Genomic DNA, 60,948 nt, shown 5'->3' with positions numbered 1-60,948 from the left:
CTACGCCGCCACCTTATTTCTCCCACATTTTCTCTTACGACAAATTTTCTTGCCTTCAATTTACAGTAGTAATATTTATTTCTGACTATATTGGACATCAAGACAATTCAGGAATCTCCACTGTCTGTGTTATCTCTACATGAGTTTATTTTGAGGACATGAAATGTGTAGAAATTTTGCAGGGCCACCCTCTCTCTCAACACACATGGACACTTGCATAGAAGCTAAAATTAGTTGTATCAAGTAGTGCATATCATCCACATTTTAAAATTGAATTTGGTAAAGAGCATTTGAATTCAATATATATATTTTTTTGTTTAAACTTACATTATGGCCCAGACGGGCGTGGCTCAGTGGTTGAGTGTCAACCTGGGATCCAGGGCATCGGGGTTCGATTCCCAGTCAGGGCACATGCCCGGTTGCGGGCTCTATCAGTGACTCTCTCATCATTGATGTTTCTACCCCTCCCTCTCCCTCTCCTTTCCTCTCTCTGAAATCAATAAAGATATATTTTTAAAAAATAAACTTACTTTATGACAAAGGACATTCATGAACAACTACCAGTTAAAACTGAATATTTGTTTCTGTAGGAAAACCTCTCCCAACCACACTCACACTTTTTTTTTTTTTTAAGTAATAGGATTTAGGAAGCATAATTATAATTTGATATGAAGTGTGAGCCCTGGGCTGATCTTCACATATAATTGTTTAAATAAATGACTGGAAATAAATTTGAACAAGTGTTTGGATTTCTATGGATTTTTATTAGAGTATTAAAACATTGAAAATAATACACATTCACAACAAAAGAGCATTATTGCATTTTCTCGACGTGCACATGATATTACGGACAAAAGGAACGTATCTCACAAATTGATACAGAGTGATGAGTTAAACTCCTGTTTACAAACAGCACACAGTATTTTGCATATATTGACTTCACTTAATGTTAAAGTCTTATTTCCAAAGTTAATGTTAAATGCCTTGTGCATACACAGTTATCAAGCAGTTACTCTCATTGTCTTCTCAAACATGCAAACATTCTGCTAACTATAAATCTACAAGGAACTTGGCTGCATGTATTTCAGAAGTGGTCAGAGCAGAGGAGAATGCTGGAAAGTTTGAGTCCTTTCAGATCTTAATTCAAAACAGGAGGTTTTCATCTATGTCTTCTGTAAAAGATGAAAACAAAACAAAGCACACTGTTAGAAAGTAGCCAGAGTAGTAATAGAAACAAATAATGTTGGAGCGGAAGGATGAGAGCAGTTATTGATAAGGCAATACGATGGTTCTCAGCCCTGGGAGGCATCAACATCACCTGTGAAGCTTCAAACAAATATATAACTTCAGGCTTCACGCCCTGCGTCCTGAACCAGGTCCCCCAGGGGTGGGCCAGGGGCATGTATACATTTAGAAAGCTCTGCAGGTATTTCTGATGGAGGATAGAGAGCCAGTGATAGAGGGCATTGAGGGTAGGCCCAGCCAAGCAGTCCAAGTATACTAATCTGTAAGGGTCACTGAAATATGATGGAAATAAGTAGAGGTACAGTGCCAGTTAGATCAAATTTCCAATCAGGTAATTGGAGAAGAACTTGTTGCCACACCTGCGGAAGAACACAGCATCCTCTGGGGGACATAAGACTACCCCTTACCAGTATGGCCCACCCTCACTCAGCAATTATTGAACAAATAGTTAAAGCAGATTAATTTGAAGCATACTAAACTACTGCCCTGTCTGGGGCACCAGGTAATTCTCCTGCCCCATATAAATCTTCCTCTTGTTGCAAGAGTAGGAAAGGTGATGAGTTTGTTATATTTCTTTTGAGCACTGGCTTCATTTAATTGGGATAATAGTCTCATTACTTATAAATGTATTTATACTTGCATATATTTGAATAGGTTTATATTCTTGAATATATTTTGAATACATTTCTATTATATATCTTGAGTATGTCTATTTTCTTTTCCCTGGTGTAACTGCCCTGGTTGAAGTTCTCATCAACTCTTGCCTGAATTTACCACAGCATCTTCTCAACTGTTCTTTGGCTTCTTCACGGTGTAACCAAAAGAATCTTTCTTAAATATAAATTCAATGAAATCACTCCCTGGTTTAAAATGCTTTGGTGATCCTCCAGGACTCCCAGGATAATAATGTCTTTTACTGGCTTCAGAGGACCTGCATGATCTGACTCGTTTACCCTATTAGTCTCACTTGGAAGGCTTTTCTAAAGATAGTGTGGATATATCTCAGTAAGTACACATAAGTATCTTATGTCCTGGGCAGTAAATAAGTAAGACTCCACCTCCTCTGAATTGAACCCAGAAGGAAAATGAGTCCTGCTGGGGATGAATGGCATACCCTAATGACAGAGCTGGAATATTTGAGCACATTTAGTTCACATCAAAGGCAGTTAAAATTCAGGAAAACCCTGGTTAAAGTGATCTTGTCCTTCTGTTGATTTCTTAGCCCCGAGGGAAGGAAGGGTACACTCACAGAGATGCATATATTTTTTGCTGTCCCTAGCTGCATCCCAAAACAGTAACTTGTTTACTTGTTCTGACTGAATGTTTCGTATCTGCTTTATTGGTTTACTATGTGATAATTCTTTCCCTTCTTCATAATAACGTAATCCCAGCCAAACCACAGTGAACAAACAAGACCATTAGGAGCTTTGCAGCCACTGAACTTTAAGCTCCTTCTGCTCCTCCCAGACAGCCGCCCAGCACAGAGCTGGAGCGAGCCCCCTGCTGAGGAGCTGCCACGAGTTTCGAAAGACCAGCAAAGCACAACCGGTTTCTTTAAATAAATGGTGTCTGTTCAAATTTGCCTTTTGACCCCCCTTTAAAATCAAGTGCCATGTAAAAGGGCATACATAAATACGTCCTGCCCCGGCTAAGTTAGTCTCCCTTCAGAATGAAGGAGAGGAGAGGGCCGGCAGCTGTACTTGGGTACCTTTGAACATGGGAATTGGAAAAGACGGTTTTAACCATTTGTATGGATGTATCTGAATTTATAAGTACTGTGCTTATAGAATAGGTGTTAGGAAGGAAGCTGGCATTATTCGTATGAGCCTGGGCCTTAATAGCTTGTCAGTTTCCTATCTGTGCTAACTGGGTATAAATGGCATGTGGCAGCCGGTCTCCAGGATGTTCCCCAGCGATGCCCACCTCCAGCACCTCCTCCCGCATTGTAGCAGGGTTGGTCTGTGGGACCAACTGAATATGGCAGAAGCAATGCTATGTCACTGCTGAGATTAGGTTAGAAAGGTCAGGGCTTCGGTCTTGGATTCTCTCTTTCTCTCTCTGACCATTCGCTCTGGAGGAAACTGATGTATGCTGTTAGCAGTCCCAGGAGAGCACCACAAGGGGAGGCACTGAGGCCTCCTGACAATAGCCTTGTGAAGGGGCCTCGAGCAGATCCTAAGCCAGGACCATCTAGGTAAACGATTCCTGGATTCCTGACCCTTGGAAACTGAGGGAGATTTTACGTTTCTGAGCTTTAGGGCAACTTGTTATGCAGCAATGGACAACTAATACACAGAACTAGTTGCTTAAAAAAATATACACTCTTTGCTCATTACAGGTGTGCTTATTTCCCAGAATAATATTGGAGAGATAAAGAACTAATCTTTTCTGCTTGCCTATTTATCAATAAATACCTAACTAACTCATACTCTCAGCTCTTTCTCTCTAATTTCAAGTCATATTACATATGCATAAAGAATATTTTTAAAGTGAAAGTCACACAAGTTAGCTCTTTTTGGGAATTTTCTGCTCTTTGAGGAACATACTTTACTGCTTGGTTGCATGTCATTCTACATGTATGTTGTGAACATATGTATAAAACCTCTGCTTTAGAGAATTGATGTTCACTGTTCATTTACGTTCTGCAGGCAGTTTTGACTGCCTATTTTTATTTATTTATTTATTTATTTACTTATTTATTTAAATATATCTTTATTGATTTCAGAGAGAGGACAGGAGAGGGAGAGAGAGAGATAGAAACACCAATGATGAGAGAGTCATTGATCGAGCCCACAACCCAGGCATGTGCCCTGACCGGGAATCGAACCCCGATTGCCTGGATCCTAGGTCGACGCTCAACCGCTGAGCCACGCCCGGCCGGGCTGACTGCCTATTTTTAAAAACATCTTTCAAATTTTGATTATTAAAAACATTCTTGCTCATAAATATCAATTCAAACTTAGGAAGAGAAAAGGAAATAGATTAAGACATAACCTAGCAAAACAAATGTCTAAATTTAAATTTCTCCACTGTGGGAGTAAAGAAAGAACGCTCTTTATTTCATTTTATTTTTGTTACTGAAGATGAAGCAATGAGTCACTTTTGGATTAAAGAAATAATATGAGGATAACAACTTGTGATGTAAGACCCAATCCTCAGGGTGTTGGTGATGAAATCTGAGATTCTTCTGACACCTGCCATTGGCAGAACCAGGCTGACTGTTTTACTCTTCACATATGGTTTTTAAAAGTTGGGCCCAATACCCAGGTTGAGGGAGGGTATAAAATCCTTTCCTCAGAAGGGCAGCCTTCTAAGATTTGACATGACTCTCTGGATTCACATCATTTTCTTTCCTTTTTTTTTTGGTTCATCCTCACCAGAGGATATTTTTTCCATTGATTTTTAGAGAGAGTGAAAGGGAGGAAGGGAGTGGGGTGGGGAGTGAGAGAAACATCAATGTGAGAGAGACACATCCATCGGTTGCCTCCCTCAGGCGCCCCAACTGGGACTGGGAATTGAACCTGCAACCCAGGTAGTGCCCTTGACCAGCAATCGAACCTGCGACCCTTCGGTGCAGAGGCCAATACTCTAACTACTGAGCCACACCGGCCAGGGAACATAATTTTCTTAGGCTTAACCAACTGCTGAGACCTCAGTGCAGTAAAAGATAATGTTGCTATGACAGCGCTTACTCTGAAGGAGTCCTGGCTGGGACACTGCCACCTTGCTGTTTCTAGGCTTCAATGTGAACACACAGCGGGACCTTTCTATGAGGGCTCCAGGGCTTCGGGTTTGTTTAGAGAGTGACGGTGAATTTACCTTCTTTAATTCCGAAGCAGTGGCCCCACTCCTTCAGGGTGATGTGCTTGTCCTTGTTGGGGTCACACTCATCGAAGAAGCGAGTTATGCAGTGTTCCATGGGCACCAGAGAGGCTCGCAGGGGAGCGAGCTCGGAATGTGTCAAGACTCTGCAATGAAATAAGTGGCAGCCTATTAGCCGAGTAGCTTGTGTGTGAAATTAACACTGAGAATCACCAAGGGCATTTTTCTTCCTCAAGGTTGATGACTACGCCAAATAAATAGTGCACTCGTCAAAAGCTGCAAATGAAATAAACTATTTATGGGTAAGATAGACAGCTTTTGGGGTGTCAATTCACAAGGTTGCCTTTTTCACTGGGAACTGTTGCCCTCCACCCTAAATTTATAGGGGTGCGCGCCAGCAATCTTGTTGGTACAACCTGACCATACCTGATTGTTGCAGATGTGGGCACTTGACGCAAGTTGGGCCAATCAGATTATCTTGGGACTTTGGGATCAAGTTTGAGAGTTAGATGAGTGTCCATGGAGGCTGGAGCCTAACATATGACCTTGAGAACTGGGCTGTGGTCATTAAATGTGTTATTTTCAAAGCAGTTTTGTGTTTAGACACCTAACCATATTTGTTTGGCATTTCAGGGTTCTGGACTGGAACCCGGAAATTTCCTAAATCTATTTAGAATTTCTTTGTAAAGATAACTAGACATTATATCAGGAAGATGACCTATTCATGGGAAGGCAAAGAGTTTTTACCTGTCCATAGGATGTTGGTCAAGTTCACTAAACTGCCAGTGTACAGGGTACACATACATGTGGTAGTTTTTCTTAAAGTCCCTTAAGAGAAGGTCGATGGAATGGTCCCCGGCCAAGAGCCTCTTTTCATCCAGGTAAATTTTCTTGACCTGGGATTAGGAAGAGAGAAGCCAGATCATCGGAGAATCAGAGAAGTGTACCAAGTTATTACTCGCTAAAACTTCCTGAAGAGTAACACGGCAGAGGCAAACAAGCCCAGGCCATTGCATGAGACTAAGAGAAATGCCTTCCAACCCACTCAACGGCCTTTCTTCTTTCTACATAGAATAACAGCCAAGTTCAGAAAAGTTTTCAGCAGAAATTTGCCTTTTTTGATTTTTCCTTTTAACCAAGTAATGTTTATCGCGTTCCTTAAAACTATGGGAAGGTTTTAATGCAAAGGGCTAAGTTGACTTCGGCAAAACTGCTGATTAGTAGGTGCAAAGTCCTGCTCTTCCCCTGTGGGCACACTCCGTTCGTAATCCCCAGGGCAAGGCCACCCGCTGCCTGCTCAGGCTCAGTTTCGCCCTGGTGCTGTACTGTTTGGCTGCCCTCATCTCATCAAAAGTTCTGTTTTGCTTCTAATGCCCCCAAGGCTCTCTGTGATGGTGTGTTAAAGACAGAGGATAGAAATTATTTTGGGCAATGGGTGTAAAACTCCCAGCCTGTAACATTACCCATTATTTCACTGAGTAATTGGGAGCAATCAGAATAGAACTTCTACTCATTCCCTCGACCACATGGACCAACTCTCCTCATTAGCATGCATGGACTCCCTGTGCTCCTAATCTAGGCCCACCCCTCGCTGGTGCCCAGGAGCCCGACCCTCCTCATCTACTCAAGAAAACCCTACAGCAGTCGGGCACCTTCCCTTCTTCACTAGATTATTTCCAGAAGCACACAAGTATCTTCCACAGCCTCCCACCGGGAGGTGGAACTCTTAAACTCACATTCCCCTCCAGCTTCCACCTTATTTCACTTTTTCCTTTCACAGCCAAATGTCTTGACAATATTGTTTATACTTGCTGCTTCCATATCCTTCCTCTCACTCTATTTTGTCCCCCCGTCTGCTCAAGCTCTCCTCCTCTGCACTCTGCAGGAACAGCTCTTGTTGAGGTCAACTCCAACTGCCACGTGCCAGGTCAGTGGCCACTCCTAGTCCCCTTCCTCCAGCCTGAAAACAGCATTTGCCACGGTTTATACACACCCTCCTTCTTGTTTTATTTTTTTTTATAGCACATTTCATTCCACCTGACATATTTTATACATATATTTATATATTTGCATGTATGTTCATATTTGCATATATAAATATATACATACACATATATTTAAACACACACATATGTACACTTATTTGTTAAGTCTGTCTTTTTGCCTAGAATGTAAGTTCATGAAGGCAGATATTTGTGTTTTGTTCATGCTGTGTCTCCAGCATATAAATCAATTCCAGGTACCTAGGATGCACTCAGTAGCTATCTGAAGAATAAAATTTTCCTGGGAACTTCTGGAACCAATATTCTGCACATTTCCATCTTAATATATTACTGACATTATAAGCAACGGACTCTCTTATATCATAAATCTATGTCTGGCCTATGAGGGCAAAAAAGACATTTAGATTTAAATAATATGTCTGGGCCTGAATATATAAATGCTGAATTGAGGTTCAGTTCACTTAACCAGAGGTGGCTGGAAGTATGAGTTAAAGAGCCCTTCCTCAAGCTACTGCCCTTTGCGTAGGAATGGGGTGGTTTGGCGTGTCCCGTACCTGTGGCATAAATGGTGGCTACTACTATTCTGTTAACCCATAGCTGCTAACCAGGTATTGGGAGGCAACTTGGGCTTTTGCTATATGCAGAGGGAGGTAGCCCCCCCACCCCACCCCATAACCCCTGCACCTTTTTTCCTCAGGCCTTGTAGACAGACACCTAGAGAGCCGACCTGTGGATAACTTACTTTATTTCTCTGCTTCTCATTTAAATATCCAGGGTGTTCAGGGTTAGGCTCATAAAGTTGCATGAGGATATTCTTGAGCCAGTCTCTCATTCTTAGAGGAAACTGAGTCACTTCAAAGTCCGTACAAGCAGGAATAGCTGTTTCAAATAGAGAGTAAGTTGATGTCACCTTCAGATCTTACTCTTGTCTTATGACAAGTCCTCATAACAGGAAGCCTGGTGACTGAAAGCATCCTCACTGACCAACCATCACAACAGTAGCCCTTCACCCTGGCAGCACAACAGACTTGCCCTGGGTGTTTAAAAACATATCAGATCCCAGTTTCCATTAAAAGAAATTCTGATTTGCTTGCTCTGGGGAGGAGCCTGGGCATTAGGATGCTTCAAAAGCTCCAAAATTAATTTAGATGTGCAACCAGGACTGAGAACCACTGTCTAGAACCAGAGAGCTGGAATTTCGAGGTGGCAGACACAAAAGCTATTTATTAGGGGAAAAGAGAAAAAGGTAGAAATTAGCTTATACTGTGGTCACAATGTAATACTTTTAAATCTCAGTGGCTTAAAGGAACAAACATTTGTTTTTTTCAGCTCTATTGAGATATAATTGACATACAACACTAAAAATTTAAGGTGTGCAGTGTAGTGACTTGACACACATATATTGTGAAATGATTGCACAGTAAGTTTAATTAATATCCATCACCTCATATAGTTATAATTTTTTTTTTTTTTTTTTTACTTTTGATGAGAACTTTCAGGATCTACTCTCCTAGCAAGTTTCAAATATCCCAGGCAGTACTGTTAACTATATAGTCACCATGTTGTACATTACATCAAAGGTTTATTTCTCAATCCTGCTGCGAGTCCAGCACAAGTTGGCAGGGGGGTGTCTCTGCTCATTGCAGTCTCTCTGGGGCTCAGCACGATGGAGACCCCCCCATCTCAACACCATCTCATCACTGGGAAGCGGGACTGTGGAGAGCCCTGCAGCAGTCCTGAAATGCTGCTGTCCAGAACTCACATGGATGATTTTTGCTCAAATTTTTTTGAACAAAGCAACCCATATGCCATATCTAAAATCAAGGGGGCCAAGAAGTTCAGTCCTCTCATGGGTCTTGAAGGAGAGGAGAGCCGGAAATTTTAGTGAACACTGCTAATGTGGAGAATCACTTAGCGGTGAGGAGATCCAAAGACAACTGAGAACATCTGGGAAAGGAAGACAATTTAAAAAAAACCCCAAAAACTTCTGCAAGAATATGTTGTCATAAAACTTCTTGGCAGAGGCTTAACTTGATTAGGGAAAAGGACAACTAATTTAGCAAAATTCCAGTGATTCATCTCAGTTATTAATGGATAACATTGTATAGTGGTTCTGAACCCTGGCCGTCCATGAGAATTGTCTACGTTACTTTAAAAATAAATGAAAAAACAATACCAAGTTTCCAACCCAGTTCAATAAAATGGAAATCTCATATAGTTAAAGCCTGGGGATTCTTCTTCTTCTTCTTTTTTTTTAAGTCTCCCTAGTTGTTTTTAATGTGCACCCTGGGTTCAGAACTACATTAGCTTTCTCCTGTTTGCATATGTGTGAGTACATGAACATATATCACTCAGATATGCACAGATTCACCCCAAACCCTCTCAGCAATGGGGGTTGGTAGTAGTGATGGAATCTTACATTTGCAGGCTCCAAAATAATCCAGCTGCAGTTGGTGCCCCTTTTTGGTCCCCTCGAGTTTGCACTTAGTAGCAAACAGATGGCAGGAGCTAGCGTAGGTCTGATTGTCAGTGCCACAAACCTAGGAAAGACAAGCGTGAGACGAAGCTCGTTTCCAAATGTTCATTGGGAAAACACCCTGCTACTTAAAGCTCATAGTCTGGTAAAATTCTGCTGTGGCCCACAGGTGGTCAGGTAGGTGAGGGTATTGAAATTATAACTATCCCATTGGGCACAAAAGAATCAATTAAATTGTACCAATGGTGATGACAATTTAGCTTTAGATAAGCACAGTAGAATGAAAGCTGAAGATGTTCCAAGGGTAGAATGAATTTTAAAATGATTTCTATAGATCAGTGCCATTATTACCTTTTTAGGGCACAATTGAAATTCTTTGATTTTGCTAGCATTTGTTTTTATTTAATATTAATCCAAATATTAGATGATAACCTGGGCTCTGACCTTTTTTTTCTTTTACAAAAAATTTCAATTGCTCCTTTCAGTTAAATCATTATTTGTTGCCTCTTAGAGACCAATTTGTAGAATACTTACTTGGTCAAGGAGTTTTGTAGGAGGACAAGTCATTGGATCTTGGCAAACACAGTGGGGTTTTCCCTGTTGGTCAGCCTTACACATGTGTCCTCTTTTACACTGGAAGTTCATGCAAGAATCTAAGCGAAAAGTTTGGACAGGATAAACTACATTGAACATGTAAACTCAAATCAATCCAGATAATTAGTTCCATTTTCATTAATATGAGAAAATTTGGGAAAACATTAGAAACCATTTTCATGTTAATTTTCAGGTGGAGTCCTCTGGCATCAGACTATGTTACACGATAGCCTACATTTTCTATACACTTTGGATCAGAGACTTAGAAAGAACAAACAGCACTTCTTGGCCTGCCCACAATGGTCATAGTCTGAAGTCTATAGTACAATTTTGTGCAAGTTGTTCAGCAGTTTAATAAGCCATGAGAATTTTGTGTTGAAATTAAAAATATTCGTGATTGGGAATTAGATCTTAATTAAATATGGGATCTAAATTTACTAGTAAGTTATGGATTTAAGAATCAAGAATGTGGAATTAATTCTTCTCAGAAGCAAAAGGATTTAGATAAGATGAATTCTAGCTTTTGCAGTAATATTGCAACAGGTCTTCCAGCTTGTAAATACATCTACCCATAGTTGTACAGTAGTCTCCCTTATCTGCAGGGAATACTTTCCAAGAAGCAACCAATGAATGCATAAATAAGTGGAACAACAAATTGATGTTTCTCTCTCTCCCTCCCTGTATCTCTCTTCCTCTCCCTTTCTCTCTCTTAAATCAATTAAAAAAAAAGAGAGAGAGGATGTCTACAATTTATGAGAACATTTCCTGGGGAGAAGTGGGGAGAGGAGACTTCTGTGTAGTAGTCACAAATGACAGGATGGGGATAGGCCAATGTGGCCAATTCTATCTCTTCTTTGATATAGTCATAAACAGCTTTCTTAGCCCATACTCACCAACATTGTATACCCTGATGTTGCCTTCAGTTGAACTTTCATCTTCATTCAGTGAGCTCTCTGCTTTTTTGGCCTTTATAATAACAAGAGGAAAAGTTTAAGTCTATTGGAAAGTTGTTACATATTTTATGTTTCTGCTGTGCATACCTTCATAGAGCTTTTCATACCCAAATCATTTCAGATCTCAAAAAGAGACACCAGTCACAACTGTGGAGATAGACAGTAATCTTTTGAGAGTAGGAGCTATTTCTATCTTCATCAGCTGCATTCAGTGTTGTATCTCTGTGGATTACTCAATAAAAGTTGGAACTAACATCAGGAGCAAAGTTGAAACCTCCTCTTGGGATTTGGGAAAACAGTAGAAATGTAATATTACCATGCAATTCTGTGGTTAAGACATGATTACCTCAATAATCTCTATGAAGCTGCTGGTGAAGATTTCTTACAGTTTCTAATGTGTAAGAAAACTCCTACCTTAGAATGACAGCCGAGTTCTCAGTAATCAAGGTTGTTACTGACCTTGCCCACCAAAAGCTGTGTCAAGACCTCCTGGTGGGTGGCTGCCAGGGTTTTACATGAAAGCTTCAAATGATTAAACAACCATATAACAATATGCTTTCCCCCTACTCTCATTCTGCTGTATCCCAATTATCATTTTTGTGCATGTTTGCTTAATAGAGTTGTAGCTGAAGTCTTTGTTCTTAATCTTTATAGTTAAATCAACAAACATAGCTGGATCTCTTATTATGTTAGAGGAACTTTGCTAGACATTGGTCATTCAGCTTGATATGACATGACACCTACCTGCTCTCAAGGCATTACAGCGGCAGTTGTCAGTGTCTCCCACCCCCCACATCTGTCAAACGTTTACCATTCTAGTTAGCTCCAGGGACTTTCAACAGCCAACATCTGTGTCTTTGTGGCTTCAAAACTGTGGAATTCTATTTAACCTGCTCAAAGGACAGACTGCAAGTTCTAGGGAATTAACACCCCTCTTGGCACTTCTTAGCCTGTAGAAATCGGGTACCTTTGATTAGCTTCCTTTCCTTCCCTGTCTCATTTCTCTGCTCCTCTTTGTTCCCCTACCTTCTAAAAAAAACTGCACTAAAATTCAGGGTCTGCTTCTAGGAAACCAAAACAGAATGGGAATTTGCAGCCTAATAATGGAGATGCAGAAGAAAATAAATAAGTAATATATTTAGTAATGTACTGATAGAAATAAGCACAGGAGGCTGAGAGCACAGAGAAAGGTCCTGGCTGTTTCTTGATAAAGCCAACTGCTTTATCAGACAAGCATCGCCGTAAATAATCTCACCCCTTCGGATTCTCCAGGTTCACTGGTATCTACATTCTCATTCTCATGTGCTCTTTCTCCCTGCTCCTCATGTTTGATGTGATAGTAACTGGAAGTAGCTCTTTCAGCCTCCTGGAAGGCCTCGCTTGGGATGAAGTAGTCATCACTTGCACTGTGTCTGGGGCCGTCATCACCATCGTCAGTAGGCTCTACAGGCAGAGCTTCAGAAACAGTCTTTTTCTCCATCTCCTCAGTGTTGCCGATAACTTCAAGGCCAGCTTTTCCCTCTTGGCTCTGCCATTCAGTATCTTGATTGTGCTGATTGATTTGGGGGGCAGTTTCCACTTCCATTTCTTCATTGGAGTTATTCTCTTCTTGTTCTTGGTGACCCTGCTCAGATTCACCTTTTAGCATCTTGCTTACTTGAGTTGGTTGACTGGACTCTTCCAAAATATCATCAGATTGGGTACTGTCTTCTTCCTGCTTGCTGTTAGAATGCTCCTGGGGAAGTTCTCCCTTCCTTTCTTGGTTATTGTCGTGGGTACCAACTTCACCTGGCTCTTTTTCCCCTTCTTCTCCGTTGGGAATGTTTGGATCCTGCTCTTGGTTTTCTTGATCACTTAGGTTTTCGCCTTGTTTGCTGCTCCTGTTCAACTGAGAATGTGAATCAACTAGAAGCTGTTCTTGGTTTTCCTCTGTCTTTGTGATGCTTTCTTGTTGGTCAGAATCTACAGTGGAACTAACATCAGGAGCAAGGAAATCAATGTTCTCTGGCAGTTTTTCCTTTTGAGGCTCACTCATATCTTCTTTGGGGTCCAGTGTACCTTCAGTGGGTGTATACTCCAAATTCTCACTTAAGTCACTTTCGCTTTCCTCTTGATCCTGTAATCCCAGCTCTTGACTGTAACTCTGGTCCTGATCTGCTGACTGGTCATGGTTTTCCTCCTTTGACTTTTGTACTGAAGATTTTTCAGCCTTAAAAGAAAAAAGTTTATTTTGAAGCAAATGATAATTTAATAATATATCACATTTACAATTCATAAAGCCAACATTTAGTATTTGTTACTCTTTTTTTCATTAACATGTAAACTTATAATGTTCTTTATATTCTATAGCTACAAGTTTTACCTGAATTTGCATTTTGTGAAATGAAGCAATTATATACTACTTCAGCTGCAGGAGTAAATCTCATTAATTCTCATACTTCTAGTGAATGGAGGTAGTTGATATGATGTAAAAAATTAAACTGAGATGAGAATGAAGTAATCTCTTTGACCATGCTTTGAAATGGAAACCTTTGGAGAATTTGGAAATTATCTCAGCAAAACGATGTGACTTTTACCTTATTGTTGGGTTGCTCTTCTACAGATTCTGTAGATTCCTTTTCATTTTCTGCATCTTCAACTCTCAAAATGGGCACCGTAGTGTCACCAGGTGTTACTAACAGTTCAGTCTGTTGGATGGAACTCAAGGACTCAGTAGTTGGTTGGGAATGATCAGATAAGAACCTTGCATTTGTCTGAAAAATTAAAAACTGGTTTGTGTTATTCATGTATAGATGATAATGTTTAAAAGTTTTATTTAATCTTTAATCGTCATCATTATTAGCAGCAATACACTTCATTTCTAACATCGATTAAAAGATATTCTCTAGAATTTATAAGGATACAAGCAAATGTCCAGAATGTAATCTTAAGCGAAAACAGAATCTCAATCATGTTTAAGAAAAAGTTATGCATGCAGAGACTGGATGAAAATAGAGCAAAAATGATTTCAATAACAGTGACTTTTGAGTTTGGAATTATTTTCTGTGTTTTTCAAACTTTTACAAAGCATTCATACTTGATAATTTTGAAAAATATTGTTAAGCAGAAAGTTGAATTTAAATTAACCATAGGGTATAGAATTGGATATTTTTTATAGAGTATAGCATTGTACATTTTCTTAAGTTAATAACTCACTAATAATTAGCAGAAAGTTTATAAATCTTTTATTCAATATTTGTTTACTTTCTTAACACCATTGGCCTATATCCATCAAGAAATTTTTATTTATTTATTTTATTTTTAAATTCTAAGATATATTTTTACTGATTTTTAGAGAAAAAAGAAGGGAGAGGGATAGAGATAGAAACAATGAGAGAGAGACATCAATCAGCTGCCCCCTGCAAGCCCCCTATACAGGCATTTGTCCTGACTGGGAATTGAACTGGAGACCTCTTGGTTCATGAGTCGACGCTCAACCACTTAGCAACACTAGCCAGGCCATCAAGAAATTTTTAAAGAAAAGCAATTTAATGTCAGCTAATTAAAAAACTGAAACAGGGCACCAAGTCTAGTAGGGAAGAGCAGCTATGGCGTATTATTTCCACTAGGGGGATGGCTCCATCTGTTTCTAGGATGGATCCAAGGCATGCTGGAGAAGTTGAGACACTTCCCTTCAAGTGTGACACTTCCCTTCAAGTCTTGACTCACCTATTTATTATCTATCTGTGGTTTTGTTCATCTTTATCCTGTCTTTTCTCAAAGCAAAGTGAGCAGGAACATCAAGATAAGGTTATGTACATTAAAATATTTTATAAATTTTAGGGAGTTACCTAAGTGAAAAATTACTATGGCTAGTAGTAATAGCATGCAGTGGTAATAATATAAAGTGTCTGATACCTTAGGCAGTTAGTCAGCATGAGTCTTTATTAAAGATGTTATGGGCATCTTTAACATTAGATGTCAGAGCCAGGTGTTAAGTATAAGACTCAGATTCTCTTTGGATGGACTAGTCTTTACTCCATTAGCAGGCCCTGTAGTGCTGACTGTGCAATATAAAGAAAGGCTGGGAGTACAGGATTTATTTTAGATTTGGTTTGCTCTCTTCTTATTATCTTTTCAACTAAAAAGAGTGATAATATTTTTTTAAAATTTCCAAAGAAGCCATTTTTAAGAGAGAAAATGAGAAGAAATAGTGGCCAGGTTGACAAGTTGCCAGCAAGGGTATCATGTAAGTCAGTGGATGAAGATTTTTAAGCTATTAGTGGAAAACTGCTTTCTCTCTGCTCCCTTCCTCTTCAATTTCCCCTCTTCAAAATGGGAGAAATGGACAAGAACTTGGCATCTTATTTTCTTTCAGAAATGTTCTGAAAATGAAATTGTTTTAGCATAGATGCTCACATCTATATTTTATTATTTTTTTGGTTAAGCTTCATCCGAGGGTATTTTCCATTGGATTTTAGAGAGAGTGTAAGGGAGGGAGGGGAAAGAGAGAGAAACATCAGTGTGTCTCACATCGATTGGTTGCCTCCTGCATGCACCTCAACAGGGGTGGGGGTTGAACCTGCAACCCAGTAACCTGCCGTTGACCAGGAATTGAACCCTGGAGTCTTCCTTGCACAGGCTGACTCTACGACCACTGAACCACACCAGCCAGGGGCTCACATCTATATTTACAACGACATACCCTCTGGAAATCTGCATGGACTCTTCTAACCACACAGATTCAATCCACTGACTTTTGGAGAACTCAGACAGAAGGGGCAAATGATATAAAATTTCTAATAGGTAAAGCTATGAGAAGATATTTTGAGCATTTCCTGGGTCCATGTGACAACAAATTGTCCTAAAAAAGAAACATCTGGAATGTGTTTATATGCGGGCAGGTCATTCAAACTTTCATTCAAAGATGCTTTTGATGCCTGTTTACATAGCAGCAACAGCTGCGAGGGCAAAACACATTTTCAGGAGAAAACAATGGTTCTGTGGGGGCTCCTTTCTGAACTGAATGTAATTTATCCCATGTTTGTAATTTCCTAGGACAATGTATAATTTCAGCTGGAGTGGCTTCACACTACTTAAACACAATTCTTGGCAGCCGTCATAAATTCTGCTTCCTGAGAACTGCTTGGTCTGGGGGGCATGGCGTTCATTTTTGCTGACACATCTGTCAGCCAGAAGCTGTCCACCAGCTGTCTAAAATGCAAGGATCAGACCTGAGAGGGAGGGAGCGCAGGGGCAAAAGAGAAATAGCTTTGTCTGTTTAAAGGAGCCTTATTCCTCCATTCTGTGAAAAAGAAAAAAAATACACAAATCCTTTTAGTTTAAGAACGGATGATACTGCTCTTTGGGGGGCATTCAAATGATCACCCAGCAATGGTTCTATATATCATCAACTTTCATTTTATTTTTGAGGCTGCTGATATGTCTCAAATGATTTGATTTGTACGGCTGATTTATTGTTTGTGGATGTCAGGGCCAGTATATATCTGACTGTGAAGAAAAGAATATTCTAGTCCTGTCTGCTTTCAGTATGTTTATTTGGAAAAGCCCCTAAGGATGAGTTAAGAACTAATTTGTGGTTACTGTACCATTTCCTGTCCCTAACCCCTTGGCCCCTGTTTTTATTACAGACTCAGAATTTCTCATCCAGGTTGTATTTGACTTTGAGAAAAATGCTGTTGGAGAGCGTCACTGTGTCCTCCAAGATTTCTCAGACAAATTCCTTAGATTTCTCATATTAATGTGATGAACTTCCATAGGAGAATTTATTTTTGCCTGTGCTCTTTGGTATTTGGGCATATTTCCTGACTAATAAACAGATAATCAACACTTTCAGTGACATATTTAATGCATCTTATGGAACCAGATAGTTCTGAAAGAAATATTTTTAAAAGGTAACTTATCTCAATTTTTCTAATCATTCATTCCTTGCTTGGGCAATAATAATAATAAATAATAACAATAATGTGATTATGACAAAAAAAATTGTTGAAAACCACTGTATAAGAACATTTTCTTTTAAATGGAGGATTTCTAAGCTAAATGTCAGGAGGGAGTGATTACCGGGATTGCAGCTGCAGTTCCCAAAATGTATAGGAAAAAAAGCACAGTCTTCATGTTTTCAAGACCTGTGAACAGAGAAGAAAATTAGCAATGGTGGGTCGTTTCTGTTTGTATGAAAGGTTAAAAGACAATCGTAGGAAATATTGAGCTTGATACTATCCTTTGTTTTGAAAGGTGGTTGCTGTCTTTATGGATTAACATGTCTGAAAAGAGAGATTAATGACAGTTTGTACCCAACTGTGTCCCAGAAATAGTAGATAACTCTTTTAAATTACATTTTGCAGTCATCATTTTATACATAAATGCATCTACAGAGCTTTAAATGACGCTGTAGTTTCTTCTGCTAGTTACTTTAATATTTTAAACTAACATGCTTAAGTGGATATTTAAAAAATATATTATATTATACATTATTCTACTGATTTAATACTGTAATCAAGAAGGACTCCTTGATTTTTTTTGGCCCTGCTTTGTTGGTGGAAACTCTCTGTTTATGACTGTGCGTCCTTGAATGAAGGCTCTATGCAAATCTTGGGTCTTAAGACTTGCAAATTCAAAGCGAAGTTAAAAGTCACAAAGTGAAGTAATAGGGCATTTTGAACAAATGACTTTTTGGTGGTGAAGAAACCCATGCATTTATTCAGTGAAGATTTTTAGTCATGAGACATGGCACTGCCCTAAAGGGACCACCAAGGTTCACCTAATTTAGAAGTTGCACGTTGGCCATCTCTGAGTTGGTGGTAGCCCGCAAATGGGTTTCGTTTGGTAGGCACTGTGTAATATTTTAAATTAGCATTTAAAAATCTGGAGATTTCATGTCAAAGGTCCAGATTTGCAGTTTCTCCTTGAACTATTAGCCCTCTTAATCTTAGCAACAGCAGGCTCTCATGGTGACAGTGGATAGATCTGAGTAGAGACTACCCTGTATAGGAGACACTGCCATTTGTACCTGGTCTGTTTCACTTTTGTTGTTTGCCTTGCGTTTGAGTTTAGTTTGTTCCAAGCCAACTTTTTCAGTTTAGAGATGAAAGAAGTGAGGCTGAGAGGCTAAGTAAATTGGCCTCTAGGTGAACTCTCTTAAAGGAGTGGGCTGTCTATAATTCCATGCACAGTATCCTTAAACCTGGTAATAGTTTTTAGTCTTTAACAGAGATTTTTCTATCTCTGAAACTCCCAGAAATAGTAGATAACTCTTTTAAATTACGTTTTGCAATCATCATCTTATACATAAATGCATCCACAGAGCTTTAAATGACACTAAGGTTTAAAAAGAAAGTGAGTCGTTTCTTCTGCTAGTTACTTTAATATTTTAAACTAACATGCTTAAGTGGATATTTTAAAAATATATTATACATTATTCTACTGATTTAATACTGTAACAACTATCACTTCACACACACACATACACACACACACACACACACACTACATTCATGCCCACACATGTACACACAAACTCTCTCTCCCCTCTTTTCCTAAAATAATCGTATTACAAATCTTATTTAAATCACTGTTTGACGTTTATGACAATGTAAATATTCACACCTGGCAATTTTCTGTGTTGAATTATATTTAAATTTATTTTCTTGAACAATATTTTGATTTTTTCTGGATGGACCTAGAAATTGCCTCCTTTTAAAATGTATTTCTCCATGTGCCATTGCTTACATTTCCTAAGTTTTCCAAACAAAATTTAAAAATTCCTTTTAATATGATAATGTCAGAAACAATAATAAAACCACAACAATAAACCCACAAAGAAATCCCTGGGGTCCAATTTCCCCTTGGTGATGTCCCTCCCAGAATGTTAGTTCTCTTGCTCCATTTAATGACTTTTCTCCTGGCATCTCTAGTCACCAGCATCCTGGAAATCCCCTTTGCTCATTTCTTGTGTTTGAGTTCTTGCTTCCTGCATCCCATATGTTTTCCTTTTTTGGAAAAGAAAACATCCCATATGTTTTTCATTTTCATGGAGCATATGCTCCAGAAACTTCCTGAGACAGTCATACAGGAGATAAAATTTTTGAGACTTTACATATCAGAAAAATATCTGCATTTTTTCTTCACTTGATGCATAGTTTGGCTGGATATAGAATTTTAGTTTGGAATTATTTTTTTTCTCTCTGAACTTTAAAGCATGTTCCATTTTCTTCTAGTTTCCAGTGTTGCTAGTAAGAACTCCAATGTAAGTTTCTCCCAACTATTTATAATGAGAATTGTTTTTTCCTTTTATTTCTGAAAGATTTTAAGTTTTAATATTTATCCCCAGTGGTCCAAATATTACAATCTCAGCCTTAGTTTGGATCCATTTCAATTTATTTTGGGCATTAATTAAGCCCTTGGAATTTGTAAATTCATATATTTCAGTTTTGGGAGATTTTTACCTGTTAGCTCTTTGATAATTTTCTCCTTTATATATATTTTTTATTTTTTTAATCCTCATGTTTTCCATTGCTTTTCAGAGAGAGTGGAAGGGAGGATGAAAGAGAGAGAAACATCAATTTGTTGCTTCCTGTATAAGCCCCAACCGGGACCAGGGATAGACCCTGCACCCAAGGTGCCTACCCTTGGCTGGAATGGAACCCAGAACCCTCAGTCTGAAAGGTGATGCTCTAACCACTGAGCAAACTGGCCAGGGCTGCCTTTCTGTTCTTAAAAATTTGTCTTTTCTTTCTGAAGTTCTCATTAGTTAAATGTCAGAATTCTTGGATTGACTGTCTAATTTACTTATTACTTTTGCTCGTCTTTTCCATCTTGTTTCTATTATTGTGGGAAACTTCCTCAATTTTATCTTTCATTTCTTCTATTGACTTTTTAAACATTCTGCTCATATGCTTTTAATTTCTTATTTCCTTATGACCCCCTTTTAAATATTATCCTCTTTTTTTTCCATTAATATAATATATACTCTTATCTCTTGGAGGATATTAATCAAAAGTTTTGAAAATTTTCTCAGCATCCTGCATTTTCTGTTTCCCCCTTTTCTGGTTTGTTCCTTTTTGTTTTCGTTTTTCATGTTGAAAGCTTCTCTCAAATGTCCAATGTCTTTGATTGTCCAGGAATATTTAGCAATGAGTCACGAAATAGCTAATTAGAAGCTTCATGGGCAGACTTGTTGCCTTTGAGAGTTTTCCCGGAGGGGCTAGGGCAGGAACTTAATGGTTTTGATGGGGCGCCCTAACTGTCACCGTCAGATATTTTTCTCAAGAAGGTCTTCGTATCTCCTGCCTTGGGGAGGTGGGTGTAGCCTGGTTGCCAGCATGCTGTGAGGTGAACGAGTGAAGGGCCTGGAGACCGCTCCTTGCGTAAACTGCCTCTCACTTAGTCCCCCGGGTTGCTGGGTGGCACCGCAGCCCACCTTCTCCTGGGCCTGTCCGACCAGGGCCAGGGAAGGACCTTCTCTTTCCTGTTTCAGGTGAAATGGGCGTGAAGTTCCCTGGCTGGGCGGGCGTGGGAAGGCTCTCACGTTCGCTTATCTGACAAACTCTCATCCATTCCTTCTGATTTTAACCTCTCCCTCACCTCGTCTTCCAAGTTACCTGGGGCCTCCACTTCTTGAGACTTTTCTGGGTTCTGCAGTGTGAACTGGCTTCTTTGTCTATGGAACCCTTCTCTGAAAACCCTTAGGGTTAAGGTTTCCCTGTTCTACCAACTGCTTTCTGTCTTCTAAAAATTTTCTGATATCTTTTATTTTCTTTGCCTTCCCCTCTTTTTTCTCTGTCACTGTGAGTTTATATTATAATTTTTCTTTCCCTATCATTATACTGGAATTTTAGCAGAGAGTTAAAATATATGCATATGTTTTGTCTATCCCATTTAATCAACAGGATTTTCATTTCTTCGTTTGATTTATATCTCCCTTATTTATTATTATTTTTGAAGGATGCGTAAGAAGTACTATGGGTATTTGGTTCTAACTTATTAGCAAATAAAGTTTTTATTGAAGAAAAGGAGCTATAGGTGCTAGCACAGAGTTTCTTACTATGTCAGAAACAAATTAGAATTTATTCTCACCTCCCTCACTATTTGAACCTCACAAGGTAGGCCACCTGGATTGGGAGGGGTGCTTTGGAACGATGGAGACTAAAGTTGCACATAGAGGGTGATTTGGGATCGAGTGTGGGGGAAAACTAAAATCTTTTATAACCTTAAGTAACTAATCTATTCCAGTTTTAATAAAAATAACATGTACTCTGCTTGGATATTTAAATTTACTTTCTCTAAGGGACCCCTCTGAAAATTACTATTCATTACTTCAGTAGAACTTCAGCGTACTAAGAGTGAAATGTGTGTTACAGCATTTATACCTTTAAATAAACATTATTTAGAACTAGTAATGGTGTATAATAGGCACCAGAAGTTTATATTATCAAAGTGCCTTGTGTTTACCAAACAGACTTTTAAATGGGATATTATCTTATTTGATCATTGCAACAGCCTCATTGATGTGGTTGATGAACAATCCTAGAAAGGCTCTGACAGGACATGAGAGCTGTCAAGGTCAAAGAGCTGTTAAGAAGGGGAATCCAGCTTTCCTGACTCTTGTTATAGTACTTTCCCAGCTCTCTTGCAAATAAAGATCTCCATTTACCTCTTACAGAAATATGTTGGGAAGGAGAAAAACAAACAATTAAACAAACACCCTAAAACCAGGATTGGAAGAAATTCAGAATTCACTTTGAGTTTTTAAATAAGGAGTTTCAAACATTTTAGGGTTTATGATTTTTGCCTATGTGGAAAAATAAACATTTTTCTGTGTTGGGAGAAAAAGGCTGATCATAGAAGATTGTTTGGGTTACTTGATATCAAAAGTCCCTTTGAATGCCTTTTAGTTTAAATAAGGCAAAAGCATATAAATTACATTTCCCTTGAGTGAAAAACATGTTTAAATAAAAACTTGTATCATGTTAGGAACAGTGCTTGGGACAGTTATTATGTGAAGGATAGACCAGTAGAAAGACTTAATAGGAGGAAATGGCAATATTAAGGTGAGAGGCGGTCAGAGTGTTGTATTTTGGCTGTGGTCTTAGAAATGGAGAAGAGAGGAATAGGTCCAGTTTGTACTGGCTTGTGAGAGCCAATTGTTAAATTTCTAGGAGTTTTGTTAGCTGACTATTAAATAAACCCATTAATAAAAATTATACACACATATACTTAAATTAACAATATCAAAACAAGGGAAATAAATACTCAAAACTCATCACTTTATACTTATTTTGCTACATTTTACTGTTAATTACTCTCTTGGGGTTGTTTCTGCCTGTTGTATCTGTAGGTAGAAATACTATGCAATGTGTGCTACTGCACATCTGTTCCCAATTTTGTTCAGTGATGGCAGGCTAGTAGTTTGAAATTAGCCATGGTGGGAGGATTTTACCATAGATATTATCAAATGCTACCCAATTCCTCTCTAACCCTCCCCAAAACTGGTTGTTAAATATTTGCCAGCATTTTGAGTTGTACATTTGAAACCTGTATGGTTTTGTTAACCAATGGTACCCCGATAAACTCAATAAAAAACCCCCACGACATTTACCAGCATACCACTGGATAATTCTGAGAAATACTTAAAAGCAGAACAGGTAAGATTTAATGACCAATTGGATATTATGGAAAGAAGAGAAGGAAGAATCTTAGGTTATCAGATTTCTAATTTAGGCAATGGTGGTGTTAATCACTAAGATAAGGAATTACAAGATGAGGACCTGGTTTTAGAAGAAAGGTGATAAATTAGTTTGGGACTTGTTGAATTTGAGTAGAGTTATGCTTGAATACAGTTATGCAGGAAAACATAGAGCTTGGGCTTAAAGATATACTTTGGGTGCTGTTAGCATGAGCAGCTCTATAATGAGTAGAGCAGAGGGCAGGAGCCAGAAGTCTGGTGAGTGAAGACCGTTAGGTCCGTCAGAGGATGGTTAGAGCTAAAGATACAAAGGGTGAGAGAAAGGAGAGTCACACACACAAAAAGAAAGTGTTAAATGTTACAGAGAGGTCAAAGTAAATGAGGCCAGGAAACTCTCCTTTGCCTTTGGAAATACAGAGGTTATTGGAGAGTTCGGGGAGAGTAGTTTTGGTGCAATAGCGTTGGTGGAGGCCAGCCTGTAGTGACTGAGGCGTAGACAGGCAGTGATGAAGTAAAGACAGTGAGTACAGACGACTCTTTTAAGATGGTTGTCTATGAAAGAAAGGAGAGTAAGGGGAAAGTGCGATCGCAGGAAAATTTTGTTTGTATTAAAATGTGGCCATCCAAGTATTTTTTAATGCTTAGGAGAAAACATAAGTCCAAATGTGAAGATAGAGGAGAAGAGAGGGAATGTGGTAAGCAGTGGTCGCTCCAGTGACCCACAAACTCCTGGGCTGCATGCCCTGGACTTTGGCCTTGTGACTTGCTTTGGCCAATGGGACATTAGCAAGCATGATGCCAGCAGAGGCTTGGCAAGCACTTGCACACTAGGATTTGCCTCCTGTGGAAGCCATCCACCATGCTATAAAAGAGCTTGGACTGCAGACTGATAAGCAACTATGCAGAGAGAACCCTGGAGGGTGAGAGACCATCTGAGATGGTTCAGCCTCAGCTGAACTCCTAGCTTGCTGGAGCCTCATGAGTAACTCCAGACAAAATCAACAGAGGAACCACCCAGTTGAGTCCAGTACAGATTGCGGAATCCTGTGCAGATAAGGGGATTGGTTTTAAGCCATTTAATTTGGGCGGGGTGGTGGTGGATTGTTATGCAGGGATAGATATCTAAAATAGGGGAAAACAGAAGTTTCCTGAGTCATTGCACAGCAATTAATGGTACAGGCTCTGAAACAGGACTTCTCAGGCTCTAATACTTAATTTGCATAATCCTCGGTAAATTAGGTTTTTGAACCTTGATTCTTCATCTGTACAGTGATGATGAAGGTTAAATGAGGTAATAGAATCTCAGTAAGTCCCTGATAAATATTTGCTGGTCTAATGTTAAAGCACAGGTGAAAGGTTGAACTCTGAAGAGAGGAAGGATTCTTTATTTTTCTTTTCAGAAAAAGAGAGAAAAGCTTAATTAACTGTAAGGATATGTTGAGATAAGGCCCCAGGATTATCAATTCATTTAGTCAGATGTGGTAAAACCTTCCTTATATTTATATAGCATTTCACAGTTTATAAAATATTTTCTTGTATACTGCCTCATTTGATCCAATAAGGAAAGGAGAGTAGGCAGATACATTTAACTATAAGAGACGGAAGTTTGGAGAATCTAAATTATTTGGCTCAATGTGCAAGGGTAAGAGGTGAGCAAGGACTAGAACACCACACTTTGGACTCAGAATCTAGGTTCTCACATGGTTCGGCAGAACAGGCTGCAGACTAGAAATCAGAGGTTTTTTCTTTGGGCCCTGGCTTTGTACTTGGGCCAAGTACTAAATGCTACTTTGAGCAAATAACTGAATGTCTCCAAACCTCATTTATAGAATGGGAATGACAATTCCCTCCAGTGTCAAAGGGAGCCACTGAGGTGGGGAAACTCTTTGCAAACTCTGAAGTAGCATAAAGTTGTAAGTGATTATTATTTCCATTGCTCCGCCTGGTGCCTCTCATTAATATTATCACTATAGTCATTTATGCCTTGTATTAAGTGATAAGGGAAATGAAGCTTTAGTGTTCCCCTACTTTTCTCCTGGGATTTCAAGCTGCCCAGGTGTCCTAGTTACAGGATATTTTTATATTTAGTTCACTCATTAAAAACAAACTCACTTGTCTTATATTTTATTCATTTAAATTCTAGTTTTTTATATGCTTATAATCCATACTTAGAAGATAAGAATGTTCCTGAATTAATGTCTTTCTAGTCTCAAGTAAGAGGTAGTTTTCACCTTGGATTTACCCCAAAGGAGCTACTAGAATGCTGAGAATATTGGTATAGCTGTGGCGGAGACATATTAAGACTGCATAAGTATAGGATTTGCCCTGTAACCTTTGGTGGCCAGTCATGCAAATTTTTTTGAGAGTCAGCCCCAACATTCCCTGCATGGCCCCTGATCATTTATTGTGTTCCAGGTTGGAACTATTTTTTAGGGGTCTCATGTTTATCTTTATTTTCATCCAGTAATTGAAAACAAGGCTTAAAGACAGAATATGGTTGTCATTTAGAATGATCCAAGCAGGAAACCACTTCAAGTTTTCAGTTATAAAGCAGATGCCTGTGTTGCATTTTTGAAGATAAGACCTCCCGGCACAACCCAGTACCTAGGATGTAGAAGGCCTTGAGTTCTGCATTGTCCTTTAGACCGGTCACTGGGCATGTCTGTCTCATGAGCGAACTGTATTTGCCACACATTGATCGAAATAATTTCCTTGCCTTTAGATTCTTATTTTAAGAACTGAACAAATGTGCTGGGAAACGAGAGATATTTTGAAAACAACTGTTATACTGAAGATTACAGGGATGTTTAATTAGCTGATGCTTGCAAAGTACTTTGACAATGAAACCCAAGATGTTCTTGCTAAGTATGATGAATACCATTTATTCTTGGATAAGTAAAATGTCATATATTTCAAGATGTTCAAACTTGGTGTTCACTTTCTATAAACATGGATTGTTATTTTTGCAGAAAGAGCAAATAAAACTCTAGGAGAAAAATGCAAAAATTAGACACATTTTGAATACAGAGTTATTCTTAAAGACTTAAATATGCAGTGTTGATGTGAAATTTAGATAATAACAATAATATTTATTATTTAAGTTCATAAGAAGACTTGGTGTTTTGACCTGGTACACTTGGAACACTCATTTTGGAAGCTCTGAGCCACTTTTTAAGACACTGTTATGGCACGGAAGACACTGTTCAATGGTCCCTGCAGATCCCAGCTTTCCATCTGTCCTCACAAAGACACAGGACATATGAGTGGAGCCACCTTAGGCCCTCTAGAACAGCTCAGAACCTCTAACTGACCTGCTTAAACTCCTGACCCACAAAATATTGAGACATGAAATGGTTGCTGTTTTAAGTCATTAAGTTTGTAAGCAGCAATAAAGAACTGGAATAAACATTAAATATCTTGAGTGAAATAGCACTCAAGTATATTCATTAGCAGTAGAATCACTTATGTTCAAAGTTTTATTTTATTGAAAAAGTAGGTTTTTATCACTGACTGTTTAATATAGTAGCTAATATGATGGTTTATAGTGTTTGAGATTTTGTTATATGCCAGGTACAATGCTAAGCCCTTCACCTGTGTACGCCCACATATTCCCACCTGTCACCTGACCTCCACATCATGTCCAGCCAGTGGGAACTTCCTGAACATCCCCCTGTGCCACTGCGCCCAGTCATGATGAGGACCATGGAAGCCACCAATTTGAACAGTTTCAAAGGGACATTCTCAAAGATCTCTCTTTCTCTAGCTCAGGAGAAATTAGAACATTCTCCATCCTCTATAATGTGTAATTGAAGGATTACTTTAATTGTGCTGAGAGGATCCCCACGACTTATCTTTGGCAAGACTGGGCAGTAGCTATGTTTCCACACATCTTCATCATGCCTTTCAGAGTTCCCCATCTCACTGTACCATTCACCTCTCACCGACCTCACTGGGCCTCACTTCACAAGTCTGTGTGCAATGGGCGCGTGGAGGCGGTGCTCTGTTCTCTCCCGCAGGCGCTTGCCAGCCCTTCAGAAAGTCTCCACCATATCCTGTCTAGTGGGAGAAGTTATTTTGGCTATATTTATTTTTCTTCGCTCAAATCATATTATGATATCTGTCCTCTCATTTCCTCTTTACCTGTGAATGTGGATTTTCTCATATTCACATTTATTTATTCCTCTCCCTCCCCTTTTTGCATATTCTCTGGGGTACAGACATTTGAGTATGGCCAGAGATGGATGTACCGCGAAGCTAAGAAGCTTCAGGTCTCATTTGTACAAGCTCCTTACAAAGCCCTGCACCTGATTTTGATTTTCCTATTTTTTTAAAAAAGAGGACCCCACACGTTGTGCAAACTCCCTGTTCATAAGTTCTGAGCCCACTCCTGAGTAAGGCTCACCTGAAGGCCTGTGGCATTTGTTGTGGGGCAGGACCTAATACTATCTGAATGACTGGCTGCGTTGCGCTAAGAGCATGACGATTCACCTTTTGAAGACTGCCTCACCTCTGAAATGATCACATACATTAATCCTATTCTTTTCCATCTCTAGCTCTCCTCTCTACCCCCTAATTTACTTTATTCTCTACCTCCCTGGGATTGATTTTCCCTGAATGCCAGCTTCTTAGCTTTCTCCTCTGACTACTCTTATTTAAATTTCCCTTATTTGTTAAACTCTGCCAACATAATATAAAACCTCTTTGGATTCAGTGGAAATTGTCTCTCTTTTTTTGTTAACAGAGCAAGTCGGTTGTTAAGTTCTGCTAAAGTTAGGAGAGGAATTTCAAGTGCTTTCAGTTCTGTGAATGTACGAAGAATTATTCACTGGGGTAGCTGTCGTCCAGGATTAAGAAAAACAGCAAATCATACCTAAGAACAGTTCCAAGTAGCCTCATTCTCATGGCGTTGGGACCCATGGGGAACAATGGTGGGCTTTGATGAGTGGTTCTTGTGTGAAGCACTAATGAAAGCACTCAGTCCAAGCAGAAGTCCCTCCAGGATTCAGCACACTGCCGGCACTTCTCATGTGCCTTGGAGGGAACCACCACATTGAAGGGGAGAAACAATTGCTTGCCCCAGTTGTGCGATATTATTCATTACCTGCCTTCTCTGAAAGAAGTAGATACAATAAACCCTAATGGATTTCATGGCTGGGGATTGAAGAGTTCTTTGAAAATGGGGTGGAAAACCTAAGCTTATTTATACCTTCAGAAGGGTAGTGCTAGAAGATTCATTTGGGCAAGGAGAGGACACATCTGGTCTGCTGCTGTGAATCCTGTCTCTCCCACACGGGGAAGAGATTTTTTTTCTCTGAGTATCCAGATATTTTTCATTTGTTCCCTCAGGTTCTCTCCATGTCCACTCTCCAGCCCTATGCACCCTGAACTGTCCGGGGCTGTGTGAACTGCATGATCAGGTTCTCATGCCTGATGGTTTCTCTTGGGTTCAGCCAATGGGGAACACTGGCTGGAAAGATCTGAGAAACAGAGGAGAGTAAAATCAAAATATGTATTTTCTCAGCTCCTTCGCTGTGACTGTGTCCCTCTCCTAAAGGTCACAGACCCTTTCTGTGACCACAGAGCATTTTCTGTCTGGGTTCAGAAAATGCGTCCTTCCCAGGTTCCTGCAAGCCTAATTAACTCTTACTAGCCTGTTCCTACAACCCCTTGTAGCTGCTCCATATCCTGCCTACACCTTGGTAAATAATTCCTTAATTATACTGTCTTCCAATCCCTGAATTCTTTTTTTTTTTTTTTTTGGCTTGGATTTATCATTTCCTTGCTGGGTCCTGGACCAATACCACCCTTGATTTGAAGTTTAAGATTCATGGGTTTGAATATTTGCAGATTTCCTGGCAACAAAGCTGCCTTCTCCCCAGTGCTTCCCTGTTTCAAGTCTTTCTATAGTTGTTGTGGGACCTACTTGGAACCTTAGAGTTGGTATCAAGGTTATTTTAAGATGAAGACATCTGAGCTTCAACAGATGCAGAAGGAAGCCTTTTTGGAGCTTCCCCTATCTGACTAAAAGCAGAAACTTCTAAGAAATGAGAACTATAAATGTCCTCTTTGGGGTGGCTTCTACTCCCAAGTGAGAGCACAAGAGTAAACCTACTATGAAGCCCTCTCCAGGGGAGCTTTATGACCAAGAACAAGACAGAAAGACCACTTATGTCTCTATAGGCAAACATTGCAAACCCTCTCATCTCCTGTTTGGTCTAAACACCCATTTGTTTTTCCTAAAGGAAAATATTTTTGTTCTTCCCAGGGAAGCTGTTTCTCTCCCTCCCTTTCCCCCTAAGTTAGATGGATAAGCATTTATCTTTGACAGTTTAGGGAGTCAGTGCTTCTGTTGGCTCCTATGTGCATAGGAATGAGTTGTTTCTGTTTCTCTGTCAGTTTAATTTGCAGGGTCCATTTACTGAACATAACAGTACATACATTGCCTTACATACATTGCCGTAGTGGGTGCACAATTTTCTTTTTCATTCTTTTTTTTTTTAATTGTTTTTATTGTTGACACTAACATTTTTCTTTTTAAGTGGAGCACAGTGGGCCTCATCTTTGGGAAAATCAAAAGCTACAAGGATTAAAATGTGATCAGCCCTCAGTGAAGATGGTTTTGCTGATATAATCACAAGGTTTGAAGGTGTTATGGAATTAAAGAGATTTAAAAGGAAATGTGGGCAACCAGCTCTGAGAGCATTTTGTGTTGGAACATGGCATGTTTCACTCTACCGGACTCTCCCATTTCTCCTTTCATGTAATCTCCAGAATGTTAACACCAGGACTAATCTGGAACCTTGGGAAGTCAATTAGTCTCTGTTCTTTTCCCTTCCCACCCCAGAGGGAACCCAATTCATTAGCTCAATCTGAGTGAACATTTTAAACGTTCTAAAAACACTCATGTTGGGTGGTTAGTCTCAGAAAATGTAGAAATTTGCCTAATCAAACATTGCCTAACTAGCCAAATTGAAACAAAGCTGCATTTTGGGTAAATAAGACTATACAAGGGAATCTGTTGTTAATTCTTTTTGGACAGTGACTAATTTTGTTTTCACAGCACTAAAGTGTACACACCACATTTAATAACTAGGCTATGGATCCCTAGAGATATGAGCCCTGTTATCAAGATGCTGGGAAGCTTGAGGGGAGTCAGCCACCTCCAGCCATGACCACAACCTCAGACTTTACTGTGGCTATCATCCACATGCACAGGATTTTGAGAAAAATAAAAACAAAGAACCAAACGTAGAGTTAGCATGGGCTGGAAATTGTTTTCCGATCTTAAGAAGACATTACTTAGCTGTTTTTATCCGTGAGCTGATACTGGTACTCCACCCCCTGCCCCGTGCCTGCCTAAGAAGCTAGATCACTGGGAGTACTGAGGTTTAACCCAAAAGTTTCCCAGATTGAAACAAATCTTCTAGTATTCCTCTACCTATATTTTAAGAAATTACTTAGAAGTTTTCCTAGAAAAAGCTTGACCTGCACCCCACTATGATGTCCTCAAAGCCTATTGTTATGTGCTAGAATTGGTGATCCGGGAAGAAAATAAGAGGGAAAGAAGACACCTGGGGTTTAGCATTTGTGTTTTGTTTCTTCTGAATTCTAGCAGAATGCTGCATTGCTTTAGAGTTAACTCAATTGTTTGGTCCCAATGAAAGGTTGGGGAATGCTCTGAACTAATGGCTTGACAGTTAAAAATGATTACAATGTGCTAAGAGAGTGTGAAGATCTGACCACATGGTGTCTTGAAACCAGTCACAGGTTTTCATTGACCCATGATTAAGATTCAATTTTTCTGACTTATGTAGATCTCAGGCCACCTTCACACTGGGTCCCTAAAATATTATATGGATGATTAGGTAACTCAAGTTGAATCAAGCATAGTAAAATTGCTTTGCTTTCAGAGCTATTTGGGGGTCACTATCAATAGTGGATTATTTTTTTAATACATTTTTATTGCTTTTAGAGAGAGGAAGGGAGAGGAAAAGAGAGAGAGAGAGAGAAACATCGATTGGTTGCCTCCCATATGCACCCTGCCTGGGACTGAACTTGCAACCTGGGTTTGTGCCCTGACCGGGAATTGAACTGGTGATCTTTCAGTGCACAAGACTATGCTCAACCCACTGAGCCACACAGGCCAGGGCTGAGTGGTGGATTGATATCCTTCTTTATTTACTCTTATTAACAGTATAGGCATAGCACTTTTATTAAATCTAAGGCAAACTTCATCCTATTAAAAAACCAAAAACAAAGCATCTACCACTTCTCACTCTACTCATAATTAAAAACCTATTAGCTGACCGAGTGCTCCTTCTAAAAACGCTGCCCATTTTGGGGGATTAGCTGCAAATCTGGATTTTATATGTATTCAGTGGATCACAGTGACTGTGTAGCAGTGACAGATTTCATTAGGATGAGGGTAGTAATTTTATTGTTCAGCAATTACAGACTTATGCCAGGTACTTGTAAAATATGTATTTCCATAAATGACCATTTTGATAACTGTCTCCACTTATCTCAATTAGGTGTCAGAAATTTGGGGCGACATTTCTCCCAGCAGCCCTGCAATTTCTCATGATCCCCAAGCAAACAGAGTAGCTGAAAGGGTGGTACAGACATGAAAGATGTCAGACACAGATTACCGGGGGCTTAAATAACTCACTACCCTTTTTTTCTTGTCTAACACTACATTCCAAGTTCAAGAAGAGATGTTATCTTTCTGAATCAAAAATGGATATTCAGAGGGTAGCTACAAATTTGTTTTACCCAATGAATGAATCTTTGAAAAAAATCCCCAGAAAATCCTCACATTAGATATGAAAATATTTTACCTTCTCATGGGAATGGGGGTAGAAATAGATCCTGACCATTGTTTCCAAGCAAAGCAAGCCAAGGTCACTGCAACCTTTCTGCATAGTTGTCTAAGAGAGAAGGCAGAGCGCAGGCACATCCCCTGCTTGAAACCCCTTTGTTTTGCTTCCTTTTGTATGAAAAGGATTGGCTCTCACCCTGGGAGAGGTTGTAATTGGATTTCACCATGAAAGGAGGTTGTAATTAGATTTCTCAGCAGGTCTACGAGTTATGTCCCTGGAAAAACAAGGAAAAGGGCCTGAGTATGTTTTCCTCTAGCTGGAAAGTAGCTCTGTTAAGCCTACAGAGATTGATCTGAAAGGCAAGGGCAGAAAGGGCTATGCGTGTGTCAGCCACCCCTGATTTCTGATAGAGCAATGTCAGCTCTGGCCTCCAAGACGGGGTGCCTGGCCATTCAGGTGGGGGGTGGAAAACAGTGCGTGTGATAGCGAGCATTGCTTGAACGTTGCATTTGGTAGGGAACGTAGGACATTCCTCTGGATGACATCCTCTGACTCTTGGTGTCTTAAAATTTCTCTCTCCTAGATAAAGGGAAGCACTTAAAGTTTGGCACACCCTAGAACATCATTCTCCGTGTAGATTTAGGAGTGAATTTGCACAAAAAAACAATAAGCTTTGGGTACTCTGGTTCACTTTGGATTCTTATTTGTAATTGGTTCCATTTCAGTTTCTACAATATTTTCTGGAAGTTTAAATTAGAATAAGATTAGGACAGAGTAGATTTTTGTATTTGATTTCTTGTCAGTTCCTACAGCTTTTAAAGAACATTAATATAATTAATTTAGACCACTTATTTAAATTTGTAATACGGTAAATATTATTTTTGAAGTTCTGAGTGCTGCCTTGCCACTTAAATCTACTCACCCCAACCATCTGTCTGCACTGGGCACTTCTTGTCTCACTCTACATCTTCTCTCCTTTTACCTCCCTTCTCTTTCCTTTTCGCTTAAGTATTTAACAAGCTGTCTGACCACTGAACTCGAGTGGCCATCCACACCTCTGGAGGGAGGAACGGGCTTGGAGTCTGTTCTTTCCCATCTCTTGTACTGGCTATATCACTGACTCCTTGGAAATTTTAGTGCTTCAAGTCCTTCTAATTGAATTCTCCTCATTCTGCCGAGTTCCTCTGCAGCTGTTGGCTCTTCGGTTGGCAGCCTCAGCCAAACTGCCAAGTCCTTGGCCTTTCCTTCTGGTACCAAGGAAACTTGCTTCAGAGAGTTTGGCTTTCAAGGTAGATGACTGCTACTTGATCTGTACACCCTGGTCTCAGGCAAAAGACCTGAGAAAGACACCAGGTACCCTAGAAGAAGGGCAGGTTTTCCCTGTTACTTTATTTTTCTTCTTACTATTGGCATATCACTATGTACATCCACACTTCCAAATAAGGACAGGTATTTTCTGTTGAATTCATTTATATCAGAGGAAGACTGAAGGCTGCTATTTTTAGTAATTATTGTGACTATGAAAAAGTTTCCTTTCATGGAAATGTAATAAACAAAGTGATTATTATAGGTACTTTATAATCAGACTCAAACAGAATATTCTTTTCACCCTGTCTTTACACAGTGGCCAAAGACCTTGTTATCACAGAGCAACTCCTTTAGTCATATTCTGGCTAACAGATACGTGTTATTACCTGATCCAGGGTTAACACTGATGCTTTAGGGCTTTTAGACTATTAATGAGTCTCTTGGGGGAGGTCTATAACTTGAGGTTAAAGTCATCTGAAGGATTAAAAAAGATGCTCTTCTATTTTGAGTTCTCTGCCAAGTCACCACCATCTGACTTTAAGATGTCCAACCCTCCTGGAAAATATTATGCTAAGCGAAATAAGCCAGGCAGAGAAAGACAAACATCACATGATCTCGCTTATATGTGGAATCTAAAGAACTTAATAAACTGATGAATAGAATAGATTCAATGACATGGAAGCATGGATCAGGCTGACGGATGTCAGAGGGATGGAGAAGGGCGGGTGGGTGGAGGGAGAGAGACTAACCAAAGAATTTATATGCATATATACACAACCCAAGGACATGGACAATGGTGGGGAGAGTGGCTGGGGAGAGGGATGGGATGGGGTGGAACGGGTCATTGGGGAGAAAAAGGGACATCTGAAATATTTTAAACAAACAAAAAGATTTCCAGCCCTAAAGTGTATATAATATACTCAGTCTCAAAGGTACAGACTTTTCTGGAGCTCTGAGCCCCAACTGCCTTTCATTCTTGCTATCTGAATCTACCACCATGTGGGTCTGAGTAGGGACAGACACGGTTCATGCCTATCGGAACTTTGATTCTGACCAGAATTCAACATAGCTGTTAAAGATACACATTAAATCAGGCAGAGGATAAGTACCTTTAATGCTCAGGTAAGAGGACATCATGGGGAGCTGCTTGGGATTTGCATCTCCTACTGCTCTACCCCTTGCTCTGAGGAGCTGACCTTCTCTCTGTTCCTGGAATAGGCCATGACCCCTCCTGTTGCAGGGTCTTTGTGCAGGGTGTTTACCCTCTCAGGATCCTCCTGCCAGCATCCACTCACCCCAACTACCACCACCCAACACGTGGGAGCTCGCGCGCACGCCCCGCACCACTCAGTTAACCTCTCTTTAACCTCTGTTTCAAGGAAAGCCATCACTGACCTTGAGCAGAGGTCAGGCTCTTCACATACTTTCTTAGAACAAAGGTGCTTTGCCTTCTTAACACTTATTTCAGTGTATAATTATATACAATACACCTTGGATATAATTTGAATTTTTTTCACCCCCTAAAATCATGCTATGAAAAAGAGGGGTTTGTCTTATGTTCCAGTAATTCCTAGGTCTCTCGCAGTAAAGGCCGTTTTCTAATTACTTCGTTTTGAACAACAAAGTACCATTTCAAGAAAACAGCTAAGACGATCTCAAATAATGCTTATTTTTGTTCTTAAGAAGGTCACCTTGACAATAAAAAAGGAAATAAAGATATTAAAAGCAGATTTCATAATTATTCTTGAGGCATGACTTCATTGGAAATGTTGGAATTGAACAGTTTCGGAAAGACACACTTTACAGACCACAGTGGATTCAAATAAGCCCCTTTAAAGAGCACTGGTAAAAGCAATAGGGCAAGTAATTAACACGTAGAGATCCTCGCCACAGAGTGAGAATTCCTGCCTGGGGATCAAAAGTGCGGCATCAGCAGATTTTTAAGACGTGTGCTATAAACAACACCCAGAGGATTGATGATGAACCCTGCGCCAGATAATTACAGAGCCGACCCAGGGAGCACAGACACTGATGTTAAAGAAGCGTATAGAAAGCCTGAACCAAATTATTTCATGAAATACGAGAATGTTCATCAAGATGAGAAGGCTCTTCTTTATATTTTATAAATGTAAAGAATCTTATTTCTTTTTTTCCTCTTTAGGAATTCAATGGCTCACGTTTTTACAATAATAATTCTGAGGCCTTTATTCATTACTGGGAAATTCCAAGTTGAAAAAAGCCATTCTTATTAGAGTTCGATCTCATAGTGAAACATATTAAAAGAACTACTGCTTCCTGAGCACTTATAGTTATTATTTCAGTTAATCCTACAGTAAAATTAGGAATTTGTTGTTATCTCCATTTAAGAGTTACAGGGAACTGAAGCTTGTCATGCTTAACAGCCAACCATGACCACTGGTCAGATTCTGTAATAAGAGCCTTACATACAGTATCTCATTCAATTCCCAAGACAATTTTATGACCATTATTATCATCTCTATTTTGCATATTAGGAAATGGAGGCAAAGAGTGGATAAGATTAAAAAAACCAGCAAGCATGAATGCCAGGATTCGAGTCCAGGCTGCCTGCCCCAGAATCCCCCCAGATAATCACCATATTTTCACACATCATGAAGTTGGGAGGAGGCAGTGGGAACTTGGAAGATTAATTTATTGTGGGGTGTGAAGTATGTGCTATGAAGTGAGGTCATTTCTCTTTCTCTTTCATTGCCTTCCCAGTTTCCCCGGCACCCCACAGTAAACCGGTCACCGCTTTAGTAGTTTCCTTGTTCATTTTCTTAACATCTATTCATTGAATCTTTAAAGGAAACATTTAGCTACTGCAATGGGTATACATAAGTTGGTTGCATAATAGGAAGGAAACAAGCCAGGACTAGAGACTTCATTTCTAAAGAAGGATTTTAAAGCGGCTAAGAGTTATTTCACGGAGAGGGTCCCGAAACTCGAGTCTCTCCTTCCCCTTTCATTGCTATGACGACAGGCTGCTCCTGCTACATGTAGCCAGAAAAAGCAGCTGACATTTCAACGATAGGAACATAGGGGAGAAGTTTACAAAAAAACACACAAACCCTGTCGTTTGAATTTCAGTTAGAGAGGAAAAATACCCGCGAGAGCAAGCCAAAATCCCTATTCTTGCCTTTAGAAAAGATAAGAAAGGAGAAATGCTGGGGGCCTCCTTCCCTGTCCAAGTAGGCCAATAAAAGAGAATTGACTGCAAAGCAGCGTTTCTTCTCACTCTTCTTAATGGAAATCGGAAACAGAAAGCTCTCTTTAGTTTCATTTGACTTGGCCATTAAGAAGCAACTAATTGATGAAGCATAAAGACTCACAGTAATAAATACTTCTTGTTGAGGCCCCCAGGGGAATACAGTAGTGTCAGGTTTATTTATTTATTTTTCATTTATTTGGATAAAAAAAGAATATTTCTTTCTTGATCCCCAGTTTTACTACCAGAAAAATCATTCCAAGTGCATAACCAAACACTCACTGTGTGTTTGGCACTGTCAGGTGCTATACTTAGCATTAAAAAACCCCTGCCCACCCTCATTTAATTCCTACAACAACCCCATTTGCAGGTAACATTATCACTATTTGCTTCATAAATGGGTAAACTGAGTCCTGGAGGTGTGAAGTGGCTGCCCAAGCTCACACAAGCTGCAAGAGGCAGACTCAGGATTCAGATCCAAGAGTGTTAGACTCTGAACCCCATGCTCTGTCCACACTGCTGTGCTGACTCGGAGGCAGAGACCTGGCATTGACATCACGTTACACAGCAAAGCTTCTAAGTATAAGGAAGAAACCCCGAGGGAAAGCCTGGAGTAAACCCCCTTTCTACAGAGTTCCAGTCAGGGCATATAGGCAGGCTAATGCTTTAATATTAGCTATGGTCAATCGATTGCTTCATATGTACGAGGCATAGCTGTTTTCTTCACTAAATTATTACAAACACATCTCTGAGGTAGCAGCTAATTTTATGATCCCTACTTCCAAAAATGAGGAAACTGAGGCTCAAAGAGTTATTTGTCCAGAGCCTGGTAAGGCCCAGATGTCAGCCAGGTCTGTGTGCTTCCAGATGCCATGATCCTATGCACTTGATTACACCATCTTCCTACAGTCACTCTGTTCTCCAGAGTTCTACTTTTTGATGCCCAGAGCAAAAACCACGTGGACCACCATTGCAGGCTCAGCTTTTGGGGGAAGATGCCCTGTGGGCCCTGCGTGAACCAAACCCTGGCCTAGTTGGGCATCTCTTGGTCAGCCAGACCTACTGGGGAAATTCTCCTGGATTTATGGGACCCCCTTCTCCTTCACTAAAGGTTGTCGTAGAATGATAAGTGAGGGAAAAGGGCACCTGAAGTCTTTTAACAACAGTGTTCGTGCTCTTGGAAAAAGATTCCCAGCATGTTCTGAACATTGTGCTAACCACTAAAATAGCGGTGTTTGTGTGCTCTTACAAATCAACTGAATAAAAATAAGCAGTCGAGAGGAAAAGAAAATGAATAATTTTTTGGAGCTGTCCACATACATCACTATTCGTTTTACTTTTGTCATCACTATTCATTATTTTTACTTAGTTGATAAGCGAAACTGTGTATGCAAAGCTATTGGAGATTATATCCCAAAGGACCTGGAAAGGAAGCCCAGTACTCTAATTGCTAAAAGGCTGTACAAAAATTTCCTGAAAGAAAAAAGGCAAGATTTATTAATAACATGTACTTATTCTTTTCCAAAATGTGGAGAGCAGCATTAGTTGATTGGATGATAAGTGGAGGAAACACATGGCTTGGCTTTGTTAGATCTTGTTGAATGAACAGAAATATGTACTTCAGTCTGTCCTAAGATGGGCGTCCTTCTTTTAAACAGCCATAGTTAACAACTTCCTAACCATCATGGTTTAGCTGAATAAGCTGTAAACTGAAAAAGCTAGTATCCAGGAGAAAGGGGCAATTTTTAAAAAAAGGTCTCTGCAGAGTTGGACTGAGGGAACGCTTCTATTCAGTGTACTTAGGCTCTGGGCCAGAGGAGAGCTCAGCTACAATGCCAAGGTGACATATTTAACCTCTTTGCAGAGTAAAGGCTGCAAGAGAGATTGTCTTTCTGCAGTGCCTCTTCGTTACAGTATCAGCAGTATCGATCTGCATTTGAGAGCATGGTTTCCTCCTGCAGCGTGACCTCTGGTACCCGGAGGAATGAATGAGCATGACTTGCATTATTTTTTATTTTATTTTAGAAGATAGAGCCAGAAATGATAGTACCTTACAATATAAGAGTTATCACAATCTCTTTAGCTCTTTGAGTCCCTTCCCTCTCTTTCCCCTTCTTAAATAAGTCACCATTAGGAATTAGAGAAATTTTATGTGTGTGTGTGAACATCTTAAAAATGATAGAAGGAGACAAGAGACAATTAGTCATAAAACTCTAAGAGGGAATCAGGAAAGGAATAATAGTCACAACAAGTAAAAAATCATGAAAGAAGAATACAGTATAGGGATTTTTCTACCTTTTGGAAAAGCAGAATGTTCCATTTCTACATTGTTGTTAGGTGCAGACTGGGACAACGGTGTTGACTGAGAAACTTCACATGATTTAGACATGGAAAACACACAAATTACTTTGCATTGAAAGTTTTTAAAACACTACTTTCCTTATGATTTGTTGAACATAATTAGTAAAGTACTTCTACAAAACACAGTTCAGGATTCAGACTTAACCAAGATCTGAATGCAATTCTAGCTGACAATAGTTCTACATTTGTGTTCTTGCTCTATACTAAAACAATCACTTATTAGTATTTGTTATTTAATCTTGGAGAAGAAAAGGAAACATGAATACAAGAGTTAAATTTCCCTGTTAAGTAGTTTTTCTATAAATCATACAAAAGGTTGTTTCTCTCTCTCTCTCTCTTTTTTAAATGAATGGCTTTGTATTAGGTAAAAATCTTAGCTATCTTTACCAGATCATGCAAATCAGTTAAGCACATGCAATTAGATGATACAGTAAACTTATTAAAATTTACCTTCAGGTAGGTGGCTGGACCCAGAGCCTTGGCAGAAAATGGAAGTTGAATCCCTTCTTTGCAGGGAATAAAAGTTTGACAAATACCCAATACTCTTTAAATCTCTTCCCTCACCAGCGTTGCTCCTTTGCACAGAAACACATTTGAGCCTATTGGAGTCGAAATTCTGCTTCTCTGTGAACTAGTCAGGGTCTGAGGTGACAGACCAGTTTGGAGCGTGCTCAGACTGTCATGGTTTTGTTGCAGATTCCTGCAGCTCGCCGGCAGGCTGGCCTCTCCGAGGGAGCGATGAGCTTTATGAGGAGAGCAAACCAACAGGGAGAGAGTTAACAGTCCTCCCCTCGAGCTCTTGTTCTCAGGAGCTCATAACTTGGCCAGAATATAAGCGCTTGGCTCTTTATGCTTTTTTTCCCCCCAAACAACTCTAAAAGGTTTTATAAGCAGGATCCTCTTTTAGGGAATTTTTATTTTAAGACTGTAAAAAGAAACTCCATGCTGTTCTGTCTTTCTAAAGGAAATTGAAGGGGGGGGTGGTTAAGGAAGGAGGGGACCATTGTAGCAGATGCATTTTCACATTGCTTAATTGGAAATTGTTCTCACGGGGACAGTCTGAGTTTTAATAATAGTGGGGTATTTCAGATACTTTAACCTTTCTGCCAATGACCTTCAGAAATCTACAGATGTATAAAGCATCACTTCTTCACATTACAGATCACTTGTATGACGATTCCCAAATGTTGCGGTTCATAGACTATTCTTCCCCTAACACGACCCCCGCTGTAACCCCCTGTATAATGATTGGTCTATAAGAAGGAGTTTTCCCATGCATTTATTTTTGACTTGAGATTCTGTCTATTTATATATGAGTCTGATCTCTTCTACTGCTACTTCTATGTTTATTGCACATTTATAATGCTCCAGACACTGTGCTAACATTTTTTTATGCCTTATTTTAGTTGGTCCTCACAATCTATATGCGGTGAGAATTACTACGTTCCCATTTGAGGGAAGTGTGTACAGTGGTAAAGCCTGCCCATTTTGAGGCCATGCAGCTTGGCTTTGCAACCTGGCTTAACCACTTCCTAACTGTGTGACTTCAGACAAGTTATATAACCTTTCTAAGCTTCACCAACCATATCTATAACGTGGGGCTATGCTGTGTTGTATAACCTCTAGGCTATAATACCTCCTTCTGAGCAAGCTATGAGCTCTTGGCTGGTAGAAATGTGCCCCCTCTCTATTGCCCACGTGCCTAGCACAGTGCTTTGCATACTGTAAATGCTCCACCAACATGGAATGAATGGTTGTAATGTAATTTAATTTCTATTTTCTACACTGATGCCAAAGTCAGGCCAAAAGCAAACCAACAACAATGAAAAGAAATAACCCCCGCACACCTAGTTCTAGGGAAATCTGCCCTCAGACAATTGTCTCCAAGCGCTTTCCGAACCTTTGCCCTGCGTAGCTTTCAGAGCACAATAAGAGAAAGGTAACAAGAATTATCTCTCCTGTGCAGTTGGGGAAATTTGGGAGCAGAGGAAACTGGGCAATTTGCCCAGGAACCGAAAACAAGTCATGGCGCAGCTGGGAAGAATCTCAGGTCTCTAGGAGCAGGATGACTTGTTTCAAACTGTCTTTCCAGGCACAGGATGAAGTGACGTGATGTCCTTTTGCCTCAGACAATGGGATGTTTTTCCTCAGCCAAGGCCTGGGGTGTGGGCAGTCTCCTCCGAGGAAAAGTCAAAGGAATGGGCTGGGTTTGGCTTTGCTTGCCCCCTGCCCTGTGCACATCTGGGTCTGAGGAGTGGAGACAGACACCGTTTCTCCAGCGGCTCCTGAGGCCCGCGGCTGTGGTGGGGCTGTTGCAGGGTGTGTAGGACAAGCATCTGGCCCAGGTTAGCTAAAGGAAATTTTCTCTGGGGCCTGAAATGCTAACTCCTTGTTCTAGCACCATTCCCCATTTATTTGAAATAGTTTTATGAGATTTATTTCAGGTGATTATATCAATTCAATGAGAATGTAGAAAGTTTTAGCTAGAGAGCAATGGAAAAAAGATTAGACTGACAAAAATATTTTTTTCTAGTACAAAAATTGGTATTTTATGTTTCTATGAAGTGATCAAAATGAAATTTCTTATAGAAACCTATGTTAACATAAAAATAATTTGTTTAAAGCAAACTGGATTTATCTCTTAAATGTAAGTATGTACCTAGAAGGTTCATTTGTAGGTGGCAAAGCTTGAGAATTTTGACACTGTTATCCTGGATGTTTTCTCTAGGTGTTATTAACCTATAACATGATGAAAATGATCCACTGTGTTTCTTTTTTTCCACTGTATTTCTTATAAACAGAAAATAGAGATTTAAAAAAAATCCTCACTCAAGGATATGTTTTTCATTGATTTTAGAGAGAAAGTGAGAAAGAGAGAGAAATATCGATGTGAAGGAGAAACATTGATCGGTTGCCTCCCTGACTAGTGATCGAACTCGCCACCTTTTGGTGTATGGGACAGTGCTTCAACCAACTGAGCCACCTGGCCAGGGCGAAAATAGAGAATTTTTGAAAAAAATACAAGGACCGTGAACCCACATTATCTTTTAAGTATAGCTTTATTTTAGGAATGTTCATGGGCAAGTATCTAAACTCTTATTGTTTCTGAAGCTGTTAGTTATAAAATACAGCTCATGAAGCTCAGGACAAAAAACCTACAACAATACTCATTTAATAGATGGAGCTGTAGCTCGGATTTAGAAGCTTATCCAGTGTCTAAATGTGATGGGGGAGCTTCGACTGATAAAGAGTTTATGACATTACTGCGTGTGAACTGACCTACATAGCATCAGCACCAGGGAGAAGGGTTTAACAAAGTCAGCATCAAAGCTCATGTATTTTTTAACCTTCTAGTGCTAGGAGTCCCTTTGAGAGTTCGATGAAAGCTGTGAGCAAGCTCCTAAAGTCCATCTATGAACTCCCACACTCAGGGGCTCCATGAAGTTAAGACTTCTGATCAAGTGAAGTACTAGAGAACCCAAGAATCAATCCTCAAGCATTGAACGAGCCTTTTTGTTATACAGAGTGCATGTTTCTGAGTGATATGAGAGAAACATCATTAATCCTGCCCATTAGGAGTCTAAGAGACAAGACACAGTCATTGTCGGAAGGGGCCGTAGTTCCCGTGGAGTAGTGGAAAGGCCCAGGAGGAAGTGAATGTGCATGAAGGGAATAGTGTGGATAATTATCTTGGCCAGGACCTGGCATGTAGGACCCTCCTCCTTGCTTACGCCGTGTGTTAGTTTGCTAGGGATATCGTAACAAAATACCATACACTGGGTGGCTTGAGCAACGGGGATTTATTTTCTCATAATTCTGAAGGTTAGAAGCTCAACATAAAGATATTGATAGGGTTGGTTTCTTTTGAGGCCTCTCTGCTTGGTTTGCAGATGACTATCTTCTCCATGTCTTCACATAGTCTTTCTTCTGTGTGTGTCTGTGTCCTGAGCTCTTCTAAGGACATCAGTCATATTTGTTGACCCCATTTTACCTTAATGACTTTAAAGGTCCTATCTCCAGATATAGTCATATCCTGAGGTACTGGAGGTTAGAACTTTAAGATATGAATTTTTGGTGAAACACAATTCAGCCCATAACAAGTCATTCTTCCTTTTCCTTGAAGGATAACACGTATTTCTAGCCATATAAAATTTTGGAAGTCTGACAGCCTTTATTTCATTCTTTCTCTCTCCCTTCCAGCCCAGGGTAGAAGTATTTCCACTGATATAACATTCTCAAGAAACTTGTGGGTTTCCTGTGCACTCTATGGGGGTCTATGCCACCAGACAAGAGGGTTCTCCACAGCTCTTTCCTGGATAAGCCCATCAGTATTCCTGGCTTCTGTTGAGAAGGTTGATTGCATTCATGGGTCACATTCAAATGCCAAATCTCTCTAGCAAAAGGTTGTTTGTCTTTATTTTTGATGTTCTTTCCAGAACATGCTTTCTTGCTTTTTTTTTTTTTTCTTTCTATTTGGAGGCTGAGAATTTTCAAAATCATTAAGTTCTGTTTCCTTTTTGCTTAGTAGTTTCTTCCTCCATGTATCTCTTGCCTCTCACATTTTACTATAAGCAGCAAGGGAAAATAGGCTCTGCTTTCCATACTGTGGAAATCTCCTCAGCTCAATATTTATGTTCGTCACTTACAAGTTCTGCTTTCCCCCCAACAGTAGAAGATAATACAGTAAAATTCTCACCACTTTATAAAAAGGGTTGCCTTTTCCCTAGTGTCCAATAACATGTTCACCATTTCCTCTGAGACCTAACCAGAGTTGCCTTTAACATTTATATTTCTACCAACACTCCCTTCATGATAATATATGTATTCTCTAAGATGATAGAAGATTTCTCTATAGTTTTCACATCTTTCTAAGACTTTACCATAATCTCCTTTAACGTCCATATTTTTACCAACAATCTCTTTAAGGCATTCTAGACTTTTTCTATCATATGCTTCAAAATTCTTCTGACTACTACCAATTATTCAATTTCAAAGCTACTTCCACATTTTTGGGAATTTGATATAGTAGTTCCAGTTATTAGTACAAAAACTTCTATTAGTTCCCAACAATTCCCATAACAAATTACCAAAAGTCGACTGGCTTAAAATAATAGGAACTTATTTTCTCAATGTTCTGGAGGCTAGGAGTCTGAAATCAATAGGCACAGGGTCCTTAAGAAAGCTTTAGGGAAAAATCCTTCCTTACCTCTTCCTAGCTTCTAGTGACTTCCAATAATCTCCGGTATTCCTTGGTTTGTAGATGTATCATTCTAATCTCTACCTCTGTCTTCACATGACCCTCTTCTCCCATGTGTCAGCTCTGAATCTCTGTGTCCTATTTTCTCCTAAGGACACCAGTAATTGGACCTAAGGCCCATCCTAATTCTGGTATGACTTTATCTTAATTTATTTACATCTGCAAAGGCCCTGTTTCCATTCACAGGCATCAGGGGTATGAGACTTGAACATACGTTTTGGAGGGACACAATTCAACACACTACAAAGTGAGTTGCAGATTTGACTCTAAACTTATGGTTGACCAAAAGAATAAGAAAAATATGATTAGTGGTAGAATTCATAATGTAAAAAAATTCATAAAAAACCTACACTATGTAAACCAGCAAATGCTACCTTTCCACATCCTTGCTATATAATGTTTCTTTTAGCTGTTTCCTTTGGTGGAAACATCCCTTGGTGGATAGGTAATGGAAAAGGGCTGAAGTCCAATTAAGTAAAGCCATTTTGTGAGACAGTGACAAATGATCTGTGATTTTTGTTCTTCAATGTTGACATTAGCAAAACTCTTAAAAAAAAAAAAAAGCTAATTGTTATTTGTGATTAAATTCTGATCTTTGGTCTGTGGGTTCAATTTGAACCTAGTTGTCACAGCTCAAAAAGTTGTGTTGGTACATATATCCAGCGCTTTGAGTCAGAATTGGTCAATTCTAAACTGAAGGACATTAGGAATTGAAGTTCAATGCCTGCCATTTTCTTGTACCTTCAATCTTTTGTGCCTACTTCCCCATCAGGTGTCAGATTAACAAAGGACATTCAGCAGGCCCAATAGGATCTTGCTAATCACCGATGCCATTGAATACTACCACCGGAGATAAATTCTACTACCTTCCAACCTAAATTACACCAATCAAGCCCTTGGTGGATAGGACACGTGTTCAAATTCCTTCTCTTTCTGGACAAAATATAGTAGAGAATTGATGAGTCAGACAGTCCTGAATTGAAGTCCCAGCTCTGAGACTTTCTTGCTGTGTGACCTTGAACAAATTACTTAACCTTTCTGTGTCTTTATGTCCTTATCTGTCAAATGAGGATGATAATAATACCTACCTCATAGGGTAATTTTGAGGAAAAGAGATGATGTTTGCATAGTGCTTTGTCCAACGTATGACTGGACTAGGGCTTAAGAAATAATAATAATAATAATAATAATAATAAAGATGATGATGGTGAAGGTCACTAATATGAAAGCCAAATGTTGCTGGAGATTGTCATGGAGCCTTCTGTAACAGAAATTAGAACGCCTCCTCTTTTCACATAAACTGCTAATGGACTCTGTGAGTGCTGATGACTTACAGGCAGGCGGATGAAACACATCCTTTTAGTCAAGCTCTGTAAACACAGCAGCTGCTCACTTCAATCCCTGGAGTCCTATGTCGCTGTCTTTTTTCAGACAGAACCCTCATTGAATTTGGGAAAACTGGGGTGGGCCACACATTGGCAACGTGAGCTGTGTAGCCGCTCTCTTGTTCTGACTTCTCCTTGGGATAGACCCAGGGCCCAGTCCATCAGGTTGCCTGGTGTGCAGATCTCTTGTCCAAGTGAGATGCAGCTGGACTTCTTCATATTTCTGTACATTTGACCTGCAGGATGAGTCTCGTTCACCAAGCCGAAGTTTATACTCGGGCCTTCTCGCGGGTGAGGTCACTTTGCTGTTGCTAGCCAGAAGCCGCCCCACTCCAAATCTGTCTGATGTTTTCTTGGCCCCAGTGTTAAGTTCCCAGAGCAAGATGTTTTAGAGTAAGAAGGACTGTTTGTGTAATGAAGCAATCCTATTCTGGAAATTTGTTCCAGTGGCTGTGCTTTCTTCTTGGTTTTGAGCAACAGCATTTGTATTTTTGTAAATATTTCAGTTGTGAATGAGCACTGGGCGTGTTACAGAGATTTTGTGTGATCTGGTTGCACACATGAGTGTTGGTGGCACTACACTGAAGCTCGAGCAAACGGTAGGAAAACCAGATTAAAACTGCTGAGAGTCTACACTGGAGTTACGGGCTGGCCACTCAAATGGAGACAAAGGGAACAATTTGTACCATGTCCGTTCTCTCCAGTTTAGTATTTCTCAAAAATTTCTTTCATTATCACTTTCCCAAGAGGTTTTTGAATATTTTTTGGTGTCCCCACCTCACCCCACTGCATGAAATTGTAATAATACCACTGATACACTGTATATCCATTTATGTACTGTATCTATAGCTGTATTTTATATGTATATTAAAAATAATAGGATTTTAGCTGTATTTTATATGTATATTAAAAATAATAGGATTTTCCGCCCCTTCTGAGAGCCAGTTTTGCTCCTTGACTAATGAGCCTTACCAGTTGACTGAAACCCAACTCATGCCTAAAAATACACAATTTACTGTGGTGTAATCAATTACTATGGGTGGAGAAACTCTATAAAATACTTACAACAGTTTCATTACTCTAAAAAGTTTATAAAGGAACAAGTTGGACTAACTTTTTGAAAACATTATAGTTGCTTTTCTGAGGAAATGCAAAATTTTCATAATTACAATTTTTTTCATCTTGTTAGCACCTCTCATGTTTTATGTTAATCGTTGGTTGAGATTCCGCAAAAATAGCTCGACAAAGATCTCTTCATGTGCTGTCAGTGGCTTCTCACTGCCTGCCACGCCTGTTCTGAACTCATGGGCCAGGCATTTAAAGCCTCTGCCACTTGCCAGGCCGGGCGTGGCTCAGCGGCTGAGCATCGACCTAGGATCCAGGCGATCAGGGTTTGGTTCCCGGTCAGGGCACATGCCCGGGTTGCGGGCTGCAGCCGATCAATGACTCTCTCATCATTGATGTTTCTCTCTCTCTCTCCCTCTCCTTTCCTCTCTCTGAAATCAGTAAAGATATATTTAAAAAATAAATAAAAAAATAAAGCCTCTGCCACTTGATGTATATTATCTTCTGGTCACTCTCTTTTCCTTGCTTCGTAATTTTCTGCCCTGATGCTTTTGCCCAGGTAGTTCCCTCTGCCCGAAACCTTCATGCTTAAGCCCCACGAACGTTTCAAGGTCCAACATAGATGCACCCTTCCCATGAAGCCTTCTCTGCTGCCTCCGATAAGAAGTTCTTCTTTCTCTGAATTTTAATACCATATTCTGGAGTCTATTAGGCAGATTACCTCGATGATGCTGACCAGCAAATTCCCGATTAACCCGTTAAGGTGACCCTCCTGGGAGAGGCTGACACTGAAATCAGGTTAGGTGTCAGGTCTTGGTTTTAACAGCATATTTTAAAAAATAACTTTTATTGTGGTAAAATACATATAAGATGAAATGTACCACCTGAAGCATTTTAGGTGTACAGTTCAGTGATATTAAATATGTTCATAATGTTGTGCAATTATCAGCACCATCTAGCTCCATAACTCTCCCTCTTGTAAAACTGAAACTCTACACCCCTTAGACGGTAACCCCCATTCCTTCCTGCCCCTCAGACCCCAGCAACAACGTTTCTGTTTCTGCCTCTATGATTTTGGCTGCTCTAAGTACCTCATGTGAGTGGAATCATTCAGTGCTTGTCTTTCTGCGACTGGCCTATTTTACTTAGCATAAAGCTATCCGTGCTGTAGCGTGTGTGAGAATGCCCTTCCTTTTTAAGGCTGAATAACATCTCGTTGTATATATATACCCCGTATTGCTTATTCACACGGACAGATAACATCTGCCAGTGGACGCCTGCATTGCTTCTACATTTTAGCTCTTGTAAATAATGTGGCTATGAACATGGATGTACAGATATCTCTCTGAGACCCTGTTTTCAATTCTTTTGGGTATATATCTAGGAAGGGAACTGCTGGACCATATGGTAGGTCTATTTTAAGTATTTTGTGGAATGGTTATACTGTTTTCCACAGTGGCTGTAGCATTTTACGTTCCCAACAACAGTACACAAGGGTTCCAGTTTCTTCTTACCCTTGCCAACATTTGTTATTTTCTGTTTTTTATTTTTATTTTATTTTATGACAGCCATTCTAATGGACGCTACAGGGACCAGCAGGGCTTTTGAGGACAGAACATTGTAGACATCACACATTCACAGGGTCACCAGAAGTTGGAGCACATAATACACACAGTCCTTAATGGGCCTGAGGTAAACAGCATATTTTTTGATAAAGTACTTGGAGTACCTGACACAGAGTAAGTGCTGTGTCCATATTTGTCCTGCACTAGAATATGTTGGCTCAGAAGCAGCAGCACATCATCTGTCGCCCTTCACTTCCCATCTCTGACTTGTCCTGTGCCATAAGGAAATAACATATTAATTTAATTTGGGGGGCATTTATCACTTTCATCATGCAATATAGTTATATGTATACAGTTCCCCTCTCCCCTATTAGATAATATTTTAAAGCTGGGATTATTTCTTATATAACCTTACTTTCCGACAGGGGTAATTACTCAATAAATATATGTAAAATGAGCATTTTGTGACTACTGATTGCTCCATCCACCAGATCACTCCTTCCCATACTCTCCAAAAGTTCCAGATCTACCAGTATGCTGGCTGAGGGGCACAAATTGAGAGAAGGCCAATATAATTAAGGAAGAGTACTGTGCAAGGGATAGTCAGGACTCTCATGTGTTTGCATCAAACCTTCCACCAGCTTTAACTCAAATGTTGAGCTTTCTACACATTGATCATTGCAAATTTAATGCAACGTCTATTGACCCTTGTTTTGAGATGCTGTTAAAAATCATGCCATTAAAAAAAAAAAGTCCTGACATTCTAGAGAACTAAAGAATAAGTGATTCTCAGGTTATACAACTTGAAAGAAGAAATCTGATCGCTCGTTTGCCAGTATACTGGAAGGTGGCCACAGGAGGGCAGTGTGAACCAAGGTCTTTCACAAACGGATGGGACCCACGAGTCACTCTTTCTCCGGCTGAATGCGTGTTCTACTCTGAACAATAGTCAATTGATTAATCACCCTTCTTCCAGCTGATTGTCAAAGCCCGAATGTGGGTTTGCTCTTTATGTGTTTGTAGAGAATATAACCTTCAACTCTCAGCTGCCCAATCATACCATAATCCTGACTGGAAGAACTATTTATGGAGGAGGCCTGAAGGACATGCTGGCCCTTTCCCTCAATTTCACTAACATTATTTTACTTTTGCATCAGAAACCTGAGTAAACTGTTCTCGGATCACCTTGTTTTGCCCCATTTAGAATTGTTTACATTGAATGGCAACATGGCATGGTGTCATAGGCCTGTATCCAGGGGTAATGTAAAAAACAGCAGTTTGAAATGTGTAACGATGTTGTCTACAAACTCACACTGTGTTACGTTTTTGAGGACTCATGGGAGTAATTTTGCTCGGAACTCAGCATGCAAGAAAAGCGGTTTGCTTTTCCTCACTGACTTTGTAAATATTTTAACTTACCATGCTTATCTCTTTCCCTTGACTGCTGGGAGGATTCTGTCACTCAGCTATATCTATGGAGTGGCCATCCTATGTCAGGCACTGCTGGAGATACGATGGGGCACACAAAGAGAGGATTGCTGTCCTCATGGAGCTTCCACTTTGGTGCAAGAGACAGACTGATATTCTTTAATCACTCATGCGAATGCGTAAACTATAAACTGAAAAGTGCTATCAAGGAAAGGAAGCTTGTTACTACGAGAGTGCAAAACAGCAGGACTGGACTGGACTTGAAAAAGTGCCCTTTGAACCCAAGGATGAGTAGGAGTGACCTGAGTGACAGAGGTGGGGCACTGGCTTTCCCAACCAGAAGGGGGCAGTGCCATCGTGCATTCTGGTACCTGGGAGAATTCCAGGGGGGCTGAAGTGCAGGGAAAGGCGGGGCAGATATGGGGCAAGACTGAGAGGACAGCGAGGTGCTGGCAGCCTGTACGTGCGTTTATATTGAATGGCAACTTGGCACGGTCACAGGCCTCTAAGGCTAATCCTACCCAGGCTTTTGCCGTATCTTTTACCTTTCAAAAGAACTATACTTTTGTAGAACAGATGGGATGTACATTAAAAGTTAGTATTCCAAGTTGCATTCCAAGCTGACTCCATCAAACACTACATGAAAAGCAATTTCACACACACATCCCCACCCCAGGGACCGTCCACGGGTCCTCAGCCGTGGACACGGGTGGGCTGGCCCCTCCAGGGAGCCTGCGTCCTTGAGAACAAGGCCGGCCTTGCTCTGCAGCTTCGTGCTATTTTCTTTCTCTGCAGCACATCAGGATCCAGGGGCAGAGAAGTTGTCTTCGAAGATCAGTATGTTGACAATTTAGAAATAGCCCACCTTCAGGAACAAAGAGGCAGTATTTTATAGTCGCTCTTTTGATTACAAGCCTTCATTCTGCCAGCTCTGCCGAGGATTGGAATGCGCTGGTTAAAGGTTGCTAGTGGAGACCTTGGTGGTTAGGTGTTCCTCCCTCATCTACAGCCCCTGCTCTCGATGCAGAGTTGAACCAAGGCTTCAGTGGGCTCAAAACAAAACATATCAGAGTTGTTTACCTTTCCTCGTCAGGAAAAGGTCTATTTCTGAGCCCTTACTCAATATGGTGCAACATGTTTCATTTCACAGAAAGGGGAGAAAAGGGAGAAAGAAAACAGATTGGAGGTACTAACTGAAGGGGTTACAAACAGGGTCGCCCACATTCTCTCTTGGCGAGCCTGAGCCACTGCCTGAGCCTCAAGCACAGCAGACCCCTGCTGCCCCAGGACTTCAGCCCTGGCTGCTCCTTCTACCTGGAATTCTCTTCCTTTATATAACCACAAGTCTGACTTGCTCTCCTACTTCTAGTTTTTGATCGAATGTTGCCTTCTCAAGGAGACTCACTTTGACCATCCTATTTAAAATTGATGACACACTTGAATTCCTGATTCCTTTTACCCTATTTCAGAAGCTGACAAACCATGACCCCTTGTTTTTGCAAATAAAATTTTATTGGAACACAACCACACTCGTTTGTTAATGTCTGGACGATGGCTGATTTTTGCCCTACAACTGCAGAGCTGAGGGACAATGTGGCCTTCGGAGTGCATGGGAAGTCTTCAATAGGTATTTGCTGAATGGATGAATGAACATAAGGTGTTCTGCAGAGATCAGACAGTTAGTTATGGCCATTATCATTATTTTAAAAGGGGAGGATATGCATCAGCATATATTCTCAAGCTAACATGTAGGATGCTGTGGATACCACAAGATTTCTCAGCTACTATGGGGACCATGCTCTTGTAAGTTTGTCTCTGAGCCTTATATACCTGCTTACCTCTACCAGGACACCCACACAATTCCAAAATAAACACTGGAGGAAAAGGGCATTTTTATGAAAGTAAACATCTTTTGCAGCTCTAAGACACTGGCTGTTGTTGGGAAGTGCTATTTTCACGTGCAGACAGAGGAATGGCTATTTTTACATTACAGCCAGACAAGACTTAACTTTTGAGCTAAATGGGTAGGTGCGTTTTCAAACTATGTCTTTGTTTTACTTAAAAGAAGAGGGGAATGAAGAGGCTCACCTTTTGACCAAGGAAATAGAAGCTTCAGCCTTCCAGTTCCTCACCAATTGATAACATTTTTTCACATGGGTTACATTTCTTGGTCATGTCAACAAACACTATATAAAGTAATCCCTTGCCTCTTTATACAAAATATTCACAGTCACTGCAAAAGCATTAAGGTTGGATTGCATATAACTAGAATTCTGAAATTCATTTTTACTTCTGCTGATTTTTAATCTCCACTTCAGTTGTAGTTTTCAAAAGTACAGAGATATCAGCCTCCTTGTTTTTAGGTAGTTTTTGAGGGTGAGCTTGAGCTAGGAGTTATGTATGGTACAGCAGCGTCATCCCATGACCGCCAAACTCAACTGGGTGATTGTGCATTTCCCAAAGTCTGGAGACATTTTTGATGGTCATGACTGGGAAGGTCCCACTGGCACCTTAATGCTACTTAGCATCACCGGCAATGCTGCTAAACATCCTGCAATGACTAGGGTAGGTCCCTCTAACCCCCTACATTCCAACCAAGATTTTTTTGGTCTAAAATGTTAGTAGTGCTGAGGTTGAGAAACCCTGCCTTATATATAGTTAACATTTTCTCTTTAAAAAAATTTTATCTTTATTGTTGAAAGTATTACAGATGTCCCCTTTTCCCCTATTGATCCCCTCCACTCTGCACCTGCACCCCGTTCCAGGCCTTCCTCACACTATTGTCTGTGTCCAAGGGTTATACATATATGCATATCAATTTTCAGGTTAATCTCTCCCCACTCATCCCCCCACCCCTGCTTTCTCTCGGAGGAATTTTCCCTTTTCCTTTCTAAACCATTTGCTTTCTTGTTGCCTTGGTGATGTCATCACATGCAATCTAGGGTCAGTAATAGGCGCCCATTTCTTTCTTCACTGGGAGGAGATAATGACCATAAGGCACCGAAAGGCATTCGAGCAGTTAAAAATCCCCACAGAAAACAATTATTACTGTTTATTAAGAGAAAATGATATGTCTCCAGGTTTCGTGGCTGTATGGTCTCAGGGCTGCTTTTTAAAAGTTTAAATGATTTAGGAAAGCTTAAAAACCTGTATGTTAGCTGTGCCTCTCTTTATGGGGTCAGAGAGAGAAGGCCACGGAGCGCAGGAGGCAGAACCCATGTAAATCTCTCCGCAGCTGCCGTCCTCGCCGGTCTTCGCCCCCGCTGCTGTCCCGCTCCACCGCCTTTCTCCTTTCTCTGTCTTCGTCCCTGGCCTTCCTGGCTCCTTTCTCCCCCTGAAGGGCAGCTGGGCTCCAACCTCTCACTCCTCCCTTAATTCGCTGGTATTTCATCAACCTTCTTTCGTTACTCAAGCATTCCCTTGGGGTCTCACCCTTCACCGAATAGTTTATCAGCATTTTCTTTCTGAATAAATATAGTACAAGGTGAATAAAATGTTCTGCTTCTATATAAATATAAATAATATAAATATAAATATAAATAATATTTCCCCTTGAATGTTTAATAAGTTTATGTCACCTAGCACTTCTCAATTAAGTAATGGATAAATAGTAATTGGTAAACAAAATGAAAACCAGAGGGAAGAATCACTTCACTGAATGATTTATTTGGGGCTGAAAAGAGAGCCTTGTGGCTTCAAACCAGGTTCCTAATGTCTAAGACGCCTCAGTCCTGAAACTGCTGCTGGGAAAGCTGGGTCTGTTTACTTTTTAATTTCATACAAGTCTTGGGTTATGGGGCATAAGCTGGCATGCTGGTGGCGGCTGCTACGCAAATGGAAGACCCAGCTGGTAGCCTTCAGGTTGACGCCTCTTGTTGCCTTCAACATACAGATCGTCTTCTTACAAGAGTTTACACAGACTAAACGAACATATCTTCAGATGGGCGTGCGTGCATGTCCACACAGCATCTGGTGGACGTTAGAGGAGGCTGGTGGTTAGGATGTAGCACAGGCTCTTCCACCCAACAAGCTAGAAACACTTTAGATGTAGAAGACTGGTTGGATGGGTCATTGCTGTTGGTCTTCCCCATTAGGTTATTTCTTAGGTTTTTATATATTTTCATTGACTTTCCATTTGCACCAAAGTTAACATCCAAAGTCCCTGCATTGGCCTACAAAGGCCTAGAGGTTGTGGCTGTCACGATCTCGCTAATTCATTCCCTACTACTCTCCAGTCACTGACAGGCTCACTCACTCACTCTGTCCCACAGCTTTGGCCTCCTTGCTGCTCCTCAAACCCTCCTGGCACGCTCTAGTCTGGGGCCTTTGTATTTGCTTTTTCTTATGTCTCAAATGTTCTTTCCTGGTTTATCCACTTGGCTCACTGTCTTTCAACCTCAAGTCTTTGTTCCAGCGTCTCCTCAGTGAGACCTCTTTTGACCGTGCTGTTTAATATTGCCAACCACAACTTTGGCTTCTCCCCCAGTGCTCTTGAGCTTTCTTCCTAGCTCAACATTTTTTCTTTTCTTTTTTTTAAATATATAATAATAATAATGATTTAACAATCTAAGTAATTTACTCATTTATAATGCATTGTGTTTATTTTCTGCTTTCTCCTGCTAGAATGTAAGCTTCTGAATAGTGGGAAATGGATCTGTTTTGCTCACTAATGTAGCTCAAGAGCCTAGAACAGTGCCTGGCTCACAGTAGCCATTCCAGACATATTTGTTGACTATGTGAATGGGTTGGTTAAGCACAAGCAGGGGCAGGGGCTTTTATGAGGAATTTGTAACTGTCAATAGGGCAGCTTGAAGACACCACAAAACAAGGACAGAAAGAAGACAAACAGATGTGAGGGAGAGGGGGTGATATGTATTGCACTTTACAGTTTTCCTTGGGTTGACCTTGCTGGCGGGTATCTGAAATGTAGAAAAATGCTTGGATATAGGTGCTCACAAACAGCGGTCTCCAGTATATTTAAGGAGTGTGTGGGCGTGCGTGCGTGCGTGCATGCGTGTGTGTGTGTATGTGTGTGTGACAGGGAGAAGAGAGAGACGGGAAGGCATTGCAATGGTCTTGCTAAGAAACTTCCCATCATTCACTTGACCTCTCAGACCTTCTACCCCTATACTCAATTTCTTGCTCATACCTGCAGCATGCCATCTGGTTTTATTTTTATAGCCAGACAAAGATGACAAACTCAAGATATCTCTGGATATAACCAGGGCCACGATGAGACAAAACAACTTCATTTTTACCAGACACAAGACAAAGATGAGTCATCAGACAAAACAAATGTACTTTTCCAAACCCACCTGTTCCCCCTTGGGAAGTTGTTTTAACTTGATATTCCAGTAGCTCCGGCTGAATTAGAAGGCAGAATGGAAAGGTTATTAGAAGATGATAAAGTCATGTCAGTTTATGTTCTCTTCCCAGTATGAGGAAGCTCCCAGGGAGCACAGCTCTGAGCTTGTATTAGTTCGGAGGGTAGGAATCAGACTGCTTGGGTTTGTATCTTGGCTCCATTACTTAACCGCTGTGTGACTTAAGGAAAGCCATCTAATCCTTTTAACCCTCCCTTTCCCCATCTGTGAGGCTACTGTGAAGATAAAATGAACTAAAATACACATAGAGAGTGTCTCTTAGGCATACCCTGTAATACGGGTAGCCAGACTGCCTATGTTAAGCGTCTGGCTCTACTACTTATGTGCCATGCAATGTTATCAATTACCAGAGCTCTTTTGGATTTGTGGTTAGATACCATTTTCCTATGGTGAGAATTCAAACAAGTATCAGTGGGACTATCTTAATAGTTTATATTCCATCCATGGAAAGAGTGATGTAGACACCAAAGTATAACAGACTCTAAAATTTAGGAGAGAAGGTAAATATATTAAAATGTCAGTAAGAGTGCAATACAATCATATCAGGGAATGACGTGCTCAAGACCTGCAAGTCTGAATTATTTATCGTGAGCGTGTGCTGTTTTTATATATAAAACAGTGTATATATTTAAAAAATACATGCTAAAGTTGCGATTATTTGCAAGTTTAGAATTAGCCTACAATTTAGAGGTAGTTTGCTGCTCTGTAAGAGTAAGCCCAAGAATCCTTAAGTCAGCAGGGTAAAATGTAATACATGAAAACTGGTAAGTACAGCCCAGGCCAGTGTGGCTCAGTTGGTTGGGCCTTGTCCGATGCACCAGGAGGTTGCTGGTTAGATTCCCCATCAAAGGCACATGCCTGGGTTGTGGGCTTGATTCCTGGTAGGGGGCATGCAGAAGGCAGCCCATTGATGTTTCACTCTCACATCAATGTTTATCTCTCTCTCCTCTCCTATCCTCTCTCTCAAAAAGAATCAATAAACTATTCTTTAAAAACAAACAAACAAACAAAAGCTAGTCAGTACATTTGGGAATTCATGTGTTAATGGAAGTTGAAAGACGCAGGCTCATGTTGCATTGTTATATCCAAAAGAAGGTAAGTGACCTTGCTGAGAGAGGGCATTAAAAGTGGATCTTTTCTTTAGCATGGTCATGGCCAAAGGATGATGTCATTATATAGACTGTGATTGTGATTCATTAGGGAATATCTAAAGTGAAGAGAGCCTGCTATCAGGCTAGCGTGGTGTTATAAAAATGCCTGTAGGAATATCGATGTTCTGTGCTTTCCTTCTGTAAACCTTTGTTCTGAGGTTTGGGCTCTTGGGTAGGCCCACACGTCAGAGGAAATAAAACCCTCTCTGTAGGCCAGGATTTTCTGGTATTGTTATACCTGACATTCTAGCCTGTAGATAAGTCTCCTAGGAGTTTGTTTGGTATGGTTCAATATTGTATATCCTTCTATCTCTAGGTTAACGAATAAAATAAAGTTTCTTTATCTTTAGAGCTGAGACCAGATCACTGACCTCAGTAAAAGCCATCCATCGAGATTTCATCTGAAATAGCTATCCTTGGGCTCATATAATCACTTGTATTTTTATGCTAATTTTATGTTTGGGAAACACTATTTTTCATTATTTAAACGGTTCTCAATTTCAGTTGAACATGTAAAGAAAGGAAAGGTTATATTGATCTTGAAAATAAATGATTACTCCACTACACACCAATTAACCTGGGGGAAAACACCTATAAGACTAAATGCTGACAAGAATGCAGAGAAATTGGATTGCTTGTATATTCCTGTTGAAAATGTGAAAGGGAGCAATTACTCTGAAAAACAATTTGTCAGTTTCTTATATAAATAAGCATATGCTTACCATACAACTTAGCAGTTGCACTACTGGGCATTTATCCTGGAGAAATGAAAACATGTTCACACAAAAACCTGTACACACATGTTCTCAGCAGCTTTATTTATAATTGGCCTAATTGGAAACAACATAAATGTCCTTAAAAAGGTGAATGGATAAACAAACTAAGGTAAATCTATGCAATGGAACACTACTCTGAAATACAAAGGAATCAACTATTGATACACACATCAGCTTGGATGGATCTCAGGGCATTGTGCTAAGTGAAAAAAGCCAGTGTCAAAAGATTACATACTGTATGATTTCATGGGTATAACATTCTTGAAATAGGAAAATTATAGGGATCAGATTAGCAAAGGACAGAGCAATGGTTGCTAGGAGTTACGGATGGGGATTGAGGGTAGGTGTGACTAAAAAAGATATCAGGTGTTCCTTTGTGGTCATGGAATCTATTTGTGATGAGATTTCATAGAAATATATGAAACAACAAAAGTATGTGAAAACTAGTGGAATTTGAGTAAAGTCTATAGTCTGCTTCAGCGATTTTCAACTGGTGTGACACAAGAATTTTTAAAGCATGCAAATACCTGACTTTTAAGTCAGGGCCACTGACCTCCTTTCCCTTAGCTTGTCAAATGAAAAAATGACAACAGCCAACACAACAATAGCCATTTGGTGTGAATGAATAGAAATTATAATTATTTTTTTTGTCAGAGTGGCAAAAAATATATTTTTTGGTGTGCTGCAGAATTTTAGTAATTAGTTTATTGTGTGTTGTGAGATAGAAAAGGTTGAAAATCTCAGGTCTACTTAATAGTATTTGGGGCTCTAATTATGCACCATAGTTATGTAAGATGTTACTTTGGGGAGAAGCTGGGTGAAAGGTTCATAGGACCTCTCTGTACTATTTTTGTAACTTCTTATGACTCTATAATTATTTAAAAATAAAAAATTTTAAAATAATGGTTACATTGGCTTACCAACTATGAAAATTCATTTTTTATCTATTTATTTTATTATATGGGGGCAACGCGAGGAGGGAGGAGCATGCCAAACTGTTTTAATCAGAACAGTTCTGCATTTATCTGTTTACCCCTCTGGGAAGATTTCTTATGAATAGAGAATTTCTGGGATAAAGCTTGAAAACCACTTCTAAAAGGTTGTTAAAGAAATTTCTGGAGACAATCAAAATCAAATCATGTGCAATAATTTAGTTTTTAATCAAGAAAAGTGGGCATGGCGTGCTTTGATTACTCATTGTAACAAAGAGTTACAGCTTTCAAAGGAAGTGATTACGAGTAACCAGATATTTTGTCAGAATAGGCTTGTTTGCTATAGAATTACAGCTGCTGATGTTACCCATAGCTAATACACTGCTTGCTGCAGTGCAAGGAAATGAAATTGTTGATGGAGTCTTCCTAGAAATCATTTAAAACTAGCGGTTCGCTAGTAGCGTGGTGATTTTTTTCAGTCTGAGATCCAGTTAGGCAAGATTAGCTAGCTACAAAACTACTTAGTGTAGCTTAACACAGGATTTGTTGCCAACATAAACTGCATCTCTAAACATTCAAAAACATCTTTATTTGCTTCCACAAAATGTTGTCCTCATTCAGAGATTTTGGGCAGCAGACCGGTCCGAGGTGGTCATCAACCGCTTCACATAGAAGAGTTTCTTGCAGCATCTGTGGAGGCAATGCTTTCCTGGCAGGTCTGACCAGATGTGGTTCAGCCCTTCACTCTCCATGCCCAATATACCTCCCCAGAGCCCCAATAAGTCCCTTCTTCCGGTGACCGAGGCCTGATGACTGCCGTGGTCCTTAGACGGGGCCTGTGAGTAATTACAGGGTTGGCCTTGTGGTTGTCTTCCAGGAAATGGCAAGTACCACTTGCCCTAGTGCGTCCCCACAGACTGCACTCGGGGACAACAGGAAACAAATGCCATGTAAGGACATCCTGTGGCAGCTGCTGCTCTTCTATGGACAACTGAAAGGCAGACGCGTTCTCTGTCACCATCTCCGTCTCCCCTTCCTCAGTCAATTTGAAACTTAATCATGAAGGGAAATTTGTGTATCTGCAGCGATCTTCAAAGGGACCTACATGAACTTTGACACCAGAACTGTGCAGGCTTGATTCTGACCTTCCTCTACGTAGAGTGACTCGTGGAATGTTTTTGCAACTTTTTGAACACCATTACCTTACTGCCAAGTCTCCTGGAAAGTTCTTCAAAGGGTTTCTCTGTTTTCATCATTTATTTGAGAGAGCAGTACCTTTATTAGCTTGTGGCCAAAAGTGGATTTTTAAAAATATAACCTAATTCCCAGAGTTAAACTTATCAGTTACAGAAATCCAACTTTTCTCTGAACTGTTAAATTTGGATGTGCAATGTGAAATTGGAGCAGGAGGGCAGGAAGTCTGTTGTTTGTGGGGAGACAAGTCAGACAGGGTCTTCTCAGGTGTCCTCACCGTCTATGTCTCTTGGCTACTTGCCCCATTTTCCTACCACAGGAGGAAATTTGAGGGAGTTGTGATGTGAACCGAGGCCATAGCAGGAAAAGCTTTGGAATGCCCTGGAATATTATGTGGCCATTAAAAATAATGAATTAGAGCTAATCCAAATGATTTTCAGGAATTTCCACAAATTATTGTTGAGTAAGGAAGACAAGACGCAGAAGAGGGTGATGGAGCACTCAGCACTGGTCTCTCCTGCTTGCTGGTTGTACATTCAAGGGCAGTCGCTAAATCAGCATTGGTGACTGGGGCATAGACTGGACACATGCACAGCTCTGTCCCTGACACAAAGCTACTTCATCCGCTTGCCCATTGCGCTAGCAGTGGGTGGCTGATGGCAGAGGATGGCTCATGTTGGCTGGCCGAGCCATTTTTGTCTATCTTGTTGTTTGGTGCCCCTTCCATGTTGGTGCTCTTGGGTGAGTCTTCACATCCATCACATGAATTATGAAGCTCTTCAGACCTCGTGCTCGATTCCTAGTGTTCGGTATATGCCTGTTTCCCAGACTTCCTTTTTCCTGATATTCCAGTTTTCCCTCTTTTAGGCTTCTGTAATGAACTGAACAGTGTCTCTCCAAAATTCATGCCTACCTAGAATCCCAAAATGTAACTTTATTTGGAAATATTGTCTTTGTAGATGAATTAGTTAAAAACCTGAGATAAAATGATCTTGGATTTAAAGTGGGCCCTAAGTCCAATATCTGGTGCCCTTATAAAAGAGAAGAGGAAAGTCACAAATGTGGCCTAAGGAGGAAGGCTTGTGAGAAATTCCCCGTGGGGGGCACGGTCCAGGAGTTTGGAAAACAGATGTTTAAAGGTCCATTTAAAGTTGTTGCTTGTTCTGAGCTCTTCTGTTATAAGTAACCTCCATCATCCAAAGCCCACAATAAAAATTGGCTACATAGATAAGACAAATAATAATAATAGAAGTCTTCATTCAATTACTCATTCATTACACACATATTTGTTGAGCTCCTACTGCATGGGGTACAACACTAGGGATGTAGGAGTAAACCAGACAGACCAAGTCTCTGTTTTCATGGGGTCAATATATAATTTTCCAGTGACATTAAATGCTAGTGAAAAAAGGAAGCAGAGTAAAGGAGAGGGCGAGCCAAGAGTGGAGTTGATTTAAATTGGTAGTATTTAGAGTAAATGAAGAGAAAGCAAGCCCAGGGGTGATTACTTGTACAGTGAGTGAGAACACAGGAATGGAGATATTGAACAGGGATTCAGAATTCTGCAGAAGCAGAAATTTGCAGTGACAAACATCTAGGAGGACCTAAGTCACCTTTACAGCAAATCGTTGGGACATTGGGAAAGGCTCTGGACTGCCCATCATATGTGGAATGTGGTTTGCATCACTTAGTTTGTAAATTAAAGGAAGAGTTAACTCCAAGGGGTGGAGAGCTTGTGACTACTGCCACTATACTTCCAACACTTCAACTATGAAATTGTTTCTCCACCTTCTTTTGTATTTCTGGTTCTTAACGTACAGGGAGAGTAGACAACATGGACATTTGTGCTCTGACAAGTAATTCTGCTTCCTGACACCCCTCCCCCAGTCCTACCCACCTCCATTGGTGAACATTTCTTATATACCAGTGATTCCTAGTTTGGTTATCCTAGGGTAGCTCAAATGATCTCAGGTTATAAAACATTAACAAAGTAATAAATAACATTATTGATAACATATTTAATTAAAATACAAACCTAAAAAAGCATTTGTTTAAAAATAGCAGTATTGTTAAATGAAATGCCAAAGATCCTCAATGCCTCAACTTGAGAATCACTGTGTTAGATCTGTTTTAAAGATCCTCTTTAAGAATAGATTCTCTTTAAGAATTATTTGATTCTCTTTAAGAATAGTTCCATCTTGCTGACACTGTTTGTTTCCAATATATTGACATAGAAACTGGACAAAGACTATTCTTTGATTTTTCTATGTGTGTTTTTAAAGTTTTTATTGATTTTTTCCCAACAATTTTTCAATTTA

At 40.0% G+C, this 60,948-nt stretch overlaps 1 protein-coding gene across 1 annotated transcript; it reads right to left on the bottom strand.

Moving 5' to 3' along the window:
- Nucleotides 1-743: 743 nt before the first annotated feature.
- On the bottom strand, nucleotides 744-39,246 carry SPARCL1 (SPARC like 1). Its single transcript, XM_016213115.2, has 11 exons — nucleotides 38,944-39,246; nucleotides 17,157-17,221; nucleotides 13,670-13,846; nucleotides 12,349-13,302; nucleotides 11,034-11,106; nucleotides 10,081-10,199; nucleotides 9,490-9,610; nucleotides 7,813-7,949; nucleotides 5,815-5,963; nucleotides 5,065-5,213; nucleotides 744-1,172 (listed from the first exon to the last, which is right to left on the bottom strand). The coding sequence occupies exons 2-11, from the start codon at nucleotides 17,208-17,210 to the stop codon at nucleotides 1,144-1,146; spliced, it is 1,962 nt and encodes a 653-aa protein (XP_016068601.1). The 5' UTR covers nucleotides 17,211-17,221; nucleotides 38,944-39,246; the 3' UTR covers nucleotides 744-1,143.
- Nucleotides 39,247-60,948: the final 21,702 nt, after the last annotated feature.

Source organism: Miniopterus natalensis, chromosome 1 (assembly GCF_054644295.1).
Source record: "Miniopterus natalensis isolate mMinNat1 chromosome 1, mMinNat1.hap1, whole genome shotgun sequence".
Classification (NCBI taxonomy): domain Eukaryota; kingdom Metazoa; phylum Chordata; class Mammalia; order Chiroptera; family Miniopteridae; genus Miniopterus; species Miniopterus natalensis.
Note: the sequence above shows the minus strand (reverse complement) of the source record. Positions and strands in the feature narration are given on the sequence as shown.

Bases quoted from the DNA above. Each gene is read 5' to 3' on its own strand.
- SPARCL1 (XM_016213115.2), bottom strand. From the start codon at position 17,210: ATGAAGACTGTGCTTTTTTTCCTATACATTTTGGGAACTGCAGCTGCA. The intron at 9,611-10,080 runs GTAAGTATTCTA...TGTCTTTCCTAG, and splicing joins CTACAAAACTCCTTGACCAA to GTTTGTGGCACTGACAATCA. The intron at 5,964-7,812 runs GTAAGTTATCCA...TCCTAATCCCAG, and splicing joins ATGAGAAGCAGAGAAATAAA to GTCAAGAAAATTTACCTGGA.